The sequence below is a fragment of the Bos indicus genome, chromosome 5, assembly GCF_029378745.1.
Source record: "Bos indicus isolate NIAB-ARS_2022 breed Sahiwal x Tharparkar chromosome 5, NIAB-ARS_B.indTharparkar_mat_pri_1.0, whole genome shotgun sequence".
Taxonomy (NCBI): Eukaryota; Metazoa; Chordata; class Mammalia; order Artiodactyla; family Bovidae; genus Bos; species Bos indicus.
In genome coordinates this window covers 56,582,171-56,636,715 of record NC_091764.1, presented here as the reverse complement: position 1 = coordinate 56,636,715, position 54,545 = coordinate 56,582,171, and the positions used below count along the sequence as shown (strand labels likewise).

General features: G+C 45.4%; 2 protein-coding genes and 1 pseudogene across 10 annotated transcripts; all 3 read right to left on the bottom strand.

Annotated features, from left to right (window-relative positions):
- Positions 1 to 252: 252 nt before the first annotated feature.
- Positions 253 to 8,254, bottom strand: LOC109559341 (retinol dehydrogenase 16-like). Of its 9 annotated transcripts, none has more exons than XM_070789449.1 (7): positions 8,236 to 8,254; positions 6,960 to 7,012; positions 6,008 to 6,348; positions 5,714 to 5,779; positions 3,729 to 3,987; positions 2,698 to 2,861; positions 253 to 2,130 (listed from the first exon to the last, which is right to left on the bottom strand). In XM_070789449.1, exons 3-7 carry the CDS (start codon positions 6,318 to 6,320, stop codon positions 1,913 to 1,915), a joined length of 1,020 nt encoding a protein of 339 aa, XP_070645550.1. In that variant the 5' UTR covers positions 6,321 to 6,348; positions 6,960 to 7,012; positions 8,236 to 8,254; the 3' UTR covers positions 253 to 1,912. The 9 variants fall into 9 exon arrangements, with proteins under 9 accessions (XP_070645550.1, XP_070645552.1, XP_070645546.1 ...); XM_070789451.1 differs by having other exon boundaries at positions 6,008 to 6,323; positions 8,236 to 8,251; XM_070789445.1 differs by lacking the exon at positions 8,236 to 8,254 and adding an exon at positions 7,158 to 7,246 and having other exon boundaries at positions 6,008 to 6,214.
- Positions 7,451 to 39,835, bottom strand: LOC109558414 (retinol dehydrogenase 16-like; annotated as a pseudogene).
- Positions 39,836 to 41,189: 1,354 nt separating this feature from the next.
- LOC109558725 (retinol dehydrogenase 16-like) lies at positions 41,190 to 49,246 on the bottom strand. Its single transcript, XM_019960057.2, is given in 5 exon segments — positions 41,190 to 43,653; positions 44,216 to 44,379; positions 45,238 to 45,292; positions 45,295 to 45,495; positions 47,914 to 49,246. Coding segments are annotated over 5 exon segments (951 nt in total). The 5' UTR covers positions 48,227 to 49,246; the 3' UTR covers positions 41,190 to 43,435.
- Between the last annotated feature and the right edge of the window lie 5,299 nt (positions 49,247 to 54,545).

Here is a 54,545-nt window from a genome sequence, read left to right as displayed (position 1 = left end):
GCAGGAGGTAGTACAGGCCCACAAGGACTACCAGGTACAGCCACAAGGCTTTGCAGGGGACAGTGCCTAAAGGCTGCAGTTGAACTAGAGTTCCAGCACTCTCTGTCATGGAGTACTCAGATATCCTCCTGTTCATACTGGAGTCCCTTCTGATCTAGATCTTATAGTTCAAACTGTCTGTGCTTATGTCAACTTCACTCAGTAAATGTTTACTTCTGTTACATTCCAAATGATTCAATAAGTAAATACATCTTAAAAACAAAAAGTATTTATTTATTTATTTGGCTGTGTCAGGTCTTAGTTGCAGCATGCAGGATCTTCGTTGCATTGTGTGAGGTCTTTCAGTGGGAACATGGACCTGTAGATGTGTCGTGTGGCCTTCAGTAGCTGTGGCCCTCAGGCTTAGTTGCTCCACAGCATGTGGGATCTTAGTTCCCCAACCAGGGATTGAACCCACATACCCTGCATTGCAAGGCAGATTCTTAACCACTGGAACACCAGGGAAATCTGAAGTCAATGCTTTTTTAAGGTATGTAATATTAAAACATACTGTTCAATGGCGTAAAATCCCCCAAAGTCTCTGTAACCTAATTTTTATAATCAGGAAGGTGAACTAAGATGACTGGGAGATACCTCCCACTTCAATTTGCACTCAGTCAAGAAATCTATATGACTTTTAAAAATGCCCTCTCCACTGAGTCCATAGTCAGACCATCATGAGAAGAGAGGACACACAGAGAGCAAGGGTCTCTGGAAGCACTGGGACATCAGGGGAATTCCTGCCCTGATCACAGTAGGTGCTCAGTAAGCATTAGCAAAGACATAAGACCGGGCTCCAGAAGTAACTCCCACTCACCTCCATTGGAGGGTGGGGGAAAGGGATCTGGGCTGGGGGACCTGGCAGGTGGCAAAGGATAGAGGGTAGTGACTCTATAGGAGGGGACAGAGGGAAGACGGCAGGGAGGTTTCTGATGAGGGAGATGCTACATGTCCCCAGGGAAGGGTCCGGGCCCTGCCTCTCCCTTACAGACCTCTCCTTGTTTGTCCATCCTTGTATTAATCCTGGGATCCCAGGTCACACGATAATCTCCAGAAAGACACATTAGCCCCTCACTTCTGCAGACAAAGGGATGACCTCACTTGCTTCTTTAAATCCTCCTCAGGTGTTCCCACTCACCCCTACACCTCCATGAGGTCTCCTAACTCTTCCTCTCAGAGACACACACCCACTGCTGTCCAAGGCCTTGTTCAAAATCACTGGGCCTAGGTAAATGTCTAAATTTTTATTTTAGGGGAATATAATCAATGGAAATTTAAGATTTCAAGACAAAACAAGAATTGGTTTCTGTGTTCTCTGTCAGGATCTCCACTGATGACACCACTTTCCAGCCAAGATTGGCTGAGTTAGCACCTAGGCTGATGTGTCAGGCTGGTGGTCACCCCTCACACACATCCCTGATTACAAGTATCTTTAGGGAAGAAGGGCTTTTATCTCCCATGTGCATTGCAGTGGGAGGGGGACACTGGCCAGGGCCAAGGCACACCTGGAAGAGGCGGACAGGGGCAGAAGATGCAGGGGTCTGGACCCTCCTGGCTGCTCAACCCTCCCCTTAAGTATGGATTCCTCAGGGTTGCAGGAGGGCCATAAGGCTCAGAGCCTTGAGAGGCTGATGAAGGAACAGGACACAGATAAGAGCTACTGATCTCAGTTTCTCACTACAAAACATGTTTCTTCCTTCTATCCTCGAGTCCTAAGTAATGTCCCAAAAGGAGACTGGGGAGGAGATGGGAGTGAGGTGGAAAGGTGTCCTGGTGACATGAAAACTCCACTCTCCACTATATTTCCCTCCCCCGATGCATCCTCTCCCCATTCTGTACGCAACTACCCCCTACAACGCACCCCAGTCTTGGGTTACAGGGCCTTCGCAGGCCTGGGGTTTCTCCAGTACACCATGAGATCCACCAGGAAGCTGGGCAGGTAGCTCATGGGAAGGTAGATGAACTTGGCATCCCAGCCAGGTGAGTATCGGGTGCGGGGGTGGCAGGCAGTCAGGGCGTGCTCCATGCAGTTGGTCACCAAGGACAGATCCTGGCAGCTGGTTGTCTCCAACAAGTCGACTGATTTCATGACTGTCCAGAATGAGAAAGAATCCAGACATATTTCCACCTCTGTCCATTCTGACTTAGGGATCAACTTATGGATCAATGTTCTTAAGAATCCCTAGGCCACCTAACTTGAATCAACCTACATTCTCAAATGAGTGCCCCATTCTTACACCAGGAGCAATGGTTCCACATGAAGTAACCTCTAATTCTTTTCCTGAGAATATCAGGACTACATAAACTGCAGGTGTCTACAAACAATAAATCCGAGGACGTGAAAATCAGCTGTTCTAATGCCAGCTTGCCATGACTACACAGGGTCTTCCCTCTCTGGCTTCAGTTTCCTCCCAAAATAAAAAGGGGTTCAGGGAGACAGTGGTCCCCATGTCTACCAAGCCTGGAGACTTTCCCTAGATCACCAGGTGATTACATGGAACCCTGGGGACAGAACCCATGTCCCCACTGTGTGGGTGACTCAGAGCCTGGAGGATGGACACGATACTGAAGGAAGTGCTAATGACTGACCCAGGCTTCCAGACAAGGGTTTACCTCTCCCAAGGTCCCTTTACTTCCCAAGGTCCACAGATCACTCACGGTTAGCCATGAACTTCTCTCCATAGAGTTCCTTGATCTCTGGGCTGGCCTGATTCCATGATGCCTGGAAGCCCTGAGAAAGTGCCTTAGGGCTGGTCACAGCGGTCTTAAAATAACCAGGCTCGATCATAACCACCTTCACCCCAAAGTAGGAGAGCTCCCTCCTGCAAGGCAAACAGGCAGAGGGACAAGGACTTCAGAGGTCTTCCAACATAAACACAAAAACACACCAAAAATTGTAAGATGACAAGAAAGACTGCAGTGGGATAAGCAGAAAACTCTGGGAGGTTGTGAAGTACAGAAAGCCAAAGGAGAAATCTAATGATGCTGTTATTCTGAATAGAGTTTGAATATTTTTCCTAATATTTTGTACACATGTGCCTACACCTCTAAATCCTACCAGCTGTGTTCCAAGGTACCGCTTAAGTACCATCTCTTCATATTTCCCTCACATCCAATTGATCAGCAAATTTTCTGTATTTTATCTGCTCTATACTCCTCAATTTCCTCTCTTCCTCTCCTAACAGATCTACTTCCTGGCCATCTATCAGCTGGATTGTTCTAACTATCCCCTAAATATCATCTCTTTACCTGAGTACACCCTTCCCCCACATTGGAGCTATCTTCAGCCCAGCATAAGTTAGGGTTTCTACTGCTGATATGATTAATTGGTTCCCTTGATTAATTGCTTCCATAAGGTTACACTGCTTACAAGGTTGCCCCTACCTAATATTATAGCAGCAATATATGTGGAACATGCTGTAGCCAATTATATCAGTGACAATTCTGCCTCACTTTCAGACTGTGGGACATCATCCAGGCAAAGTAAGTTCATGCCAACTCTACAGTCATGGAGCCCATCCTGATATCACGAACTTAGGAAGGAGCTTCCCAAGGAATGCCTGGTAAAGTAAGACAGGCAATTACAGAAAAAAGAGCTCTAGTCAATGATGAAAGGAATACTGTGAAAGGCTCTCCCAGAAGCACAGAAGCAGGAGGACCAAGGTGGGCAGTCTGTCCCAGGCCATTACCTGAGGGAGTCTGAGAAGGCCTCCACGCCATACTTGGACATGCAATAGCCTCCACCAAGGAGGGCCACCCGGCCCATGATGCTGGAAACATTGACCACACGGCCCCTTGCCTTCCGCACCAGGGGCAGCACACTCAGGGTCACATCAATCACCCCCAACAGGTTCACGTCCAGAATCTTCATGAAGTCCTGTTTGGTCAGCCACTCATTGGGTGCAGTGGGCGTGGAGATGCCAGCATTATTCACCAGACCCCAGAGCCCTGGGAACAGTGAAGGCAAGAGAGCAACACTGTGCCGAGTCTAGCAATGTGGACCCTGTCATGGTGCCAAGTCACCTTCCGACCTGGGAGGACTTTAGGAGAGAGGCCGCAGTGGGAGTGAATAGAGCAGAGACTACCATGCTCCTGGGGGTTTGGGGAGACCAGACCCAGTGAAGAGTGGGAGGACAGAAGGCCAGCCTCCCTCCTGACTCAGTCTTCACACCCCACCCAGTGCCTGGTGACAAGGAACCGGGTGACAAGGAACCACAGTTTATGAATGCAGGTATTGAGCTTCAGGAGATCTAGTGTGCCTATGGTCTGGAATTTGAGAATGAAATTTTGAATGTTCACAATCCATATTGCTTTTGCAGACATAAATATTCCTCTGACTTTTCAGATTTTCTGACAGAGTGCTCAATAGCTAGTATGAAGGAAAAAGAGGAAAACAGAGAGAAATAATGAGGAATGGAGGGAAAGAGAGGAAGGAAGGAGAAAACAGATAAAAGACAAAAATAAAAAGATGAATGAAGGTTAAAGGCAGATTGGTTGAGGAAAAGAGATCTGAAGTCCCAGGTTTGGGGGAACTGGTTGAGAGGTGTGGTATTGACCTGTAGGGCCTGGCTTTGAAGCACCTGCATCAATATTGGGTCATATTCATACAAAAATTTGGGAATTCAGTGGGTAGGTTTTCAGGAGAAGCCATGTTTCTCCAAATTGGAATTACATGTTTTCCCAGAAATCTCTACCCTCTCCCTCCCACAAGAGGCCACTCTGGCCCCAGTTCCCTCAGATCACAGGTTGCCCAGCTTCATAGAAACCTGTCTGTGAGACACAAAGACATATCAAGAACTTAAAGACTTATCAACTAACAGAACTCAGGGCAGAACAGAAGGGTTCAGGGCAGTTGGGAACAGGATGTCAGAATGAACACACAGAATTAGTCCCTCCACTGCTCAGCACTAAGCCTGCCCTTGTAGAAATGGATATTCCTCATTATTTGACCAAAGATCAAATTAATAGCCATGATTAGAGCTTAGGGAATTGGGTAGAAAGAAGTTTACCCAGACATCATTTATGCTCAATGCAATGAATAAAATATGGGAACCAATTACATTCATACCATGAGGTAATTTTCATGAAGTAGAGCTATTCTAAAGAATATACTATTCTCAATCATTATTTATTAATTTTTGAACACATTTTTGTTACCTGTAAAATTGTTCACTTTCTTTCACTGGAAAATTAGGAAAGAGACTATGTCCAAATTGTAATATCATGTATGTCAAAATGTTATCAGCACTTATCTGTGGGTGGTAGGATTTAGGGTGATTTGGTTCTCATCCACATACTTTCCCCACTGTCCACCGTGTCATGTTTTAAATCTGTATTTAGATAAATTAAAGTTCTTTCCTTCTCCCATAAAACACAGGTACAACTATAGTACCACAAAGAGACACATCACACGTGGAGAACAACAAACAGAAAAAAGAGAATGTGACCCCACTGTAGTTTTCAGACCTTCCTTAGACAACTCCTGAGAGTTCAGTGTCAGCACCGAAAATGAGTGACATTAAACCTCTAGCAGCCTGGCTATGGGTCACCAGCAAGACCGTGTTCAGGTGCTGAGAACACAGCCCAGCTCCAGCCCTGCTCCCAGCCACCCATGCAGCCTTCCAGCCAGAGTTCCCCCTCTCCACCCCTCCTCCAGAAATTCCACCCTGATTACCTTGCTCACACAACAGTAAGAAAGCCAGACTTTCGCTGAGAGAGGAGGGGACACCAGACAGGTAGTCTGCAAGGACACAGTGTCATCAGGGAAATCTCTCCCCCAAACTACAGAAGCTAGGTCAGGAGGTGGGGTATGGGGTGGCAGAGGTTTGGCTAGTCAGCTGGGTGAGGTGAAGAAGACAGGTGGGACTTCAAGTCACAGAAACAGCTTGGAATGTTCCCCAGGGAGCTGCCAACCAGTGTCCCCTCACACAGAGAGAAGAAATAAACAAACAAGAAATCTGGGTGTTACCTCTGTCCCCCACACGCTCTTTCACCCACTCGGTGGCCGCAGCAACGCTGTCTGTCTTGGTGACATCCAGGATCACCGTCTGCAGCCTGTCTGATGTCTGGTTCCTCAGTTGCTCAGCCCCCTTCTCTGTCAGACATGCAGCCAGGACCCTCAAGCCTCTCAGGTCCAGCTGCCTGGCCAGCAGGTTCCCGAAGCCCGAGTCACAGCCTGTGATGAAGACGAACTTGTCCCGGAGGTGGCTCACCACCTGCCTCTCCCGGTACCAGCGTAGGAGGTAGTACAGGCCCACGAGGACCACCAGGTACAGCCACATGGCCTTTTATGGGACAGACACACACAGCCTGGGGTGAAATAGAGTCTGGCTAGTGATCAGGTAGGAGAAATTAAGAACACACAGGATTATTGTTGGCAAGCCAGGGTCCAAGCTCTCTCGCTTGGAATTCTCAAGATTGTCCTGCTCACCTTCTTCAGTGAGTATGACTGACTCTAAACCCAATACGTGCTCTTTGGTACACTTAACCCAATTCTAATAGATGTCAATGCATTTACGACACAGTCTCTTAGGGATGACAATAGGTTCCCAACCACCTCTGTCCTGTCCTCTCACTCCTCCCTGTTTGCCTCTGCCCGCCTCTCTCCCCTCCATCCCCACCCCATACATTGGACCCGCAATGGCACGGTTCCATGGCTCACGACTATCTTCTTCCTTTTGTCCCTTTCAAGTCTGGGACCTGAGTCTCCCAGATCTAAAGAATATTCTTCAGGGGGAATATACTTAGATTCACAAAACACATGGCTTCAAAACCCAGTTCGTCTGCCAACTAGCTGTGCGGCTTAGACTCTGACCTGGTTTCCTCCTCTGGCTCAGCTCACAGAATTCCCTCCTAAAAGACTAAATACCCTCAGCTTCTCTAGGATTAGAAGGAGAAGGCAAAAGAGAATAAGATCTCACCTGGTTTCCTGGACCAGAAAGTGTTCAGAAGAACAGTGGGGCTGTCTGAGGCACTACGAGGAAACAGGAAGGGGATGAGGGGACACAGGTAATGGTGAGATTTCTCCCAGACACTGGGATGGGTCTTGGAAGGACTCACACAAAGTTGCTCTAACAGTTGTTCCCCTTTTACTCTGTGCAGATGCTCTGCCTACAGACCTGTGTGCCCAGCTCCATTGGCCTCTCCCTTCTGTGCTCAGCCCCTGCCCATCCCAGCACCACATCCAGAATCCTGACCAATCAGACACTGAGAAGAGACTGATTTGAACTGTGGCAAACATTAACTGGAGTTCTAACTCTGGCAAGCAGGGAGATCTATAAATCACAATGATGGAAAGGAATAATTGCAGTTTGTGTTAGGGTAACAGTGGAGAGGAGGAGGAAGCTGACCCCTCAGGAGACTAAAGAAAGGACCTGAGACTGGACCTCAGAACAGCTGTGCATGGAGGAGTTCACGGGGAGGTGGAGGATACCATCCAGTAACAGGGGTGGACCACCAGGATCATGGGGCTGGAAAGAAGGACAGGGACAGAAGGAGCCAGGGTCAATGCCCTGGACATCTCCTCACCGTCCACATTTATCACACCTATAACTCCAAGTGAGGAAAGAAAACGGACGCTGGGATGAAGGAGAGGCTTCCCCAAGGACACAGAGGCTCAGATGCTCCTGGAATCCACCTCAGCAGCCAACAAACAGAGAGGAGATGACAGATTAGCCTTTACTGGTCATTTCCACCTGCAGGGAGCTGACTGTCATCCTGAAAGGGGTTGTCCCTCAGATGGGAGTCAGCAGCAGTAATGGAAAAGACAGTCCTGCAGAAACCAGCCTGTGTGTGCTTCCCGGGTCACCAGCAGGACCCTCCTACAGGGCTCCCCAAAGGGTGAGACAGAAGAAGGCCAGGATGTAGGATGGTGCCCCGGAAACTGTCAGGAAGCTGGGAGGACATGCAAGTCTTATACAAACACTAACCCTGCTAAGGGAGAAGGTTGTGGTTTCTTTATTGAAAGAAATGAGATTTTTTTTTTCTCAATAACCACGAATCCCACCACCATAACTTCCCAAGGGGCCATTCAACAGACACAATCCAGCCTTCACCCCATTTGCTTCTTTTTTGTGAATCTGAGTGTAATGTGATGACTCCCTGGGGTCTCAGAAGCTTCAGACAACATTCTGGGTGGGAACAGCCACAGGAAAGTCAAGAGAGAGGAAAGAAGGAGTCTGGGTGACACTCACTCACCTGAGAGCTGCAAGGGGCAGAACAAGAAATCTCCAAGATGTGAACCCTGCTGGGAGACTCACTGACATAAATCTCTGCAGGAAGTCCTACAAGGGACAGCTGCCCTTTGTACTAAGGCAGCACATGTCTGAGCTTCCTGTTAATTGGATAGATGAGGCTCGCCCCCTGCTGACGCCCTGCAGGGTGTCATGAGATGCACTTGTCAAGAGTCAGGGCCACAAACAATTCTCCATCCACCCAGGAAGGGTCCTGTGAAGAAGGGAAGGCATCTGTAACAACGGGAGGTGGTAGGACTGGAGTGAGAGTTAATTGTGCAATTTATTTCCAGCTCCACATGGATGCAGTCCCACTACCTGGAGACATAACACTGCCTTCCAGTGCTGAATTTCCGCAGTTGAGGATTGGGAATGGGGAGTTACTGACCACATTCAACTCACAGTGGGCCAGGATGGCCTAAGGAAAAAGTGACCACAGCTTCCTATGGCATTATTGTGGATGTTCATAGCATGGGTTCCTGCCCCTGCACATATCCATTAGACCAGACCCGCTTCCCTCCCCAAGGAAGGCGGCCAGGAAAGAGGAGAAACAGGGCTCTGCCCCGAGGGTCCAGGCTGAGGATGTGCACTGGTGTTCATTGCACTTCCTTTTAATGCACCTGCTGTTCTGCCTTGTCTGAACTGGGGCCCTTGAGTCACAGTCCACTCTGTCCACCATGACATCCATCTCATTGCAGCCATTGCCCGCCCTCCCCGGCCCCTGTGTAGGCTCAGCAAGGAGGGTCATGAGGTTTAACATCTCAAGCTCTCTACAAGCTGAAGAGGATTCCTGAGGGTTAGTCCCAAGGTCCTGAACACATGCCTTCAAGTTATAAAGCGAATCAATGATTATTTAATTTCAGTTGGTCTGATATGTCTGGCATTCTGTGTGTTGTGTATGTGTGTGTGTAAATAACAATATGAAAACTGGAGTCTTCAGATCAAGCATGAAGTTCTAGGCCTGCATCTGAGTAAGGGACATGGAGTGACGTGAGGGCCTGACACCACAGCCTTGAAGGACTCAGAGACTCTTGAGAATCTCCTGATCATGCTGACTCTTCAGAATTCCCCTGTCTGACACCAAGCACTCAGAACTCAGACACTTCAAACCTATCCTCTCTCTGCTATCCTCCCCTAGTAATGCCCTGGCCATCTCTCCTCTAGGAACATCACCCTGCCTGTGGACACAACTCCTACACATTTAGAAGCGACCTCTCACTGAAGCCCCAGAGTCTCTTGCCCACAGCTGTGATGCAGTAGCTCCCTTGATTAGTTACTTCATGGGAATCCCTGCCCCCACCATCACCACAGGGCTCCTGGAACCTGTATGTAGCAGTTAAGTACACGGAAGGACTGCACACTCAAATCATTTCAGTTCCAATTCTGCCTCCAAAACTGTGTGACTGTGGGCCCTCATGCAGGCAGGATTATGTTCAATCGAACTCCTTAGTCCTAGACCCAACTGGACACCAAATAGATAAAAAGTTTCTTCCCAGTGAAAGACCTACACAGAGCAAGAGAGAGAGACTTGGAAGGAACAGTTTCCAGAGAGAGGAAACCCCTGAAGAACAGTGCCCTGCAAGCACAGAAGCAGGAGGACAGAGAGGACATCTATTCAGGCCATTACCTGAGGGAGTCTGAGAAGGTCTCCACACTGTACTTGGACATGAAGTAGCTTCCAAGGTTCACCCATCCCATGACACTGGAGACATTGACCACATGGCCCCCTCACCTTCCACACCAGGGGCAGCAGACTCAGGATCACCTCCATCACCCCCTAATAGGTTTACATACAGAATCTTCATGAAGTATCAGCCACCCATTCGGTGGGGTGGATGTGGAGTTGCCGGCATTACTCACCAGACCCCAGAGTCCTGGGAAGATTGAGGGTGAGAGGGCAACAGTGTGCTGGGCCCAGGAAACAGAACCCAGCTGTGATGCCAAATTCCTTCCAACTCAGGGAGGACTTAGGACAGAGGTTGCAGGGGGAATGGCTGGAACAGAGACCACCATGATCCAGCTGGTTTGGGGAGCATTAGACCCTGGACCCTGTGAGCAGTGGGAGGACAGAAGGTGTGCCTCCCTCTTGACTCAGTTTTCACAGCACAGCCCACTGCCTGGTGACAAGAAACTAGCACCCCAGGGTTGATGAAAGCAAGGATGGACAAAATGAAATAAGATGGATCCATAGTCAGGAAGTCAGTGTGAGAAACTTCATAGTCCCCATTGTCTTCCTGGACATTATAAACATCCCATTACATATTCAGATTCTCAAACAGCTTCAGGATGATGGCCCTGGGCTTGAAATACTCTGATCAACACTAAACTACATTCCTGAAGGAATCTGAGGAATTCCTTCAAGGGGTAGTGTTTCAGAGGGAGGCAGACATGCCTGTATTAACCACCATCACCCAAACTGGAATTTACACTTTGCACTAGGAAAGTCCACCCTCCCTCCAACCATAGGAAGCCAGTCAGTCCCCAGTTCCCTCCCTCAAGTGCTGATCAGTCCCCTCCATTCACAGGTTGCCCAGCTTCATGGAAACCTGTCTAGGAGAAACAAAGATGAATACCAAGAATTTAAAGATGTACCAAATAACAGAACTCAGGGCAGAAGAGCAGGGTCAGGGCAGTTAGGTACAGGGTGTCAGAATTATTAACACACATAATTAGTCCCTCCGATGCTCAGCAACAAGTCTGCCCTTGTAGGAATGTTCATCTTCCAGCCATATTTGACCAAATATCAATTTAATATACATGACTAGAGAGTAAGGAATTGGATAGAAAGAAGTTTTCCAAGACATTATTTATGTTGAATACAGTGAATAAAATGTGGGAAGCTATTATATTCACACCATGAGTATTTTTTACTAAGTAGTGCTGTTCTAAAGAATACAATATTTTCCATTTATAGAAGAGCTAATGCCTATCCTTCTAAAACTCTTTCAAAAAACTGCAGAGGAAGGAACACTTCCAAACTCCTTCTATGAGGCCACCATCACCCTGACACCAAAACCAGACAAAGATAACAACAATAAAATAGAAAACTACAGGCCAATTAATATCAATGATGAACATAGATGCAAAAATCGTCAACAAAATTTTAGCTAACAGAATTCAGCAACACATCAAAAAGCTCATACACCATGATCAAGTTGGGTTTATTCCAGGGATACAAGAATTCTTCAATATATGCAAATCAATCAATGTGATACACTATATTCACAAATTGAAAGATAATGTTGTAGCCACTAGTTCCAGGAAACAAACTCACTCAGAAGGACAATGCAGATAGTGGAGTGCAGTTTATTACACCGGCGGGCCCAAGGCAAAGTCTCCTCTTAGCCAAGGACCCTGATTAGTTTTTGTAAAAACCTTATATACCCTAAGGGTACATGCTCAAACCCACCTCCCCAAATTCTCTGAAACTAGTCTGAACAAAGGAAAAGGAAGATACAATCAAAGTTAACCCTTGATTCGTATGCCTTAAGCCTAGGTAGTTAACAGTGGACAATTATCAATAGGCCTGTGGTCATACCCCAATAAGCATAATAGAATTTATGGTTCTATCCTGTTACACAGATAATTAGAGTATTCTTTTAGGCGACGGAGAGTCTAGGTATGAGCCCTGGGACTCTTCCATGCGGGGTGGGGGGGTGTCTGGTTTTCCAGCTGGTATGTTGTTTCCATAGATACTGGGCATATAGCTCAAAGTCCACAGTCTGGCCCAAGATGGAGTCCTGCTTTCAAGATGGAGCCTGTTCTGTCTCTTTCCTCCTTCATTCCCCACTCCTGATGCTCTTAACTCATAGTATGAGCATCACTCATAGGGATATATTGCACCCTGGCTCTCTGACTGCCAATTTGGGAGAACGACACCAACCTTTGGGTTACAAAGTTCATAATACCTTGTAAAATGCAGGGTCCACAAAGCATTTCTATCAAGGCAACTGTAACAATGGTAAATATAGTTTCCTGCCAATTACCCTTCACCCAAGATAGGACTGAAGCCCAGAAAGGAATGTTTTCATTTGACATTTCTTTTAGCTGGTTTTTCACGTCATCTAAAGCAGCTGATACATTGCCAGATAAGTCAGGAATATATACACAACATTCAACTTTAATTATAGCACATGTCCCTCCTTGAGCAGCTGTGAGCATGTCCAAAGCCATTCTATTTTGAATTACTGCTTTTCTCATTTGGATTTGTTCTTCATTTAAGGCTTGGATGGCTTTAGCACCATCTAGGAGGGCCTGTTTTCTGAAACTAGTCAAGGCCTCTACTTTATTTTAGTTATTTATTTTTTAATGTTAATTGGAGGCTAATAACTTTACAATATTGTGATGCTTTTTGCCATACATTGACATGAATCAACCATGGGTGTACATGTGTTCCCCATCCAGACCCTCTCTCCCACATCCCTCCCCATCCCATCTCAGGGTCATCCCAGCGCACCAGCCCTGAGCACCCTGCCTCATGCATCAAACCTGGACTGGCGATCTATTTCACATATGATAATATACATGTTTCAATGCTATTCTCTCAAATCATCCCACCCTCGCCTTCTCCCACAGAGTCCAACAGTCTGTTCTTTACATCTGTATTTCTTCTGCTGTCTTGCATATAGGGTTATCGTTACCATCTTTCTAAATTCCATATATATGCTTTAATAAACTGTATTGCTGTTTTTCTTTCTGACTTACTTCACTCTGTATAATAGGCTCCAGTTTCATCCACCTCATTAGAACTGATTCAAATGCATTCTTTTTAATGGCTGAGTAATATTCCATTGTGTATATGTACCACAGCTTTCTTATCCATTCATTTGCTGATGGACATCTAGGTTGCTTCCGTGTCCTGGCTATTGTAAACAGTGCTGTGATGAACATTGGGGTGCATGTGTCTCTTTCAATTCTGGTTTCCTTGGTGTGTATGCCCAGCAGTGGGATTTGCTGGGTTGTATGGCAGTTTTATTTCCAGCTTTTTAAGGAATCTCCACACTGTTCTCCATAGTAGCTGTACTAGTTTGCATTCCCACCAACAGTGTAAGAGGGTTCCTTTTTCTCCACACCCTCTCCAGCATTTATTGTTTTTAGACTTTTTGATAGCAGCCATTCTGACCAGTGTGAGATGGTACCTCATTGTTGTTTTGATTTGCATTTCTCTGATAATGAGTGATGTTGAGCATCTTTTCATGTGTTTGTTAGCCATCTGTATGTTTTCTTTGGAGAAATGTCTGTTTAGTTCTTTGGCCCATTTTTTGATTGGGTCATTTATTTTTCTGGAATTGAGCTGCAGGAGCTGCTTGTATATTTTTGAGATTAATCCTTTGTCAGTTGCTTCATTTGCTATTATTTTCTCCCATTCTGAAGGCTGTTTTTTCACCTTGCTTATAGTTTCCTTCGTTGTGCAAAAGCTTTGAAGTTTAATTAGGTCTCATTTGTTTAGTTTTGCTTTTATTTCCATTACTCTGGGAGGTGGATCATAGAAGATCCTGCTGTGATTTATGTCAGAGTGTTTTGCCTATGTTTTCCTCTAGGAGTTTTATAGTTTCTGGTCGTACGTTTAAATCTTTAATCCATTTTGAGTTTATTTTTGTGTATGGTGTTAGAAAGTGTTCTAGTTTCATTCTTTTACAGTTGACCAGTTTTCCCATAAACACTTGTTAAAGAGATTGTCTTTTCTCCATTGTATATTCTTGCCTCCTTTGTCAAAGATAAGGTGTCCATAGGTGCATGGATTTATCTCTGGGCTTTCTATTTTGTTCCATTGGGACGACAGAGGATGAGATGGTTGGATGGCATCACCGACTCAATGGACATGAGTTTGGGTAGACTCTGGGAGTTGGCGATGGACAGGGAGGGTTGGCGTGCTGCGGTTCATGGGGTTGAAAAGAGTCGGACACGACTGAGCAACTGAACTGAACTGAACTGAACTGATCTATGTTTCTGTCTTTGTGCCAGTACCATACTGTCTTGATGACTGTTGCTATGTAGTATAGCCTGAAGTCAGGCAGGTTTATTCCTCCAGTTCCATTCTTCTTTCTCAAGATTGCTTTGGCTATTCGAGGTTTTTTGTAATTTCATACAAATTGTGAAATTATTTGTTCTAATTCTCTGAAAAATACCCTTGGTAGCTTGGTAGGGATTGCATTGAATCTATAGATTGCTTTGGGTAGTATACTCATTTTCACTATATTGATTCTTCCGATCCATGAACATGATATATTTCTCCATCTATTTGTGTCATCTTTGATTTCTTTCATCAGTGTTTTATAGTTTTCTATATTTAGGTCTTTTGTTTCTTTAGATAGATTTATTCCTAAGTATTTTATTCTTTTCTTTGCAATGGTGAATAGAATTGTTTCCTTAATTTCTCTTTCTGTTTTCTCATTGTTAGTATATAGGACTGCAAGGGATTTCTTGTTAATTTTATATCTTGTTAATTTTAATTTTATATCTTGTTAATTTTATATCCTGCAACTTTACTGTATTCATTAATTAGCTCTAAGTAATTTTCTGGTGGAGTCTTTAGGGTTTTCTATGTAGAGAATAATGTCATCTGCAAACAGTGAGAGTTTAACTTCTTTTCCAATCTGGATTCCTTTTATTTCTTTTTCTGCTCTGATTGCTGTGGCCAAAACTTCCAAAACTATGTTGAATAGTAGTAGTGAGAGTGTGCACCCTTGTCTTGATCCTGACTTTAGGGGAAATGCTTTCAATTTTTCACCATTGAGGATAATGTTTGCTATGGGTTTGTCATATATGGCTTTTATTACGATGAGGTATGTTCCTTCTATGTCTGCTTTCTGGAAGGTTTTTATCATAAATGGATGTTGAATTTTGTCAAAGGCTTTCTCTGTATTTATTGAGATAATCATATGGTTTTTATCTTTCTGTTTGTTAATGTGGTGTATTACATTGATTGATTTGCAGATATTGAAGAATCCTTGCATCCCTAGGATAAAGCCCACTTGGTCATAATGTATGATCTTTTCAATATGTTGTTGGATTCTGATTGATAGAATTTTGTTAAGGATTTTTGCATCTATATTCATCAGTGATATTGGCCTGTAGGTTTTGTGTGTGTGTGTGTGGCATCTTTGTCAGGTTTTGGTATTAGGGTGCTGGTGGCCTCATAGAATGAGTTTGGAAGTTTACCTTCCTCTGCAATTTTCTGGAAGAGTTTGTGTAGGATAGGTGTTAGCTCTTCTCTAAATTTTTGGTAGAATTCAGCTGTGAAGCCGTCTGGTCCTGGGCTTTTGTTTGTTGGAAGATTTCTGATTATGGTTTCAATTTCTGTGCATGTGACGGGTCTGTTAAGATTTTCTATTTATTCCTGGTTCAGTTTTGGAAAGTTATACTTTTCTAAGAATTTGTCCTTTTCTTCCAAGTTGTCCATTTTATTGGCATATAATTGCTGATAGTAGTCTCTTATGATCCTTTGTATTTCTGTGTTGTCTGTTGTGATTTATCCATTTTCATTTCTAATTTTGTTGATTTGACTCTTCTCCCTTTGTTTCTTGATGAGTCTGGCTAATGGTTTGTCTATTTTATTTATCTTCTCAAAGAACCAGCTTTTAGCTTTGTTGATTTTTGCTATGGTCTGTTTTGTTTCTTTTGCATTTATTTCTGCCCTAATTTTTGTGTTTTCTTTCCTTCTACTAACCCTGGGATTCTTCATTTCTTCCTTTTGTAGTTACTTTAGGTGTAGAGTTAGGTTATTTATTTGATTTCTCTCTTGTTTCTTGAGGTAGGCTTGTATTGCTATGAACTTTCTCCTTAGCACTCTTTTATTGAATCCCATAGGTTTTGGGTTGTTGTGTTTTCATTTTCATTCATTTCTATGCATATTTTGATTTCTTTTTTTATTTCTTCTGTGATTTGCTGGTTATTCAGAAGTGTGTTGTTTAGCTTTCATATGTTTGTATTTTTCTCCCTGTAGTTGACATCTAATCTTACCGCATTGTGATCAGAAAAGATGCTTGAGATGATTTCGATTTTTTTGAATTTACCAAGGCTAGATTTATGGCCCAGGATGTAATCTATCCTGGAGAAGGTTCTGTGTCCACTTGAGAAAAAGGTGAAATTCATTGTTTTGGAGTGAAATGTCCTATAGATATCAGTTAGATCTAATTGGTCCATTGTATCATTTAAAGTTTGTGTTTCCTTGCTAATTTTCTGTTTAGTTGATCTATACATAATTGTGAGTGGAGTATTAAAGCCTCCCACTATTATTGTGTTACTGTTAATTTCCCCTTTCATATTTGTTAGCATTTGCCTTACATATTTGGAGAAGGCGATGGCACCCCACTCCAGTACTCTTGCCTGGAAAATCCCACGGATGGAGGAGCCTGGTAGGCTGCAGTCCATTGGGTCGTGAAGAGTCAGACACGACTGAGCGACTTTGTTTTCACTTTTCACTTTCATGCATTGGAGAAGGAAATGGCAACCCACTCCAGTGTTCTTGCCTGGAGAATCCCAGGACGGAGGAGCCTGGTGGGCTGCCGTCTATTGGGTTGCACAGAGTCAGACACAACTGAAGCGACTTAGCAGCAGCAGCAGCCTTACATACTGTGGTGCTCCTATGTTGGGTGCATATATATTTATAATTGTTATATCTTCTTGGATTGATCCTTTGATCATTGTTTAGTGTCCTTCTTTGTCTCTTTTCACGGCCTATATTTCAAAGCCTCTTTTATCTGATATGAGCTTTGCTACTCCTGCTTTCTTTTGGTCTCCATTTGCATGAAATATCTTTTTCCAGTCCTTCGCTTTCAGTCTGTATGTGTCACTAGGTTTGAGGTGGATCTCTTGTAGACAGCATATATAGGGGTCTTTTTTTTTTTTTTTTTTTAATCTATTCAGCCAGTCTTTGTCTTTTGGTTGGGGCATTCAACCCATTTACATTTAAGGTAATTATTGATAAGTATGATCCCATTGCCATTTACTTTATTGTTTTGGGTTCACGTTTATAATCCTTTTCTATGTTTCCTGTCTAGAGAAGATCCTTTAGCATTTGTTGTAGAGCTGGTTTGGTGGTGCTAATTTCTCTGAGCTTTTGCTTGTCTGTAAAGCTTTTGATTTCTCCTTCATATTTGAATGAGATCCTTGCTTGGTACAGTAATCTGGGATGTAGGTTTTTCTCTTTCATCACTTTAAATATGTCCTTCCATTCCCTTCTGGCTTGAAGAGTTTCTATTGAACTATCAGCTGTTATCCTTATGGGGATCCCCTTGTGGGTTAATTGTTGTTTTTCCCTTGCTGCTTTTAGTATTTGTTCTTTGTGTTTGATCTTTGTTAATTTGATTAATATGTGTCTTGGGGTGTTTCACCTTGGGTTTATCCTGTTTGGGACTCTCTGGGTTTCTTGGACTTGGGTGGCTATTTTCTTTCCCATTTTAGGGACGTTTTCAACTATTATCTCCTCAAGAATTTTCTCATGGCCTTTCTTTTTGTCTTCTTCTTCTGGGACTCCTATGATTCGAATGTGGGGGCATTTGACATTGTCCCAGAGGTCTCTGAGATTGTCCTCATTTCTTTTAATTCTTTTTTCTTTTTTCCTCTCTGTTTCATTTATTTACACCATTCTATCTTCTACCTCACTTATCCTATCTTCTGCCTCAGTTATTCTACTGTTGGTTCCTCCCGAGTGCTTTTGATCTCAGCTATTGTATTATTCCTTATTGATTGACTCTTTCTTATTTCTTCTAGGTCCTTGTTAAACTTTTCTTGCATCTTCTCAATCCTTGTCTCCAGACTATTTATCTGTAACTCCATTTTGTTTTCAAAATTTTGGATCATTTTTACTATCATTATTCTTTATTCTTTTTCAGTTAGATGCCCTATCTCCTCCTCTTTTGTTTGGTTTGGTTTGGTGGGCTTTTATCATGTTTATTTACCTGCTGAATATTTCTCTGCCTTTTCATCTTGTTTAGGTTGCTGTGTTTGGGGTGGCCTTTCTGTATGCTGGAAGTTTGTGGTTCCTCTTTGTTGTGGAGGTTCCTCCCTTTGGGTGGGGTTGGATGAGTGGCTTGTCAAGGTTTCCTGGTTAGGGAAGTTTTGGTCGGTGTTCTGGTGGGTGGAGCTGGATCTCTTCTCTCTGGAGTGCAATGAAGTGTCCAGCAGTGAGTTTTAAGGTGTCTATGGGTTTGGTGTGACTTTTGGCCGCCTGTATTTTTGTGCTCAGGGTTATGTTCCTGCTTTGTTGGAGAATTAGTTTGGTATGCCTTGGTTTGAAACTTGTTGGCTCTTGGGTGGAGCTTGTTTCAGTGTAGGTATGAAGGCTTTTGGATGAGCTTTTGTCGTAATGGTCCAGGGAATTAGGAGATTTCTGGTGATCTCAATTTTTGGCTTTAGACCTCCTGCCTCTGGCTTTCAGTCCTATTCTTGTAGTATCCTCAAGACTTCTCCATCCACACAGCACTGATGACAAAACATCTAGGTTAATGGTGAAAAGATTCTCCACAGTGAGGGACACCCAGAGAGGTTCTTGGAGTTACATGAAGACAAGAAGAGGGAGGTGGGAGACAGAGGTGACCAGGAGGAGAAGAGGGGGAATCAAAAGGGGAGAGTGCAGTCTAGCCAGTAATCAATTTCCTTTTTGCTCTCCACAGTCTGGAACACTCAGAGAGGTCCACAGAGTTCCATAGACAAGAGAAAAGGGAGGAAGGAGATAGAGGTAACGAGGAGGAGAGGAGGGGGAGACAAAAGGAGAGAGGCCAATCTGGCCTGTGATCAGTTCCCTAAGTTTTCTCCACAGCCTGAAATACCCAAAGAGATTCACAAAGTAGGGAAGAGAAGGGGGAGGGAGGAAATAGAGGTGACCTGGGGGAGAAAAAAAAAGTCAAAAGTTGAGAGAGCAATCAAGCCAGTAATCACACTCCTAAGTAAAAATGGGTACTGAAGATTGAATTCTTAAAGGTACAAAATTGATAAAAAATACCAAAAAGCAAAGATTAAAAATCTAGAGTAGAGCTTAGACTCTCAAAAATACAATATTAAAAAAACAAAACAAAATTGAAAAAAGCATACAAAAAATATGAAACTTGCTTTAAAAATAGGATATTTTCCCCCCAAGGTAATAGGTTTTAAAAATGAAAATTAAAGGATTAATAAAGAACTTAAAAATAAAAAAATTAAAAAGAAATTAAAAATGAGAATAGTAAAATATATCTAGTAATTTCTCTGGAGGCGTTGAAGGCAGTGAACGGTCAGTTCAGTTTCAAATAGCTCCTTGTTCCACCTTATACATCTTCTCAAGGTCTATAGGTCCCTTCCAATGTAGTCAGTGTTAGCCACAGGGTTTCTGGCACAATAAGCATGGGCTGCTGCAACCGGCTCACTGAGCGCGGCTAAGAGGATAGCTACCCCACGTCCGAGGTCGGGGCAGCAGCTGAGAGTGCCAGGCTGCGACGGCGCAGGAAGGGCTGAGAGAGCTACCCAAGTCCGAGGTCAGGGGCGGCAGCCAAGAGGAGCCACCCCACGCCTGATGCCAGGGGCGGTGGCCGGGAGGACCAGCCCCACATCCAAAGAGTGGTGGCTGTGTGGGCGCAGGAGGGCCTAGAGGAGCTATCCCACGTTGAAGGTCAGGAAGGGCAGCGGTGAGGAGATACCCCTCGTCCAAAGTAAGGAGCAGCGGGGGCACTTTGCTGGAGCAGCCGTGAAGAGATACCCCACGCCCACGGTAAGAGAAACCCAAGTAAGACAGTAGGTGTTGCCAGAAGGCATCAGAGGGCAGACACATTGAAACCATACTCACAGAAAACTAGTCAATCTAATCACACTGGGACCACAATCTTGTCTAACTCAATGAAACTAAGCCATGCCCGTGGGGCAACCCAAGACGGGCAGGTCATGGTGAGAGATATGACAGAATGTGGTCCACTGGAGAAGGGAATGGCAAACCACTTCAGTATTCTTGCCTTGAGAACCCCATGAACAGTATGAAAAGGCAAAATGATAGGATACTGAAAGAGGAACTCCCCAGGTCAGTAGGTGCCCAATATGCTACTGGAGATCAGTGGAGAAATAGCTCCAGAAAGAGTGAAGGGATGGAGCCAAAGCAAAAACAATACCCAGCTGTGGATGTGACTGGTGATAGAAGCAAGGTCCGATGCTGTAAAGAGCAATATTGCATAGGAACCTGAAATGTCAGGTCCATGAATCAAGGCAAATTGGAAGTGGTCAAACAAGAGATGGCAAGAGTGAATGTCGACATTCTAGGAATCAGCGAACTAAAATGGACTGGAATGGGTGAATTTAACTCAGATGACCATTATATCTACTACTGCGGACAGGAATCCCTCAGAAGAAATGGAGTAGCCATCACGGTCAAAAAAGAGTCTGAAATGCAGTACTTGGATGCAAACTCAAAAGCGACAGAATGATCTCTGTTCGTTTCCAAGGCAAACCATTCAATATCACAGTAATCCAAGTCTATGCCCCAACCAGTAATGCTGAAGAAGCTGAAGTTGAACGGTTCTATGAAGACCTACAAGAGCTTTTAGAACTAACACCCAAAAAAAGATGTCCTTTTCATTATAGGGGACTGGAATGCAAAAGTAGGAAGTCAAGAAACACCTGGAGTAACAGGCAAATTTGGCCTTGGAATATGGAATGAAGGAAGGCAAAGACTAATAGAGTTTTGCCAAGAAAATGCACTGGTCATAGCAAACACCCTCTTCCAACAACACAAGAGATGACTACACATCGACATCACCAGATGGTCAACACCGAAATCAGATTGATTATATTCTTTGCAGCCAAAGATGGAGAAGTTCTACACAGTCAACAAAAACGAGACCAGGAGCTGACTGTGGCTCACATCATGAACTCCTTATTGCCAAATTCAGACTTAAATTGAAGAAAGTAGGGAAAACCACTAGACCGTTCAGGTATGACCTAAATCAAATCCCTTATGATTATACACTGGAAGTGACAAATAGATTTAAGGGCCTAGATCTGATAGATAGAGTGCCTGATGAACTATGGACGGAGGCTCGTGACATTGTACAGTAGACAGGGATCAAGACCATCCCATGGAAAAGAAATGCAAAAAAGCAAAATGGCTGTCTGGGGAGGCCTTACAAATAGCTGTGAAAAGAAGAGAAGCGAAAAGCAAAGGAGAAAAGGAAAGATATAAACATCTGAATGCAGAGTTCCAAAGAATAGCAAGAAGAAATAAGAAAGCCTTCCTCAGCGATCAATGCAAAGAAATAGAGGAAAACAAAAGAATGGGAAAGACTAGAGATCTCTTCAAGAAAATTAGAGATACCAAGGGAACATTTCATGCAAAGATGGGCTCGATAAAGGACAGAAATGGTATGGACCTAACAGAAGCAGAAGATATTAAGAAGAGGTGGCAAGAATACACAGAAGAACTGTACAAAAAAGATCTTCATGACCAAGATAATCACGATGGTGTGATCACTCATCTAGAGCCAGACATCCTGGAATGTGAAGTCAAGTGGGCCTTAGAAAGCATCACTACGAACAAAGCTAGTGGAGGTGATGGAATTCCAGTTGAGCTATTTCAAATCCTGAAAGATGATGCTGTGAAAGTGCTGCACTCAATATGCCAGCAAATTTGGAAAACTCAGCAGTGGCCACAGGACTGGAAAAGGTCAGTTTTCATTCCAATCCTAAAGAAAGGCAATGCCAAAGAATGCTCCAACTACCGCACAATTGCACTCATCTCACACGCTAGTAAAATAATGCTCAAAATTCTCCAAGCCAGGCTTCAGCAATACGTGAACCGTGAACTTCCTGATGTTCAAGCTGGTTTTAGAAAAGGCAGAGGAACCAGAAATCAAATTGCCAACATCTGCTGGATCACAGGAAAAACAAGAGAGTTCCAGAAAAACATCTATTTCTGCTTTATTGACTATGCCAAAGCCTTTGACTGTGTGGATCACAATAAACTGTGAAAAATTCTGAAAGAGAATAGAATATTAGACCACCTGACTTGCCACTTGAGAAACCTATATGAAGGTCAGGAAGCAACAGTTAGAACTGGACATGGAACAACAGACTGGTTCCAAATAGGGAAAGGAGTACGTCAAGGCTGTATATTGTCACCCTGCTTATTTAACTTATATGCAGAGTACATCATGAGAAACGCTGGGCTGGAAGAAGCACAAGCTGGAATCAAGATTGCTGGGAGAAATATCAATAACCTCAGATATGCAGATGACACCACCCTTATGGCAGAAAATGAAGAGGAACTCAAAAGCCTCTTGATGAAAGTGAAAGTGGAGAGTGAAACAGTTGACTTAAAGCTCAACGTTCAGAAAACGAAGATCATGGCATCCGGTCCCATCACTTCATGGAAAATAGATGGGGAAACAGTGAATACAGTGTCAGACTTTATTTTTCTGGGCTCCAAAATCACTGCAGATGGTGACTGTAGCCATGAAATTAAAAGACGCTTACTCCTTGGAAGGAAAGTTATGACCAACCTAGATAGCATATTCAAAAGCAGAGACATTACTTTGCCAACAAAGGTCCGTCTAGTCAAGGCTATGGTTTTTCTAGTGGTCATGTATGGATGTGAGAGTTGGACTGTGAAGAAGGCTGAGTGCCGAAGAATTGATGCTTTTGAACTGTGGTGTTGGAGAAGACTTTTGAGAGTCCCTTGGACTGCAAGGAGATCCAGCCAGTCCATTCTGAAGGAGAGCAGCCCTGGGATTTCTTTGGAAGGAATGATGCTAAAGCTGAAACTCCAGTACTTTGGCCACCTCATGCAAAGAGTTGACTCATTGGAAAAGACTCTGATGCTGGGAGGGATTGGGGGCAGGAGGAGAAGGGGACGACAGAGGATGAGATGGCTGGATGGCATCTCTGACTCGATGGGCGTGAGTCTGAGTAAACTCCGGGAGTTGGTGATGGACAGGGCGGCCTGGCTCGCTGCGTTTCCTGGGGTCGCAAAGAGTCGGTTACGACTGAGCGACTGAACCGAACTGAACTGAATCTGTTGCACCTGTCACTTCCCGAGCCGTTCCCTCTTCTTTGTTTATTTTGGCGTCCTCTGTTTGCAAGTCTTTAGTATCTAACTTCCACCCTGACACAAGGGGGCGAAGATGGTCATTTATTTAGGCTCACTTGTTCAATATTGCTGCGGGGAGGGAGGAACACTGCATAGAAATATCACTGGCATGTGTGGGGAGTGCTTGCAGTGTCTGGGTCACACTGGGCTTGCCCCCACTCACGGTGTGTGTGCTTTCCCGTTCTACACTGCTTAGGCTTTGGGTTGTTCTGCCGGGAACTGTCTGAGGCAGGCCCTGGGTTGTGGGCATTTCCCAGATCTACGCAGCTCAGGTTCTGGTTCTCAGGCACTCCACAAAGGCACAGACTCAGTTGGGCCCACGTTTTGTGCCCTTCCGAGGTCCGAGCAGCTCAGGTGACCAGGTGTTTGGCGAGCCCACACTCCCCAGGTGTGGTGCTCCCCATCCCAGCCGCTCGGTTTCCTGGGTGTGCAGCTGCATCTCAGGTGTGCCTTGTGTCTCTTCTAGGGAGCTGATCTCTGGCCGCGACCCTCCTGATGGATGTTAACCATCCAGGATCCCAGGAAAACTTGGTTAGCGACTGAGAGCCTGCTGGCAGTTTGGTAGGGATGCCATCTCTGGGGCCGAGTTTGCCCCCTTTCCTTCCTGCTCTGGATGGCGCCTGCCTGCCTCCCTGCCTCTGGTGGGGGATGGGCTGGTCTGCAGCCAGCTACCTCTCCTTTGGCATTTGCTCAGTCCTTTGTTCTGTGGTTGGGCTGGCAGTGCCTTAGGTTAGAGCTTTTCGCAGGAAAGTTCTCTATCTCTTTCCTCTCCCCGCCCCTCTGGCTATCCCACAGTTTGGGTTGCTGTCTCATGTTAGCTCCCTCAGATTGCCCTCAGGGCATTCAGGCCCCATCCTTACCCTAAGCAGTGCAGCCCACACCTGACTGTTCAGCCCCCGCTTGCTGGTGGCAGAGGCGAGCGTCTGGGCTACTTCTCCACTAGGACTGTAGTTGGACCCATAATCTGTGGGTTTTATTTATTTATTTTTTCCTCCCGGTTATGTTGCCCTTTGGAGATTCCAAAACTCCCCAGAGACCCGCTGATGAGACGGTCTCCTGGTGTTTGGAAACTTTTCTTTTAAGATTCCCTCCCCGGGATGGTTCTCCATCCCTAACTCTTTTGTCTCTCTTTTTATCTTTTATCTTTTGTCTTACTTCCTTTCAAAGACAATGGGATGCCTTTCTGGGTGCCTGGTGTCCTCCGCCAGCATTCAGAAATTGTTTTGTGGTATTTGCTCAGCGTTCAAATGATCTTTTGATGAATTTGTTGGGGAGAAAGTGGTCTCCCCGTCCTATTTCTCCGCCATCTTAGGGCCATCTCTCAAGGCCTCTACTTTAATCATTATATCTGTTGTCCTTATAGAAGGTACGAATAAGGCAGCAATATACCAACCATACAAGAGTTGACTCATTGGAAAACACTCTTATGCTGGGAGGGATTGGGGGCTGGAGGAGAAGGGGACGACAGAGGATGAGATGCTGGATGGCCTCACCGACTTGACGGACATGAGTTTGAGTGAACTCCGGGAGTTGGTGATGGACAGGGAGGCCTGGCGTGCTGCAATTCATGGGGTTGCAAAGAGTCAGACACGACTGAGCAACTGAACTGAACTGACCTGAAGTGATACCATACCATACTATTGAAACACAGACTTGTCCACCTAGCATGTAAATAAGGTAGATTTACCAGGGCTTGTTGTAGGTTCCCTTGGTATCTCTAATTTTCTTGAAGAGATCTCTAGTCTTTCCCATTCTTTTGTTTTCCTCTATTTCTTTGCATTGATCGCTGAGGAAGGCTTTCTTATCTCTTCTTGCTATTCTTTGGAACTCTGCATTCAGATGCTTATATCTTTCCTCTTCTCCCTTGCTTTTCACTTCACTTCTTTTCACAGCTATTTGTAAGGCCTCCCCAGACAGCCATTTTGCTTTTTTGCATTTCTTTTCCATGGGATGGTCTTGATCCCTGTCTACTGTACAATGTCACGAGCCTCCGTCCATAGTTCATCAGGCACTCTATCTATCAGATCTAGGCCCTTAAATCTATTTCTCACTTCCAGTGTATAATCATAAGGGATTTGATTTAGGTCATACCTGAACGGTCTAGTGGTTTTCCCTACTTTCTTCAATTTAAGTCTGAATTTGGCAATAAGGAGTTCATGATGTGAGCCACAGTCAGCTCCTGGTCTTGTTTTTGTTGACTGTATGGGGCTTCTCCATCTTTGGCTGCAAAGAATATAATCAATCTGATTTCGGTGTTGACCATCTGGTGATGTCCATGTGTAGAGTCTTCTCTTGCGTTGTTGGAAGAGGGTGTTTGCTATGACCAGTGCATTTTCTTGTCACTGAACAACAGAATGGGAAAGACTAGAGATCTCTTCAAGAAAATTAGAGATACCAAGGGAACATTTCATGCAAAGATGGGCTCGATAAAGGACAGAAATGGTATGGACCTAACAGAAGCAGAAGATATTACGAAGAGATGGCAAGAATACACAGAAGAACTGTACAAAAAAAGACCTTCAGGACCAAGATAATCACGATGGTGTGATCACTGACCTAGAGCCAGACATCCTGGAATGTGAAGTCAAGTGGGCCTTAGAAAGCATCACTACAGACAAAGCTAGTGGAGGTGATGGAATTCCAGTTGAGCTATTTCAATCCTGAAAGATGATGCTGTGAAAGTGCTGCACTCAATATGCCAGCAAATTTGGAAAACTCAGCAGTGGCCACAGGACTGAAAAGGTCAGTTTTCATTCCAATCCTAAAGAAAGGCAATGCCAAAGAATGCTCAAACTACCGCACAATTGCACTCATCTCACACGCTAGTAAAGTAATGCTCAAAATTCTCCAAGCCGGGCTTCAGCAATACGTGAACTGTGAACTTCCAGATGTTCAAGCTGGTTTTAGAAAAGGCAGAGGAACCAGAGATCAAATTGCCAACATCCGCTGGATCATCAAAAAAGCAAGAGAGTTCCAGAAAAACATCTATTTCTGCTTTATTGACTATGCCAAAGCCTTTGACTGTGTGGATCAAAATAAACTGTGGAAAATTCTTCAAGAGATGGGAATACCAGACCACCTGACCTGCCTCTTGAGAAACCTGTATGCAGGTCAGGAAGCAACAGTTAGAACTGGACATGGAACAACAGACTGGTTCCAAATAGGAAAAGGAGTACGTCAAGGCTGTATATTGTCACCCTGCTTATTTAACTTATATGCAGAGTACATCATGAGAAACGTTAGACTGGAAGAAGCACAAGCTAGAATCAAGATTGCTGGGAGAAATATCAATAACCTCAGATATGCAGATGACACCACCCTTATGGCAGAAAGTGAAGAGGAACTAAAAAGCCTCATGATGAAGGTGAAAGAGGAGAGTGAAAAAGTTGGCTTAAAACTCAACATTCAGAAAACAAAGATCATGGCATCTGGTCCCATCACTTCGTGGGAAATAGATGGGGAAACAGTGGAAACAGTGTCAGACTTTATTTTTCTGGGCTCCAAAATCACTGCAGATGGTGAGTGCAGCCATGAAATTAAAAGACGCTTACTCCTTGGAAGGAAAGTTATGACCAACCTAGATAGCATATTCAAAAGCAGAGACATTACTTTGCCAACAAAGGTCCGTCTAGTCAAGGCTATGGTTTTTCTAGTGGTCATGTATGGATGTGAGAGTTGGACTGTGAAGAAGGCTGAGTGCCGAAGAATTGATGCTTTTGAACTGTGGTGTTGGAGAAGACTCTTGAGAGTCCCTTGGACTGCAAGGAGATCCAACCAGTCCATTCTGAAGGAGATCAGCCCTGGGATTTCTTTGGAAGGAATGATGCTAAAGCTGAAACTCCAGTACTTTGGCCACCTCACGCAAAGAGTTGACTCATTGGAAAAGACTCTGATGCTTGGAGGGATTGGGGGCAGAAGGAGTAGGGGACGACAGAGAATGAGATGGCTGGATGGCATCACCGACTTGATGATGATGTTTCATGATGTTTCATGATGATGATGATGTCAAACATGAGTTTGAGTGAACTCTGGGAGTTGGTGATGGACAGGGAGGCCTGGCGTGCTGTGATTCATGGGGTCGCAAAGAGTCAGACACAACTGAGCGACCGAACTGAACAGAATTGTTGTAGCTTAGGCTTTATTCTGCCATGGGCAGAAGTGAATCCCAGTGTGCAGCGGCCTACCCAGCCGATTGGTAACCAAGGCCAAAGGTTAGGCCCACAAAGCCATTGGGTTCCCTTGAATGCCATCCTGAGAAGGCAATGGCACCCCATCCAGTATTCTTGCCTGGAGAGTCCATGGACAGAGGAGCCTGCAGTCCATGGGGTCACTTGAGAGTCAGACACGACTGAGTGTCTTCACTTTCACTTTTCACTTTCATGCATTGAAGAAGGAAATGGCAACCCACTCCAGGATTCTTGCCTGGAGAATCCCAGGGATGGGGGAGCCTGGTGGGCTGCCGTCTATGGGGTCGCACAGAGTCGGACACGACTGAAGCGATGCAGAAGCAGCAGCAACAGCAGGATGCCATCCAGTGGATTCCAGGGTCATATTTCCAATCAGAGCCTGGCCAATGGATGGACTGATTGGGGTAGTATGTGACCTCAAATGTTCATTTACATTTTTCAGGGGATAGGTACCCCATATATTTTAGTTCTTTTGGGTCTAATGAATGTCACCAAACCCTACCTTTTGTTCTTTTTGTTCCCAGCATATAGCAGTGGGAGTAATTAATTGACCCTTTTCTGGAGTCATCCAGAAATAGTCATCCCAGACTTGGTAGAATTGTTCAACAAACTACAGACCTGTCCTCCTTTGCTGGTCAGGGAGCTTTTTTCCTTTTGTTCTTTAAATATGAGGTATAGGCTTTTGTTACTCCTATGAAACTGGTGTTTACATCAAATGTAACCCCATGACAGGAGTCTATTGACTGTAGGTATGGCTTACACCAAGAGAGCAGGGAGAGATTATGATTGACAAGAGAAAGGAAAGTCTGTTTTTATCATCCCAGAAAAGAGCAGAGTGGTTTAAAATCTCCTTGACAGAGCAGGGACACCCACCAAGGAAGTTCATCCATCACAGACAGAGGCATAGCCCCACATACCCAGCAGTTGGAGGTGTTGTGGAAGTCCGTGTAGGAATGTGCCCATGAGATGAAAACATTGTCCTGAGCTGAAACAGAAGTTAAATTCAAAATCACGTTGATGAAGCCAAGCAGCGGGAGTTGATTATGCGGCTTCATCCTGAAGGAGCTCATCTGGGGTCTTCTTTTCCTTCTTTTTAAGGATGATCTTAGTCTCTTGGGGGTCAGTGGGGTCCCTCTGCACACTCCACTCAGTGTTTTCTGGGTCTGCATGATATGTTCTCTTCATCCTCATGTGGTGGATCCAGGGAGCGACACCTGCAACTTTAACTGCAGTAAGGGTGGTTAGAACAACAGTATATGTGCCCTTCCAATGTGGGGCCAAGGAGTCATGTTTCCAGTCCTTGACCCACACCTGATCCCCAGGCACAAATTGGTGAATCTGTTCCCCAACGGGGAATGGCACCCTTTCTTATACAAACTTAGCTACCTGATTTATTACCTTACCCAGTTGTTCCATCTGCTGTGAAATCTCATCTCCCCTTACCTGAGGCAAATTTGTTGACACCTATTGTATTATGGGAGGGGGCCTCCCACATACAATTTCATACAGAGAATAGCCATGGGACCGTGGGGTTATCCTGAGTCTGAGCAGAGCCATCAGAAACAAGTCCACCCAGGAGCAGTCAGTCTCTATGATCCACTTGGAGAGTGTCTCTTTTAAGTGTCCAGTTGGTTCCTTCCACCATCCCAGAACTCTGGGACCTATATCCTGTATGTAATTTCCACTTAAGGTTTAAAGTTTTGCTTACTTGTTATACTAAATCAGCTACAAAAGCTGGGCCATTGTCCGATCCGATGCTGGTGGGAAATCCAAATCTGGGAACTATCTCCCTAAGCAGGCACTGGGCTACTCTGATGCTCTTTCAGTCCGGGTAGGAAAGCTTTTACCCATCCTGAGAATGTACATACCATGATCAGCAGGTAATGGTAGTGTCGGTGAGTGGACTTCATTTCAGTGAAGTGGCCTTGGTTACCAATCAGCTGGGTAGGCCGCTGCACATTGGGATTCACTTCTGCCCATGGCAGCATAAAGCCTACCCTACAACAAGCCCTGGTAAATCTACTTTATTTACATGCTAGGTGGACAAGGTCTGTGTTTCAATGGTATGGTATGGTATCAGTTCAGTTCAGTTCAGTTCAGTTCAGTTCAGTTGCTCAGTCATGTCTGACTCTTCACGACCCCATGGACTGCAGCCTACCAGGCTCCTCTGTCCATGGGATTTTCCAGGCAATAGTACTGGAGTGGGTTGCCATTGCTTTCTCCTTAGGCAGCATCTAATAGGGTCTTAATTTCTTCCTTATTTTTAATATCTTTTTCACTAGCTGTCAAAAGGCCTCTCTCCTTATACAGAGCCCAGTGTACATGTAGTGTGGCAAAAGCATACCTGGAGTCTGTGTAAATGTTTGTCGTCTGACCTTTGACAGCTGGAGGGCCCGGATTAGAGCATATAGTTCAGCCCATCAAGTAGACCACTGTGATGTCAGAGAGCTAGCCTCAATGATGGTTTCTTTCATGACTACTGTATATCCCAACAGTTGTTGCCCTCGTTTCACCAGGCTGGTGCCATTGGTGTACAGGATCAAATCTGGGTCTGGGATTGGCTGGTCTCTCAAGTCTGGTCTGCTGGCATATTTCCTTGCAATAATGTGAGGGCCCACCTTATCCCACAGGAAGAAGAGCGGCTGGATTCAGGGCCTGACAAGGCTTAGTAGTAACATGGGGGTTCTCACATAACAGTCCCTGGTATTGAGTAATCCGGGATGCTGACAGCGATTTATGGGGGTCCCCTCACAGGAGAGTGTTAACCTCATGTGGGACTTTTATGATCAAATCTTGGCCCAAAGTCAGCTTGATTGCCTCCCAGACCAGTAAGGCAACTGCGGCAACTGCCCTACATCCACCCAGTGGCAACGTTATTCAGCTGTTTCGGGAGATAAGCCACGAGTCTGTCCCATGTCCCCATAGTCTGGGACAACACTCCCATAACCACTTTGTCCTTTTCAGTCACGTAAAGAGTAAACAGCTTAGCAAGGTCTGGCAGGCCTAAGGCGGGTGCTGATGTAATGGTACTGGGTTTGAGTTCTATTACCAGGGGCACTCGTTTTGCAAGCCTGGAAAGAGGTTGTCTTCTGCCCAGACCTCTGGGAATTGTTGAGTTAACTCTCTCTTTTGACTGTTTAGCCCATCCAGTTTCCCTTCCAGGAAATCATGTAACCTCCATTCATCTTGAGGGATTACCAAGAGGAAGAGTAAATAGGTGGTTGAGCCCACTTGAAGAGTGGGTCTTTCGTTGGGGGGAAAGGTCACTTGTGCCCCCAATTTAGGCAGTAAGTCTCTTCCCAACAAAGGTACTAGGCATTCAGGGATGTATAAAAGTTCATGAGTCAAAAAAAAAAAAAAGTTCATGAGTCACTTGGTGCCTCCCCATCTGACATTTTCAGGGTAGGCTTGAGACACAAAAGCTGCATTTATCACCATCTGAGACCCAGTAGGTTCTGGATCTATTGGTGTACAAAGTCTACAGGCCTTGCAAAGTCTTTTGTAGAACTCAAAGGGTGATTTGCTTTCCCTTTGAATCATTTCGGAGGGTTTTGCCATACTCACAGGTTTTGGGGGTCCCCCACCTCTTGAGACCTTGTAAAATAGCTGCCTGATATCTCTCCAGGTGGCCCCTCCCTTCCTCTGTGTTACAGTCCCAATTGGGGCTCTCATCGGTGGTGGCTAGTTCTGCCCACCACTGCAGGTTTGCAGTACCCTCAGGTGTCATTTATCTTAACCATTTTTCTGGCCTCAGTTAGGATCCTGTGTCTTTCATCAGTGCTGAAAAGGGAGACTAGTAGTTGGATTATGTCATCCCATTTAGGGCAATGGGTTTGAAAAATAGTCTCCATTAGCCTAATCATGGCTTGTGGCTCCCCCGAGTATGGTGGAGTGTGTCTCTGCCAGTTTAATATATCCGTAGAGGAAAATGGCTGGTAATAATAGGCTACAAGGGGCTGACGGTAGTGCCTACATGCGTCCTGAACTGGAGGCTGTTGTAGCTCTCTGAGGGACATATGTAGTGGGGTTCTTTCCCCCTCTTCCTTGGCAGAGCACAGCCTCTGTCTAATTCCTGTGTTTTCTTCCCCCTTCCCAACAGTACTCACCGGGAGAGGAGGATACAATCTAGGAGATCTGGCTGAGGTGGAATTCTGGGGGCATTGACCAGAGGTCTCCATTGCTGGGATCGGAGCCTGCCGGAACGGCAGCTCTATGATCTCTGGGAGAGCTGGCAGAAGAACAGCAGCTGCTGCAGGAACTTCACCTGGCCCTGGATCAGGCATTAAGGTGGCCTCTGGTCCTGGTGTGGTACTGGGAGGCAGGCGCATCATTATCCAGTATGGGGGAGGGGTCAGGTCATCCCCGTCCAAATCCTGTAGAATTTCCTTTTTTATCATTAGCCAATTTTTGTGCCATTAATATTTTTCCCTTTCCCTTCTGGATACAGAACCTTGTCCAAGTAGGAGGGTCTTGAGCTAACCCTAGCCATGAGTCAATATATGGATATTGATCCAGGTGTCCTGGCTCTCCTGTGACTACTGCATAGGCTGCTTCCACTATTTTTAAGTTCGTGGTGTTCTCTGGTGGCCATCCTACTCCCACAGGGGGCCATTCAACCTCACAGAGTATGTGGAGGCAGTTAGGCATCATCTTCACCCCATAGTCTCCTCCAAATCCCGTCTTTAAATTTTTAATCACGCACTCCAATACAGTTGCCTTAGATTCACTTCCCCCCATCTTGCTTACCTTCTCGGACCTTCTTCTACTTTTCCTTTTCGTTCTGTCTATGAAGTTCTCAGTACCCTATGTATTTCTGATATTTCCACTCAATGAAACACTTAAATTGCCATTTCTCCTCCTTCCTAATTGGGGTGAGAAGAGCCTTACCTGCCAGATCCCAGTGGGAGAAGGGGGATTGGCATGTCTTCACCTGCCAGTCAGCACTGCCAAACCAGAACACCACGTGGTCCAAGACTGTTTCTCCCGTAACTTCTAAAGTTCCTTCTGCCTTGGAGGGCTGGATCAGGTGTGGACGAAGACACATATGGGTTAAATATCCCACGTCCAGGCCATCTCTGGAAAAGCCAATTCATACTCACTTATGTATCCCCCTTCTTCTAGCCTGATGATTCCAAGGGCACCAAGAATTTCACAGCAGATGGGACATCTCCTTGGGGAGGGCAGAATACGAGCACAAAAAGACCAAGTTTCTTTTTCTAAAAATCCCCTGGCAATTGCTTGGTAATAATTTTCCCCAAGATGGCCTGGACACCACCTCCTAAATGACCTTCACAAATTTCCTTCCTAAGCCCTAACACACTTGTCAACCTGTGTACCAAGCAATCACTGCCACTGCCTATTTCAGGCTCCTGTGGGTCCGTGCCCCTTCTAGTCCCTCCCAGGGCGGTGATCAGGCCCCCTCTTCCACCCTGCCGGGTGGGTTCCTCCTCACCTGAGTGCTCAGTTCCTCACTACCTGCTACCTGCCCCACTACCTGCTAACTTGAAAGGTCTGGGTGTTGAGAAACAGAATCCTTTCAGAAGGGCGAGGCACCTTCCCTCCTCTAGAAGATTCAAGCCACAAGGCCTCGGAGTAGTCCCAAATGGGACTTGTCTCTTCAAAGTGAGAAGTTTCCCAGCCAATGCATCAAATGTTGTAGCCACGCGTTCCTGGAAACAAACTCACTCAGAAGGACAATGCAGATAGTGGAGTGCAGTTTATTACACCGGTGGGCCCAAGGCAGAGTCTCCTCTTAGCCAAGGACTCTGACCAGTTTTTGTGAAAACCTTATAGACCCCAAGGGTACGTGCTCAAACCCACCTCCCCAAATTCTCTGAAACTAGTCTGAACAAAGGAAAAGGAAGATACAATCAAAGTTAACCTGTGATTCGTATGCCTTAAGCCTAGGTAGTTAACAGTGGACAATTATCAATAGGCCTGTGGGTCATACTCCAATAAGCATAATAGAATTTATGATTCTATTCGGTTACACAGATAATTAGGGTATTCTTTTAGGCCACGGAGAGTCTAGATAAGAGCCCTGGGACTCTTCCATCCGAGGATGGGGGGGGTGGGGTGGGGGGGGTGGGGGGGGGTGGGGTTCTGGTTTTCCAGCTGGTATGTCGTTTCCATAGATACTGGGCATATAGCTCAAAGTCTACAGTCAGGGCCAAGATGAAGTCCTGCTTTCAAGATGGAGCCTGTTCTGTTTCCTCCTTCAATAATAACCGTATGATAATCTCAATAGATGCAGAAAAGCCTTTGACAAAATACAGCACCCATTGTGGTTAAAGTTCTTCAAGAAATGCGCATTGAAGGAACCTACCTCAACATAGTAAAGGCAACATATGATAAGCCTACAGCAAACATTATTCTCAATGGTGAAAAACTAAAAGCATTCCCTCTAAGATCAGGAACAAGACAAGTGTTCCCACTATTGCCACTATTATTCAACATACTTCTGGAAGCCCTAGCTACAACAATCAGAGAAGAAAAAGAAATAAAAGGAATCCAGATGGGAAAAGAAGAAGTAAAGCTCTCACTGTTTGCAGATGACACGATACTGTACATAGAAAATCCTAAAGATAGTATCAGAAAATTATTAGAGCTTATCAGTGAATTTAGCAAAGTTTCAGGATACAAAATGAATACACAGAAATCACTGGCATTTCTATATACTAACAATGAAAAATCAGAAAGAGAAATTAAGGAATCCCATTCACCACTGCAACAAAAAGAATTAAACATCTAGGAATAAACTTACCTAAGGAGACAAAAGAACTGTACACAGAAAATAATAAGACACTAACGAAAGATATCAATGATGATATAAACAGATGGAGAGATATTCCGTGCTCCTGGGTGGGAAGAATCAATATTGTGAAAAAAATTATACTACCAAATGCAATCTACTGTTTCAGTGCAATCCCTATCAAATTACGAATGGCATTTTTCACAGAACTAGAACAAAAGATTTCACAATTCATATGGAAACACAAAAAACCCTGAATAGCCAAAACAGTCTTGAAAAAGAGGAATGGAGCTGGAGGAATCAACTTTCCTCACTTCAGATTATACTACAAAGCTACAGTCATCAAGAGAGTATGATACTGGCACAAAAACAGAATACAGACCAATGGAACAAGATAGAAAGCCCAGAAATAAACCCATGCACCTATGGGTACCTTATTTTTGACAAAGGAGGCAAGAATATACATTGGGGCAAAGACAGCCTCTTCAATAAATGGTGCTGGGAAAACTGGAGAGCTACATGTAAAAGAATGAGATTAGAACACCTCCTAACACCATACACAAAGATAAACTCAAGATGGATTAAAGACCTAAATTTAAGACCAAAAAGGATAAAACTCTTAGAGGAAAACATAGGCAGAACACTCGATGACATAAATCAAAGCAAGATCCTCCCACTTTCTAAAGTAATGTAAATAAAAACAAAAGTAAACAAGTGGGACCCGATTAAACTTAAAAGCTTTGCACAACAAAGGAAACTGTAAGGAAGGTGAAAAGACAACCCTCAGAATGGGAGAAAATAATAGCAAATAAAACAACTGACAAAGGATTAATTTCCAAAGTATTGAAGCAGCTCATATAACTCAATCCCAGAAAAACAAACAACCCAATGAAAAAGTGGGGAAAAGACCTAAACAGACATTTCTCCAAAGAAGACATACAGATGGCTAGCAAACACAAGAAAAGATGCTCAACATCGCTCATTATTAGAGAAATGCAAATCAAAATTACAATCACCTCACACGGGTCAGAATGGCCATCATCAAAAAGCCTAAAAGGCCAGTCATCAAAAAGGGCAGCATCAAAAATGCTAGAGAGGGTGTGGAGAAAAGGAAACATTCTTGCACTGTTGGTGGGAATGTAAATTGATACAGCTACTATGGAAGACAGTATGGAGATTCCTTATAAAACTAGGAATAAAATCACCATGACCCAGCAATCCCACTCCTAGGTATATACCCTGAGGAAATCAGGGTTGAAAATGACACATGTACCCCACTGTTCATTGCAAAACTTTTTACAATAGCTAGATCATGGAAGCAACCTAGATGTCCATTGACAGATGAATGGATAAAGAAATTGTGGTACATATACATAATGGAGTATTCGGTTCAGTTCAGTTCAGTCGCTCAGTCGTGTCTGACTCTTTGCGACCCCATAAATCACAGCACACCAGGCCTCCCTATCACCAACTCTCAGAATTCACTCAGACTCACATCCATCGAGTCAGTGATGCCATCCAGCCATCTCATCCTCTGTCATCCCCTTCTCCTCCTGCCCCCAATCCCTCCCAGCATCAGAGTCTTCTGTATGTATGTGTTCAGTTCAGTTCAGTCGCTCAGTCGTGTCCAACTCTTTGCGACCCCATGAATCACAGTATGTCAGGCTTCCTTGTCCATCACCAACTCCTGGAGTTCACTCAAATTCATGTCCATAGAGTCAGTGATGCCATCCAGCCATCTCATCCTCTGGTGTCCCCTTCTCCTCTTGCCCCCAATCCCTCCCAGCATCAGAGTCTTTTCCAATGAGTCAACTCTTCGCATGAGGTGGCCAAAGTACTGGAGTTTCAGCTTTAGCATCATTCCTTCCAAAGAAATCCCAGGGCTGATCTCCTTCAGAATGGACTGGTTGGATCTCCTTGCAGTCCAAGGGACTCTCAAGAGTCTTCTCCAACACCACAGTTCAAAAGCATCAATTCTTCAGCGCTCACTCCAGTGTTCTTGCCTGGAGAATCCCAGGGACAGGGGAGCCTGGTGGGCTGCCATCTATGATGTCACACAGATTCGGACACGACTGAAGTGACTTAGCAGCAGCAGCCTTCTTCACAGTCCAACTCTCACATCCATACATGACCACAGGAAAAACCATAGCCTTGACTAGACAGATCTTTGTTGGCAAAGTAATGTCTCTGCTTTTGAATATGCTATCTAGGTTGGTCATAACTTTCCTTCCAATGGAGTATTACTCAGCCATAAAAAGTAACACCTTTGAGTCAGTTCTAATGAGGTGGATGAACCTAGGATCTATTATACAGAGTGAAGTGAGTCAGAAAGAGAAAGATACATATTGTATTCTGCTTATTTAACTTATATGCAGAATACATCATGAGAAACGTTGGGCTGGAAGAAGCACAAGCTGGAATCAAGATTGCTGGGAAAAAAACAATAACCTCAGATAGGCAGATGACACCACCCTTATGGCAGAAAGTGAAGAGAAACTAAAAAGCCTCTTGATGAAGGTGAAAGAGGAGAGTGAAAAAGTTGGCTTAAAGCTCAACATTCAGAAAACTAAGATCATGACATCTGGTTCCATTACTTCATGAGAATTAGATGGGGAAACACTGAAAACAGTGTCAGACTTTATTTTTTGGGGCTCCAAAATCACTGCAGATGGTGACTGCAGCCATGAAATTAAAAGATGCTTGAAAAGCAGAGATATTACTTTGCCAACAAAGGTCCATCTAGTCAAGGCTATGGTTTTTCCAGTGGTTATGTATAGATGTGAGAGTTGGACTGTGAAGAAAGCTGAGCACCGAAGAATTGATGCTTTTGAACTGTGGTGTTGGAGAAGACTCTTGAGAGTCCCTTGGACTGCAAGGAGATCCAACCAGTCCATTCTAAAGGAGATCAGCCCTGGGATTTCTTTGGAAGGAATGATGCTAAAGCTGAAACTCCAGTACTTTGGCCACCTCATGCGAAGAGTTGACTCATTGGAAAAGACTCTGATGCTGGGAGGGATTGGGGGCAAGAGGAGAAGGGGACACCAGAGGATGAGATGGCTGGATGGCATCACTGACTCTATGGACATGAATTTGAGTGAACTCCAGGAGTTGGTGATGGACAAGGAAGCCTGACATACTGTGATTCATGGGGTCGCAAAGAGTTGGACACGACTGAGTGACTGAACTGAACTGAACACATACATACAGAATCTAGAAAAATGGTACTGAAGAATCTATTTACAGGGCAGCAATGGAGAAACAGACATAGAGACTAGACTTATGGACAGGGGGAGAAGGGAAGAGAGGGTGAGATGTATGGAAAAAGTAACATGGAAACTTCCATTACCATATGTAAAATAGATAACCAATGGGAATTTGCTGTATGGATCAGGAAACTCAAACAGGGGCTCTGTATCAACCTAGAGGGGTGGGATTGGGAGGGAGACAGGAGGGAGGTTCAAAAGGGAGGGGATATATATATACCTATGGCTGATTCATGTTGAGGTTTGACAGAATAGAGCAAAATTCTGTAAAGCAATTATCCTTCAATTAAAAATAAATAAATTAAAAAATACAATGTTCTCAATCATTATTTATTTTGTTTTTAAGAAATTTTTATTACCTGTAAAATTGTTCACATTCTTTCAGTGAAAAATTAGGATACAGACTGAGTCCAAAATGTAATATCATGTATGTCAAAATGTTATGAGCACTTATCTGTGCGTGGTAGGATTTGGGGTAATTTGGTTTTCATCCACATACTATTCTCATGGTCCACATGTCATGTTTTAAATCTATACTTAGATAAATTAAAGTTCTTTCTTTCTCCCATAAAAAATAGGCACAATTGTAGATTTACACATTCAGGGGGAAAAAAAAATAGAGCAAGTAACTCCACAGTAGTTTACAGGCCTTCCTTAGACAACTCCTGAGATTCAGTGTCATCACTGAAAATGGGTGACATTTAAACCCAAGTCAGGAGAATCTGGGTCACCAGCAAGAACTTGATCAAGGGCTGAGAACACAGACCAGCCCCAGCTCTGCCCCAGCCACCCATGAAGCCTTCCAGCCAGAGTCCCTGCCTCCACCCCTCCTCCAGAAAGTCTGCCCTGATCACCCTGCTCACACAACAGCAAGAAACCCAGACCTTCTGCTGAGAGAGGAGGGCATGCCAGACAGAAAGTCTTGCGAGGACACATTCTTATCAGGGAAATCTGTCCCCCAAACTGCAGAGCCTCGAGATCAGAAGATGGGGGAGGGGGTAGGAAGAGGCTGTGCTCATCTGGTGGGTAAAGGCAGGTAGGACTTCAACTTCTGGAAAACACCTTGAAACTCTCCTGGTTGCTGTCAAGGGTCTCCTCTTCAGAGAGAAAGAAGAAATAAACAAAAGAAATCTGGATGGTGCCTCTGTCCCCTGCATGCTCCTTAATCTACTGGGTGGCCACAGTGATGCTTTCTGTCTTGGTGAAGTTCAGGATCACCATTGCCAGCCTTCAGACCTCTGGTTCCTGAGTTTCTCCACCCCCTGCTCCGGCACACACACACACAGTCAATACCCTCAAGACACGCAGGTCCATCTGCCTGGCTAGCAGTTCCCTGAAGCCCCAGTCACAGCCTGTGATGAAGATGCACTTGTCCCAGATGTACTCATCTCCAGCTTCTGCTGGTATCAGCACATGAGGTACAGCAGGCCCAGGAGGACCACCAGCTACAGTCACATGGTGAGAGGACAAACACAGACAGGAGGGGGTGAACTAGAGTCTGGCTAGTGTTCAGACAGGAGGAGATAAGAACATGCACAATTATTATTGGCCAGTCAGCCTCTAGGCTCTCCAGCGTGGAGTTCTCAAGATTTTCTTGTTCACCCTCCTTATTGAGTATGACTGACTCTAATGATAGTGCATTCTCTTTAGTACATTAACCCATTTCTAATAGACACCATTGCATTTCTAACACAGCCTCTCAGGGATGACAATACTTTCCCCAGTTACTTTTTGCTGGTCCTTCCATCCATGCCTGTTTCTCTCTGCTCTGCTCTCTTCAGCCCCATGACCACACATTTTAAGCCTTACATGCCAGGTTTCATGGTTCACAACTGAATTCTTCCCGTTTTCTTATTGGAGCCTGTGACTTGGGTCTCCAAATCTCATGAATAGTTTTACAAAGAGATACACTTAAAATAAACACATGGCTTCAAAACCCAGTTCTCCTGCCAACTAGCTGTGTGCCCTGGGCAGCTGGCTTAGCCTCTGATCTGGTTTCCTCCTCTGGAGCAGCTCACAGAATTTCCTCCTGAAAGACTAAGTTCTGCCTCTCTAGGATTACAAGGAGAAAGCAAAACAGAATAAGTTCTCTCCTGATGAAGTGGTTCTCTGGACCAGAAAGATGTTCAGAAGAGCAGTGGGTGTGTCTGAGGCAAAGAGAGGGGACTCAAAGGGAACGCAGGGATACAGACAATGGTGAAACTTCTCCCAGATGCTGGGACGGATGTTGGAAGGACTCACACAAAGTTGCTGTAACAGTTGTGGCCCTTGTATTCCATGAAAATGCCCTGCTCACAGACCTGGGTGCCCGGCTCCATTGCCCTTTGTGCCTCAGGTGCTCAGACCCTGCCCAGCACACACCCAGAATCCATACTCTTAGGCACTGAGAAAAGACTGAGAGTAGAGACAACTTTGTACAGGGACCACGGGATGCGGAGTGTTTGCCTCCCCTAAGCAGGGAGGGCTGTAAACCCCCCAAATTTGAAATTAAGTAAGCTTCTATAAGGGTGATGGTGGAGAGGAGAAGGAAGCTGACCCCTCGGGGGACTGAAGAAAGGACCCAAGACTGGACCCCAGAACATCTATGTGGAGGGGGGATATCATCCAGGAACAAGGGGTGAGCCACCAGGGCCGTGGAGCTGGTGAGAGGGACAGGGACAGAAGGAGCTGGGGTCAGTGCATTTATCACTTTCATCACCCACGTTTATCACAGCTGCGACTGCCAAGTCAGGAAAAATGACGGGCAATGGGTGGAAGGAGAGGCTTCCCCAAGGACACAGAGGCTCAGATGCCCCTGGAGCCCATCCCAGCAGTCAACAAACTCTGAGAGGAAGACAGATTCAGAATTTCAGGTTACTGAAGGCAAGCAGGGACATTACTTTGCCAACAAAGGTCCGCCTAGTCAAGGCTATGGTTTTTCCAGTGGTCATGTATGGATGTGAAAATTGGACTGTAAAGAAAGTTGAGCACCGAAGAACTGATGCTTTTGAACTGTAGTGTTGGAGAAGACTCTTGAGAGTCCCTTGCACTGCAAGGAGATCCAACCAGTCCATTCTAAAGGAGATCAGTCCTGGGTGTTCTTTGGAAGGACTGATGCTAAAGCTGAAACTCCAATACTTTGGCCACCTCATGTGAAGAGTTGACTCATTGGAAAAGACTCTGATTCTGGGAGGGGTTGGGGGCAGGAGGAGAAGGGGACGACAGAGGATGAGATGGCTGGATGGCATCACCGACTCTACGGACATGAGTTTGAGTGAAGAGAGTTGGTGATGGACAGGGAGGCCTGGCGTGCTGCGATTCATGGGGTCGCAAAGAGTCAGACACGACTGAGCAACTGAACTGAACTGAACTGAAGCCAATGGCACCCCACTCTAGTACTCTTGCCTGGAAAATCCCATGGCCGGAGGGGCCTGGTAGGCTGTGGTCCATGGGGTCGCTAAGAGTCAGGCACAACTGAATGAATTCACTTTCACATTTCACTTTTATGCATTGGAGAAGGAAATGGCAACCCACTCCAGTGTTCTTGCCTGGAGAATCCCAGGGAGGGGGGACCTGGTGGGCTGCCGTCTATGGGGTCGCACAGGGTTGGACACGACTGAAGTGACTTAGAAGCAGCAGCTACCTGCAAGGGGCAGACTGTCTTTCTGAAATTTTTGTCCCTCAGGTGGGAATTGGTAATAGTAATGCAGAGACAATTAAAGATGAACGATGTGCCCTGGAAACTGGCAGGAAGCCAGGGAGCCATGAAAATCTTAGACAAACACAAACCCTACTAAGGGGTAGAGTCATGACTTTATTACTTGAAAGAAACAGGAGATTTTTTTTCTCAGTGAACACGAATTTCTTCAACCATAAATTCCCAAGGGGCCATGCACCAGACACATCCCAGCCCCCACACGATCAGCTTTCCTTTCGTGAATCCTGAAAGTAATACGGTGGTTGTGGGGGTCTCAGGAGCTTCAGGCTGGGAACAACCACAGGGAGGTCGGAAGAGAGCAGGAAGAGACAGGAGGCTGGGGTGACTCTCACTCACCTGGGAGCTGCAAGGCCCAGAACTAGAAATCTTTCAGGGAGACTCACTGACAAAAATCTCTGCATCCTTGTCCTGGGTGCTGCAGGGTGGCCACATTCCAAGTCAGCAGCTGTCAAGCCTACACGCTCGGGAGCAGGGCTGTCATCCCCTGGTGGCACTCTCCCAGTCTCAAGAGGACCGCAGTCAAGACACAGGGCGTTCCACACCCATCCACTCATCTCCACCCAGGATGAGTCCTCCGAAGAGAGAGAGGCTTAGGTAACAAAAGGGGCTGGAAGGGGCCACGAGTGAGGGCTAATTGTGCAACCTTGTTTGCAGCCCCACCTGTCTGCTGTCCCCCTATTGGAGTGAGCTTCCAGAATGGACAGACAAAGCCTGCCTTCAGGTCCTAAGTGTCTGATTCTGGGAAGAGATGATATTCGTGGTGGGGAGTCACTGAACCTTATCTCCAAAACCACCAGGACGGCCAAGGGGAGGAGGAGGAAGACTGCCTGGTGGGTGCTGTGTGGACTCTGGCACAGGTTCCAGCCACTGCTCATGTCCATCAGACCAGACCTGGCTCTGCCCCCAGGGAAGGCATTCCGGAAGGGGAGGATTGGGGATCTCTGAACGTCCAGGCTGAGGGCTCAGGATGGTGTGCATTGCACTTGTTTTTCTTGCTGATCTAGATCTTTCTTGCTTTCCATGGGTTTTCTCTGGTTGCAGGGAGCAGGGGCTACTTGGTGAGGTGCATGGGCTTCTCATTGCTGTGGTTTCCCTTGTGGAGCACAGGCTCCAGGCCCACGGGCGTCAGTACTTATAGCACACAGGCTCTGTATTTGTGACTCAAGGGCTCTAGGAACCCATACTCAGTAGTGGTGCACATGGGCTTAGTTGCTCTGTGGCATGTGGAATCATCAGGGACCAGGGTTTAAACCCCTGCCACCTGCAGGTTATTATCCATTGCACTTTGTTTTCAATGCATTTGCTATTCTGTTTTGTCTGAGATAGGGCCCTTGAGTGACAGTCCACACAGTTGCCCATGGAACCCATCTCAGTGAAGCCCTGCCCCCACCACTTGTAGGACCAGCAGGATGACCAGGGCCTAGTAACCTCACAAGCTCTCTACATTCTGGAGAGGAGTCCTGGGGATGAGTCCAAACTTCCTGAACACGTACCCCCAAGGCATAAAGTGAATCAATGATGCTTTATTTGATATTAGTTGGTTTTGTGAGACTGGCTATGTATGTGTGTGTGTAAATAATAAATTGAAAATCAGGAGTCTTCAGATTAAGCATGAAGCTCTGGCACGCATTCGAGTAGTTGAAATGTTCTACTATAATTTTGAGGAAAAAGATAATCAATGGAAATTCTTGCCTTTATTTCCTCTTCAGGATCCTATTCTGGCCGAGGTTTACTGAGTTGGCACTAGGCTGATGGGTCAGGCTTGGTCACCTTCCACTGTCAACAGATACCTTCAGGCATTTACCAGAAGGCCTTTATCTCCCCTGCCCATTTCTATCCTGGGGAAGAAGGAGACTGGATATAGCAAAATACTGTGAAGAGGTGGACACAGGCAAAGCAAGGGGGACTGGAACCCCCAGTGACTCATACCCTCCCCAAAATATGGCTTTGCACAGCTGGATGTGGGTCATAAGGCACAAGGAACAAAAGGGAGACTGAACTCCTGACTCAAGATCCTCAGCCACAAAACCTGTGTCTTTCTTCGTAATACCTCTGAATCCTAAGCAATGTCCCAAGAGAAGCCTGGGGTGGAGGTGGCAAGCAAGGTGAGATGGGTGTCCTGGGGATATGAGAAGCCTCCTGTCCACTCTATTTCCCTCCCCCATACACCCTATCTCCACCCAGCACCCAACTATCCCCTATCATGCACCCCAGTCTTGGGTTACAGGGCCTTAGCAGGCTGAGGGTAATAGCAGTACACTATGAGATCCACCAGGAAGCTGGGCAGGTAGCTCATGGGGAGGTAGATGAACTTGGCATCCCAGCCAGCTGAATATCGGGTGCGGGGGTGGCAGGCAGTCAGGGCGTGCTCCATGCAGTCGGTCACCAAGGACAGATTCTGAGTCCACCGTGGTTTCAGTAAACTCAATGTCTTCAAGACTGTCCAGAAGTAGACACCATCTAAGTTATTCTCATTTTCCAACCCTCCCAATTCCAGATCAACTTCAAAGTTTCTAAAAATTCCTTTTTCTCCCCAAATCATCCTCCATATTAAATCAATTGATTTCACTGAAAAGTGTCCAAACACCCCCATATTTCTATCCACACTAAGTAAGCCTACTCTAGAGCTCATCCTGTAGATGTACTACATAATCCGAAGATCTCTAAAAACACTAGAAATAAGAAATTGAGGCATCTGAAACAAGGTGGTTCTAACACCAGCTTGCCATGATTCCATGGGTGGCATCACTCTATGACTTCAGTTACTTTCCCAAATAAAAAAATATTATAAGAGAAACTGGTCTTCTGGTCTGCCAAGCCTGGATCCTTTCCTTCTGTCATCAGTTGACCACACGGGACCCTGGAGATGAGCTCATGTCCCCATAGTGTGGGGGGACTCAGAGCCTGGAGGGTGGACCTGAGACTAGACAAGGCATTAATGACGGACCCAGGCTTCCAGACAAGAGTTGGTTTCTCTCCCCAAGGACCACAGCTCACTCACAGTCAGCAGGGAAGTTTTCTCCATAGAGTTCTTTCAGCTCTGGGCTGGCCCGATTCCACAATGCCTGGAGGTATCCAATAAAACCCTCATCTTGGGTCATATTGGTAACAAAGTAACCAGGCTCAATCATAGCCACCTTCACTCCGAAGTAGGAGAGCTCCCTTCTGTGGACAAGACAAAGGGTAAGGAATTGAGAGGTCGTTCAAGTAGAGCATGAAAGAACAGTCAGGGACCAGTACAGGAGTGGGTGAGATGGGCTGGGAGCTCTCAGAAGTTGTGAGATGCAGAAGCCAGGGAGAGAATCTCATGGTGATGTTAGTGCTTCTCTACCAAGTTTGACCATTTCCCCAGTTATTTAACACCACATGCCCATCAGCTCTACATCCTACCAACTGTGCTGCAGAGCATCACTGAAATCCCGCTTCCTCCTGTTCCTCTCCCCCCAAAAAGCACCACATTGCACTTTGTGTCTTTCCATAGTGCACGCCTCCTGTCTCCCCTCTCCCACCCCAGTATCCCCTCTGTCCTCTAAGGAGTATCCACCTGCCTGTGGACAGAGCTTCTACACATCAGAGCCACCCTCTCTCCTCAGCCAGTAGTCTCTACCACTGATTGGACTAGGTGGCTTCCTTAACTAATTGCTTCAAGGAGTACACTTCCCGCCAGGGCTCCGAGAGCCTAAATACCACAGCAGCTGAGCACGTGGAAGGCCTGCACAGGCAAATCTATCCATTATTGTGCCTCCAATAATTTCTGACCGTGGGCCCTCCTGTAAGGCAGGATAAGTTGAATCAAACTCTACAGGTCAAGGAACAACTGGGTGTGCGAAACATAGGAAGGTGCTTCCCAGTGAAAGACATACACAGAGTAAGGGAGAGGGACCTGGAAGGAAGAGCCATTAGATATGTGATGTATGAAAATCTCTGCAGAACCTCCGCCCCACTCCCTGCCAACCCCCATCCCCCAGCTTCTGGCTCAGAGCACAGAAGCAAAACAGAAGGGCATCCACCCCAGGCCATTACCTGAGAGAGTCTGAGAAGGCCTCCACACCGTACTTGGATATGCAGTAGCCTGCAGGACTAGAGACACCCGGCCCAAGACACTGGAGACGTTGACCACACGGCCCCTCGCCTTCCGCACCAGGGACAGCAGACTCAGCGTCACGTCAATCACCCCCAACAGGTTCACATCCAGAACCTTCACAAAGTCCTGTTTGGTCAGCCACTCGTTGGGTGCCATGGGTGTGCAAATGCCAGCATTATTCACCAGACCCCAGAGACCTGGGAAGAGTGAGGACAAAAGGACAACAGTGTGCTGGGCCCAGGAGAGAGGACTGGGCCATGGTACCATTCACCCTCCAACCCGGAAGGACTTTAGGAGAGGGGTGGGAGCAGAAACCAACATGCTCCTGGGGGTTTGGAGAGTCCAGACCCTGTGAGCAGTGGGAGGACAGAAGGTGTGCTCCCTCTTGACTCAGTCTTCACACCCCGCCTACTGCCTGGTGACAAGGAACTAGCACCCCAGAGCTGATGAAGGGAAGTATTGAGCTTGAGGAAAACTTGTGTGTCTACAGTCTCTAACTCAGAGGGTGAAGTTGTGTCTTTCACAGTCCCTGTTCTCTTTGCAGACATGATAAATATTCCCTAGCTGCTCAGATTTTCTGACCCCCCAGGACTGAGTGGTTAACAGCTAATATAAGGGAAAGAGAGGGAAACAGAGAGAGACAGCGAGAGAGTGAGGGAAAGAGAGACAAAAAAGAGACATTGGATAAAAGACAAAAACAAATATGAGTATGGTATGGATGCAGATTGTGTGGATAAATAAGACTTGAATCCTGGTTTGGAGGGAAATTGTGGATAGGCCTAGTATTGACCTCTAGAGCCTGGGCTTGAAACACCCCCATCAATACTGAGTCATGTCTCTGTAGGAATCTGGGGGATTACATGGGGTATTTGGAGGGGAGGCTGGGCTCCCTCTCTTTACCCATCACCCACAGAACACAGAGTTCACCCTCTACCCTAGAAAACCCTACCTGTCCTCCCACTCATATAAGAGATCACTCTAGCCCATCTCCTTGGGAAAGATTCACCAGCTTGAAGGAAACTACGCTGCGGGAATCAAAGGCACAATCCTAAGGATTTCTTTTTTTGCTCTTTTTTTCCCTAAGTTTTCACTGAAAGATAATTTCTTTAATTGAAGGTTAATATTGTGCTGGTTCTGCGATACTTCAATGTGAATCAGCCATGGGTATACAAAAGTTCCCTTCCTCTTGAAGCTCCCTCCCACCTGCCATCCTATCCCCTCCCTCTAGGTGGTCACCAAGCACCTGATCTGAGCTCCCTGCATCATACAGCAAATTTCCACTGGCTTCCCACTTGACATACGGTAATTTATATTGGTACTGATGAGCCCATTAGCAGGGCAGCAGTGGAGACAGGGACATAGAGGACAGACTTGTGAACACAGTGGGGAAGGAGAGGGTGGGACGAATGGAGACAATCTCAAGGTTTTATTTAGGGTAAACACAGTAACCAGAAGCCTCAGGGCAGCAAGAGCAGGCATTCAGGGTTGCTGGGGTAGGACTGCCAGAAATATCCACAGAGAGCTGAGTTCCTCCTCTGCTCAGAAACACGCCTACCTTGTAGGAAGAATATTCTTCAACCGTTTGCTATCAGAGACATAATCGATATACATGGTTATAGTGTAGGGACTTGGGTAAAAAGACGTTTATTGAGTTATCATTTATGGTGAATAAAAGGTAGGAGATGATTATGTATCATACCATAAAGTACTTTTTCATAAGTAATGCTATTTAAAAGTATAGTATTTTCTCAATCATAACCTATGATGTTTTTGAAGAAATTTTTGAAATGTTCTAAATCTACATATACTTATTCAGAGGAAAGAAAAAGATACTAACACATGAAAACAGAAGACTATGTACCTCAAAATGTTAACATTACTTATTTTGGGGGGAGGAACTTGTTTCAGAGTGTTTGGTCTTAATCCCTACACTTTCCTGAGTTTCCACAATGATGGTAGAGTAAGATAAGAGAAATTAAAGTTCTTTTCTTCCCTTTCAAAACTTGGGACGATTGTAATAAAAAGAAAATGCAGAAGAAGAAAAACTGAAAAAAGAGACAGAGAGAGCGGAAGTGACCCCATAGTAGATTTCTGACTTTTTCTGACAAGTCTTGAGAGCACAGTGTCATCCCCCCAAATGGGTGACATTTAAACCCAAAAGGTACTGCAATGGGTAGCCAGCAAGAACATGATCAACAGCTGAGACCACAGCCCAGTTCCAGTCCTGGGCTCCAGCCCCTCAACCACGCCCCCCTCCCCCACCTCAAGCACTTTTTCAGCCAGACTCCTCCTCCACTCCTCCTCCAGAAAGTCCACCCTGATCACCCTGCTCACTCAGCAGCAAGAAACCCAGACCTTCTGCTGAGAAAGGAGGGGACACCAGACGGGTAGTCTGCAAGAACACAGTCTCATCAGGGAAATCTCTCCCCAAACTGCAGATCCTCAAGGTCAGGTGATGGGTGTGGGGAGTGGAGGAGGTTCCGCTGGTCAGCTGGGTGAGGTGAAGACAGGTGGGACTTCAAATCCAGGAAAATGCCTTGGAATCTTCCCCAGGGAGCTGACAACCAGTGCCCTCACACAGAGAGAAGTAAACAAACAAGAAATCTGGGTGTTACCTCTGTCCCCAACATGCTCCTTGACCCAATTGGTGGTTGCAGTGACATTCTCAGTCTTGGTGACGTCCAGGATCACCGTCTGCAGCCTGTCTGATGTCTGGTTCCTCAGCTGCTCGGCCCCCTGCTCTGTCAGACACGCAGCCAGGACCCTCAAGCCTCTCTGGTCCAGCTGCCTGGCCAGGCGATTCCCAAAGCCTGAGTCACAGCCCGTGATGAAGACGAATTTGTCCTCGAGGTGGCTCACCACCTGCCTCTCCCGGTACCAGCGCAGGAGGTAGTACAGGACGACAAGGACCACCAGATATAGCCACATGGCTTTGCCAGGGACAGACACACGCAGGCTGGGGTGGAATAGACTAACTAGTGATCAGACTGGAGGAATTAGGAACACAGGATTATGACTGGCCAACCAGCTTCCACGCTCTCTGGCAAGGAGTTTTCAAGATTTTCCTGTTTATCCTCTTCAGTGAGTATTACTGACTCGAACCCCAAAGCATACTCTTGTCACCGGCCAAAATTTGGCCTTCTCTGTCCACAGAAGCCGAATGAAAAATACGGACAGAATTTAGAGGAAATAGAAAGGCGGCTTTTACTCTCAGCCAATGGAGAGGGGAACACAGTAGGCTCATGCCTCAAGTACTGTGCCCTCCCACTCCCACTCCATGAGGAGTGTGCTGCTGCTAAGTCACTTCAGTTGTGTCTGACTCTTCGTGAACCCATGGACTGCAGTCTACTAGGCTCCTCCGCCCATGGGATTTTCCAGGCAAGAGTACTGGAGTGAGTTGCCATTGCTTTCTTCGATGAGGAGTGTAGGGGCTTACGTAAGGCAAGGGCTCACAGTCAGGAGTCAGTGATGAGGAACAAAGGTGATAGGATCTTGATTTCTTCCTCGTGCATTATTTCAAAGATAGTCATAAACTAGTGTCAATAACCCAGTAATTGAGTCTGGCAGTTCGGTAGTTCTGTGGCCTTCTTTCTGATATGGAACTACAAGGGGAAGGATGTTGTAAGGGTAAACAGCAAGTAGGGGATGTATTTAGCATAGAGTCAAAGGAAACATGTGAATTGTAGCTCCTAATGAATTTGGGGCAGAAAAGCAACCTTAGTTACAGACATACAGGGTTAGAAACAGTTAAAGTGAAAAAAAAGTTAGGAATGTTGAGGCCTGCTACTGTTTTATCTTCTTTGTTCTCAGGAAAGGAAAAGAGAAACACTCATTCCTCTTTTTTCCTTCTCACTACAACGCTTTTTGGTACAGTTACCCCATTTCTAATCGAAGCCATTGTATTTTCAACACAACTTCTTACGGATGACAATAGTTTTCCCAACCACCTAAGCCTGGTCCTCCCTCTCCTCCCAGTTTCCCTCTACCCAATTCTCTCCTCTCCACCCCCACCTCCATACATTAGAACCCTTACACATCTGGTTTCATGGTTCACAACTATCTATATACCGAGAGAATATAATCAATCTGATTTCGGTATTGACCAATTGTTGATGTCCATGCGTAGAGTCTTCTCTTGTGTTGTTGGAAGATGATGTTTGCTATGACCAGTGCATTCTCTTGGCAAAACCCTGTTAGCCTTTGCCCTGCTTCATTGTGTAGTCCAAGGCCAAATTTGCCAGTCACTCCATGTATCTCTTGAATTCCTACTTTTGCATTCCCGTCTCCTGTGATGAAAAGGACTTCTTTTTTGGGTGTTCATTCTAGAAGGTCCTGTAGGTTTTCATAGAACTATTCAAATGCATCTTCTTCAGCATTTCTGGCTGGGGCATAGACTTGGATTACTGTGATATCACATGGTTTGCCTTGGAAACGAAGAGTTCATTCTGTCATCTTTGAGATTGGACCCAAGTAATTCATTTCTGACTCTTGTTGACTATGAGGGCTACTCCATTCCTTCTAAAAGATTCTTGCTCAAAATAGTAGATACAATGGTCATCTGAGTTAAATTCACCCACTTCAGTCCATTTTAGTTCATTGATTCCTAAAATGTGGATGTTCACTGCTGCCATCTCCTTTTGACCACTTTCAATTTATCTTGATTCATAGATCTAACATTCCAGGTTCCTACTCAATATTGTTCTTTACAGCATCGGACTTTACTTCCATCACCAATCACATCCACAGCTGGGCGTTGTTTTCACTTTGTCTCTGTCTCTTCATTCTTTATGGAATTATTTCTGCACTCTTCTCCAGTAGCATATTGGGCCCCATCTTTCAGTGTCCTATCTTTTTGCCTTCTCATGCTGTTCATGGGGTTCTCAAGGCAATAATACTGAAGAGGTTTGCCATTCCCTTTCTTCAGTGGACCACATTTTGTCAGAAATCTCCAGCATGACCCATCTGTCTTGGGTGGCCCTACACGGGCATGCCTCATAGTTTCATTGAGTTAGACAAGGTTGTGTTCCATGTGATCAGTTTGATTAGTTTTCTGTGATTGTGGTTTTCATTCTGTCTGCCCTCTGAGAGATGAAGATAAGAAGCTTATGGAAGCCTCCTGATGGGAGACACTGACTGAGGGGGAACCTTGGTCTTGTTCTGATGGGTGGGGCCATGTTCATGTTGTCTTTGCAGTCCTGATAAATATTGCCTTGCATTTTCAGATCACCTGAAACCTTCAGGAGTGAGTGCACAACACCTAATATGAGGGAAAGAGAGGAAAACAGAGAGGGACAATGAAGAAGGCAGAGGAAGAAAAGAAACATGGATAAAAGACAAAAACAAAAAGGTGAGTAAAGGCTGAGTGCAGATTCGTTTGGTAGAACAGACCTGACACCTCAGGTTTGGGGAACTTGTTGATAGGTGGTATTGACCTCTAGGCCTGGCCTTGAAACAACCACATCAAAACTGAGCTTACTTCTATAGGAATCTGGGGATTCAAGCGTAGTCTGTCAGGGGCACACACCTGCCTCTATTAACCTGCCTCCCCCTAAATTGATATACTTTGCCCTAGAAAAATCCACCCTCTCCTCCCACCCACAGGAGGCCACTCTGCCCCTTTACCCGCAGTTCACAGGTTACCCAGATTCATGGAACCTGTTTGTGAGACACAAAGACAAATACCAAGAGCTTAAAGACTAATCCCCTAACAGAATTCAGAGCCAAGAGCAGAGTCATGGGAGTTGGGTACAAGCTGTTAGAATTATTAGCACACAGATGTAGTCTGTCTGCTGCTCAGTTCCAACCCTGCACTTCAAGGAATGTATATCTCCCACCATATTTGACCAAAGATCAAGTTAATACTTGTGATTAGAGTGTAGGGAAGTGGTTAGAAAGAAGTTTACCATGATATCATTTATGTCGAATACAGTGAATAACATCTAGGAACGAATTACATTTATTGCATGATGTACTTGTGACTAAGCAGTGCTATTCTAAAGTGTATAATATTCTTAATCATTATTTACTTTGTTTTGAAGAAATTTTTATGTGTGTAAAATTGCTTACCTTCTCCGTGGAAAATTAGACTACACATTAAAGGCAGAATGTAACATGGATATGAAAAACGTTATCAGTTCATATCTGTCGTGGTGTGATTGGTGTCACTGTAGGTTTTAATCTGTGTACTTTTCCCATTTTCCACAATAATCATATTTTACATGTATTCTAGAATGAAAGAAATTATAGTTCTTTCTTACTCTATGATACGTAAAAATTGTGGAAAAAAGCAAACATACACACACAAAGAGAAAAACAAAAAAGAGAGAAAGTGACCCCATAGTAATTTTCTGACCTTCTTTAATGAAGGCTTCAGAGCTCAGTGTCATCACTGAAATTAGGTGACACTGAGCCCCAGGTAGGATGACTACGGGTCACCAGCAAGATCATGATCAAGGGCTGAGAACACAGCCCAGCTCCAGCCCTGCCCCCAGCCAGCCATGCACCTTCCAACCAAAATCTCCTCCAGGAAGTCTGACCTGATCACCCTGCTCACTCAGCTTCTTGAAACATGTATAATATCATGTATGAAACGAGTTGCCAGTCCAGGTTCGATGCACGATACTGGATGCTTGGGGCTGGTGCACTGGGATGACCCAGAGGGAGGGTATGGGGAGGGAGGAGGGAGGAGGGTTCAGGTTGGGGAACACAGGTATACCTGTGGCAGATTCATTTCAATATTTGGCAAAACTAATACAATATTGTAAAGTTTAAAAATAAAATAAAATTTAAAAAAAAAGAAAAGAAACTCAGACCTTCTGCTGAGAGGAGGGTATGCCAGACAGGAAGTCTGCAAGGCACATTCTCATCACGGAAAACTCTCCCCCAAACTACAGAGCCTCCAGGTCAGGAGGTGGGGGTTGGGGATGGAAGAGGCTCCTCTGGTCAGCTGAGTAAGGTGAAGAAGACAGGTAGGACTTCACATCCTGAGAACCTTGGAATCTTCTCCCTGGAGCTGTCAAGTGGACTCCCCTTCACAGAGACAGGAACCATGTATTCCACACACACTCCTTCAACCATGGGGCTGCTGCAGCATTGCTCTCTGTCTTTGTAACGTGCTGGATTCCCTTCTCTGGTCTGCCTGATGTCTGGTTCCTCAGCTGCTCGACCCCAAACTCCATCAGACATGCTGCCAGGATCCTCAAGCCTCGTAGGTCCAATGCCTGGCCAGCAGGTTCCTGAGGCCGAGTCACAGCCCATGATGAAGACAAACTTGTCCTGGAGTTGGCTAACCATCTGCCTCTCTCAGTACCAGGGCAGATAGCACAGGCCATCAACACTACCAGGTTCAGCCACATGGCTTTGCAGGGGACAGACACCCAGAGGCTAGGGTGAAACTAGAATCTGGCTAGTGTTCAGACAGGAGGAATTAAGAACACATATGATGTTGGGTGGCCAGTCAGGCTCCAGGCTATCTGGCATGGGGTCCTCAGGCTTATCCTGTTCATTCTCTTTGGTGACTACTATTAATATAAATTCTGGCCCCAACACGTTTTTTATTTTTTTAATACACTTGACCCATTTCTACCATATGACTTTGCACTTGCAAAACAACCCTTTAAGGATGACAGTAGTTTACCCAATCTCATTTTCCTGGTTTTCCTACTCTTTTTTATTTCCTTCCAGCCACAACTCCCCTCCCCACCTCTACTCCCATACATGTAGAACCCTTACATCCCAGATTTCATGGATCACAGCCATCTTCTTACATTTATATTATTTATCTCTGGGACCTGGATTCATTGTTCTTATAAAAGGAACACAGTGAAATCAAGTCACCTGACTTCAAACCCAGCTCTGCTTCCAACTGGCTGTGGGACCTTGGGCAGCTGGGTTTAGCCTCTGACCAGTTTAACTCCTCTGACTCAGCTCACAGAATTCCCTCCTGAAAGTCTAAGTCCCCTCAGCCTCTCTAGGAACAGAAGGAGAAGGCAAAAGAAAATAAGGTCTCTCCTGATAACAGTGGTTCTTTGGACCAGAAAGGTGTTCAGAAGAGCAGTTGGAGTGTCTGAGGCAAAGAGGGGGACTCAAAGAGAATGAGGGGACACAGGCAATGGTGAGATTTCTCAGATGCTGGGATGGGTATTGGCAGGACTCACACATAACTCCTCCAACAGTTTGAGGGTAACAGGCCGGAGGGCAAGGGGTCTCCAAACGGAGGAAATAGGCTGCAAGTGTCAGACATTTTTTTTATCTCTCTCTTAAGTGGCAGGAGGAAACAAACAAGTGTTATATTTTTTCCCCTTCTCTATAGAAATTTATAAACAAGTTTCTCTTAAAATTCTGTTGCCATAGTGACACCTGGTTCCACCTGAACTTAACTTTTCTTAAGCCTTGAGCTAACCCATGCATCTTTCTTATGGAAATGTTTGTCTTAAGCCGTGCTAACATACCATGTATTTACCCTCGACTCTGTCTTCAAGTCGGTTCCCCCAAAGGCTCAGAACCGACTTGACAAAGCCGTATGTTATACTGATACCTTGTTCTCCTAATCTATGTTAATGAAACTATATATTTATATGGAAACCTGCCTTTCTTCGAGAATATTGTCAACCATTTTTTGCCCCTGGATGACTCACCTGGTGCCATTCTCTGAGTTTTGAGACATTTCCTTTCTTTAATTAGCAGATTGCTAGTATCTATATATGAAGAGGGAAATGGCAACCCACACCAGTGTTCTTGCCTGGAGAATCCCATGGGCAGAGGAGCCTGGTGGGCTATAGTCCACAGGGTCGCAAAGAGTCGGACATGACTGAGTGACTACACACTACACTTAGCAACCCTAGGCCTCAGGGCAGCAGCAGCAGGCATTCATTCAAGGTTGCTGGGGTAAGGGAACCAGAAGTTTCACAAGGAGAGTTGAGTCCCTCCCCTGCTCGGCAACAGGCCTGACTTGTAAGATGAATATGGTCCAACCATTTGTTATAAAGAAACGATCAAGGGCTTCCCTGCTGTTTCAGTGGTTAAGAATCTGCCTTACAGTCCAGGGAACACCAGTTAGACCCCTCCTCTGGAAAGATCCCACATGCCACTGGACAAATAAGCCCGTGTGCCACAATTACCAAGCCTGTACTCTAGAGCCCACAAGCTCTAGCTACTGAAGCCCATGCACCATAAAACCAGTGATCTGAAACAAGAGAAGCCCACACACCTCGAATAGAGAATAGCCTCTGCTCTCCACAAGTAAAGA

What these genes read in the sequence shown, in the direction of transcription:
- LOC109559341 (XM_070789445.1), bottom strand. Translation starts at nt 7,222, where the DNA reads ATGTGGTGCTGGGATGGGCAGGGGCTGAGCACAGAAGGGAGAGGCCAA. An exon ending in AGAGCGTGTGGGGGACAGAG is followed by an intron (nt 5,780 to 6,007) that starts GTAACACCCAGA and finishes GTGTCCTTGCAG; the next exon opens with ACTACCTGTCTGGTGTCCCC. An exon ending in AGAGAAGTTCATGGCTAACC is followed by an intron (nt 2,131 to 2,697) that starts GTGAGTGATCTG and finishes CATTCTGGACAG; the next exon opens with TCATGAAATCAGTCGACTTG.